Source organism: Lygodium microphyllum, chromosome 20, assembly GCF_053477565.2.
Source record: "Lygodium microphyllum isolate KBCC chromosome 20, Lygodium_microphyllum_v1.1.10, whole genome shotgun sequence".
NCBI lineage: Eukaryota > Viridiplantae > Streptophyta > Polypodiopsida > Schizaeales > Lygodiaceae > Lygodium > Lygodium microphyllum.
In genome coordinates, this window is record NC_141154.1 from 130,885,256 (window position 1) to 130,957,344 (window position 72,089).

The 72,089-nt window shown below is 37.9% G+C and overlaps 2 protein-coding genes across 2 annotated transcripts; both read right to left on the reverse strand.

Moving 5' to 3' along the window:
- Positions 1-9,215: 9,215 nt before the first annotated feature.
- Positions 9,216-22,541, reverse strand: LOC148019394 (uncharacterized). Its single transcript, XM_087701339.1, has 9 exons — positions 22,364-22,541; positions 21,642-22,021; positions 21,461-21,536; positions 21,182-21,376; positions 20,893-20,977; positions 20,679-20,763; positions 20,373-20,430; positions 20,064-20,210; positions 9,216-9,394 (listed from the first exon to the last, which is right to left on the reverse strand). The coding sequence occupies exons 1-9, from the start codon at positions 22,539-22,541 to the stop codon at positions 9,216-9,218; spliced, it is 1,383 nt and encodes a 460-aa protein (XP_087557465.1).
- Positions 22,542-26,160: 3,619 nt separating this feature from the next.
- On the reverse strand, positions 26,161-27,215 carry LOC148019395 (uncharacterized). The gene is made up of 2 exons (XM_087660771.1): positions 26,855-27,215; positions 26,161-26,762 (listed from the first exon to the last, which is right to left on the reverse strand). Exons 1-2 carry the CDS (start codon positions 26,992-26,994, stop codon positions 26,210-26,212), a joined length of 693 nt encoding a protein of 230 aa, XP_087516897.1. The 5' UTR covers positions 26,995-27,215; the 3' UTR covers positions 26,161-26,209.
- Between the last annotated feature and the right edge of the window lie 44,874 nt (positions 27,216-72,089).

Below are 72,089 nucleotides of genomic sequence, written 5' to 3' on the forward strand. Positions count from 1 at the left end.
CAAGATAATGAAACCCACTAGATGCAAATTGAGCTAAGTCCCGAGTTGGTGTAGAGAGCACTGGGCCTACCCAACAAAGTTAAAAGATGCCCAAAAAGGGACGTGTACGACATGTTGGAAATGGACAAAGTGATGGTTCACACCAATGATGGCATCGACTCAGCTGACATCCTCAACCGGGAAGTCCAACTACAAGCCAAAATGGTGCAGGTAAGTTCTCTAGCCAAAGGTACAATGCATTGATGAGTAGAATAAATGTGCTAATGCTAGAAAGCATCATTGCCAAGTCCTTTGATGAGGTGAACTTGAATGGCTTTGTGTGAAAGATGATAGAAACATCGGCAAAAGCATTGGCCACATGTGGAAGACCCGTGGGGGGAGAATCCCAGGCCTCCAAAGCTAGGAAGAAGTTGTCGTCGAAGGCCTCTACCATTGGGTTCAGAGGGGAATGGTGAAAAATAGTTTTTTTCTTTTTATTTTCATTAGATTTACTTTAGTTTTTATTTTGTTTCTTTTTGTTTTTTTAAAGATATTTTATCATGGAAATTACAATTTAAATTACATTTAAAAAGTTTCATTTATGGTTTCATTCTTTTGTTTTAAATTTCAATTTATTGTGTTTATATTGTTTTTAGTTTTTTAAATTTCCTTTTGGAAAGATGTGTGAGTTACAAGGAGAATGGCGACTACCATGCATGAACATTAGTGTCATGGCACAATTAGGTTGCACGAACATTCCACACGTGAAGAGCAGTAAAAAATCTACACAAAGAACCAACAAAAAGGTTAAGCATGCAAACAATGACTACCACATTCGGCAATAGTGCACATGAGTGTGTTAAAACATGAACAAGTGTGCGAATAGGAGCACACATTAATGCCAACCACCCACATGGAAATAGGTGTAAACGCACATGAAAAACTGGTTGGGGCAGTCTCACATGGAAACAAGGGCTTTACATCAAGTTTACAGGCAGTGGACTTCTACACAAAAATGGGGCCTTGTAAAAGGGTTAATGGGGGGTGGGTTAATGGGGGAATTGGGGCTTAAGGGGAGGTTGTTTTGGTGGGGGAGGGGTGGGTTTGGAGGAAAGGTGGTTTGATAGGAGGGGTGGCTGGTGGGACAGGGCAAAGTGGTGGCCTAGGAGGTGGAGGTGGAGGGAGGAGTGGCGCATGGAGAAGTGGGGGGTGAAGGGATGGAAGAAGGTGGGGATGTGGGAAGGGAGGAAGAGGTTGAACATGGGGTGATGAGGCGAGGGATGATGCCAAGGAGGAGGGGAGGGCAGGGAGGCCCTCCCTCCTCTCTCTACTCCTTGTTTTCTCTTGCTTCCTCTCTCCTCTCTCCACACCCTCTTCTTACTCCGATCTCTTTCCTCCTACTTTCTCCCTCCTCTCTCTTCTCTCTATTTTCTTTCTCCTATCTTCTCTCTCTACTATAATTGCTCTCTCGTATCTACTCTCTTTTGCTCTCTATTCCCTCTCCTCTCTCTCAACTATATTTTCTCTCTCTCTCTCTCTCTCTCTCTCTCTCTCTCTCTCTCTCTCTCTCTCTCTCTCTCTCTCTCTCTCTCTCTCTCTCTCTATCTATCTATCTATCTATCTATCTATCTATCTATCTACTCTAGATGATCTCTCTACTCTACTTTTCTCTCGACCTACTCTCTTTACTATCTTTTTTCTAAATCCTTTTTCTCCTCTCTTTACTTTCTCTCTTCTTTCTCTACTTCACCAATCCTCTCCACTTTCTTTCTATTGTCCTCTCTCTCCTTTATCTACTCTATTTTCTCTATCTAATTTCTTTCTCTTCTATTCTCTCTTTATTATCTACTCTATTTTTATATCAAAATATATTTATTTATTTGATTTATTAAATTAATCATCAATTTTTTTAGCATTGAACTCATAATTTAAAAGTTATCAGTCTGCATACATAATTAGGCTCAAAGATATGGATATGTTGATGAGTGTGATCACAAGCCAATTACTCAAAACACTCTGCTAACTAGCTTGATTATCCTATAAACCTACACCAAAATAATTCCCTGCATCAAAACTTTTATAAAACTTAAAGAGTGGCAAAAAACCATAGGCCATGCAAGCGTCTAAAAATATCATGATATACTCATAGGGTTACAAAATCAAAATCCAATTAGATGTTTTGAAATACATTTCTTCAAAATTCCTACTTATAAAATTGTTTCCATTCGATAGGAATATCTCTTATATAACAGGTTGGCATATGTATCACTATGATGAGTATTATAATTTGATTGAATCCATGTGATAAGTTTACGTAAAAATGTAAGTTTCACTTGTCTTTTCCTACTTGAAAAAAAGTTTTTGATATGTCCAACCTCATTGTAATAATGAATATTAGCTACAATAATCATTTCATCATTTGCGCATCATGCCTTCCATTCTTGAACATAGCCTCTAGGCCCATCATAAAGGTGGGTTTCATGTTTTGATTTGGTTTTGGCATTGCAAAAGAAAGAATCATGGATTGACACTTAGTATTCCCCTTCATTGTGAATTCAAATCCATTTAGCTCAAGTGGAATATATTCAAAGATAAGTGGTGTTGTTTTTGTAAGCTACCCATTTCTTTATCAAGTTAATCTGCCAAAGCTCAAACACTCTTTCATAGATAATATAATAAACAAAACAAACAAATAAATAAGATGAACTCTCTTTATAGTAAATGTGATAGAATAGTTAGTATATGTGACTCACTATAATAGAATTGAAGCACAAATACAAATGCCAAATACACATTAGCTAATGTGTTTCATTACATAACAAGAATTACATTTAAACTTATGAGATGATAAAAATATTACCTCACACATATGTTTATGCATGTAAATATACTAACAAATTTCATTATTAGCATACATTTAAGTAGGACATTAGACACATATAATTCAGGTCTGGTTATATTTTTGTTTAATTCCATGACTTAATACATTCATAAATATATTTATAAGTGGCACATTTATTACTACAAGGAATTAGAGGCTCGTAGACAACCTCACATGTGCATTTTCTATACTAAGAAAAAAAGTCACCAATGATCTTATTATTATGGAATTATATTTGACACAATATTTTACCAAAATTTACCATGGAAATAAGTTAATTTCATATTTATTTATTATGTATTTATTTATTTACCACATGATCTATAACTTATTGCACAAGGCATAGTCACATTATGCCTTGCAGATAGATAGAAGGATACTACTGTGTTTTATGTTTTGGTGAGTAGATTATTAGATGGAGATATGTTGAATTATTATTTTGGGATGTACCTTTTAATGTGTGGAAATTATACACTTCACAGCATGAAAGTATGATGGGAAATTGTAGCCTACACAACATGGAAATATCATATTTTGTATGCACTTATAAGCGCAAGGACTTTGCTTGTGCACATGCACAATAGATTTATTTTGAATGTATTTATTAGAAGGATTCAAATGCTATTTTTGGTTATAAAGCTATTTACAATGAGATGTGTTAGATTTATTAACACAAAAAAAATTCATACAAGAAAAGTCAAAACAAGAACACAAAAAGATACCTTTAATATATTTTAAGCACAAAAACTTATATTAAATTTATAAATACATGCATATGGGAGGTGCTCACCTATGCAAGAAGAAAGATTACACCCAATCATGTGTCCTATAAGTTTTATGGATTTATCTTCTCTATTACAATTAGTTCGCTTAGTGTTTTCTCTCAATTTTTGTCTATTATATGATGAAGGCTAACACCATTGGTACCACAATGCAATGATTGGGGGACACATTAACATCAAAATGAATGTATCCATTCATCTTGGAAGATTCAACATCATCATTATCAAGGCTCATCCTATTATCCACCACTGGATAGAAGTTTTGCACAATGGTCACTATGGATTAAAATGTCTCTTTCAACAAGTAATTGGTTTGCTTCATTGTCCTTGAAGACAAAGCTTATATATATCAATGTGCATTAGTAAGATAACTCTAAATAAAGTGACTCTTAAAAATTGTTACCCTACTCCAAGAGTTGATGATTTTCTTGATAAACTTATAGGAGCTAAAATTTTTAACAAGATAAATCTCAAATTAAGATCTCATTAGATTCATATGAACTTGGTTGATGTATTTAAGCCACATTTAGGACATAGTTTGGTCACTATGAATTTATTGTTATGCCATATAGTCTCACTAATAATGCATTAGCTATATTTGTATGCATGATGAATCAAAATTTTCTAGATTATCAAGGTTCTATAATATTTTTGTGTTGATGGAATACTTATTTTCAGTAAATTAGAAGAAAAGCATAAGAAACATCTTCGCATTGCATTTGATTTGTTACATAAAAATCACTTGTATGAAAATCATAATAAGGGGTCATTCTTTTAAAATCAAATTGATATTTGAGACATATTTTTTTTCTAAAGGCATAGAAAATAATCCTAAGTTAAAACGATAAAAGATTGGCCTAATCCTAAGTCTCCATGAATTTTGATCTTTTCTCGACTTTACTTTTGACTACAGTGTTGCATAGAAATATTTTTTAAATTGGAAGCCTAGTCAACAAAAATCCTTTGATACTTTGAAATATCTTTTGACCCATGCATCTATCCTTTAATTACCTTATTTTTCCTAGCCTTTCTTTGTGTGTATAAAATGCCATCATAGAAAATCAAATGGTTTGCTTATGCCCCTATCAGTACCTAATGGCCCATGGAAGCAAATTTTTATGGACTTTATTACTTTTCTTTCAACAATGTCCTTACACCATGACATGAAATGTGGATAGATTTAGTGAACATGTCTATTGCTCCATAAGATATAAATTTTTTATTTATACCATATTGTTACATCGTAGGTTTTTGAGATTTATAAATTTTTATCATGATGGGCTGATTTTGTAATCATTTTGAAGCCATATAACCAAGTGCATGTCCATCTATATAACATGCACAAGATGGCATTCGCCATCGAATGGGGGGTGTTTGCCTACATAGTCATGTTGTTTGGACTAACTAATACTCTTACTACCTTTCAGTGCCTCATGTGTGCCTTTTTTTAAAAATGCTCAAAAAATGGTTAGAAGTCTTTGACCCTAGGAAGAGCACTTGGGAAAGCTGCGAAAGTCTTTGAATGGTGTTGGTAATACGGTCTCTAAACTCCTTAAAGTGCCAGTTTTGGGTGAAGCATTGTTGCATCTTAGGAAACATTGTGTTGAGGAATGGGATAGCCACAGACTTCTCTAAAGTCAAGGTGACTATGGACCTTCCCCCTCTAGCCAACTTCAAGGGAGTTTAATGTTTTTTAAGCCACATAGGATTCTACTAGTGGTTTGTACTAAACTATGCATTGATTGCTAGACCCTTGTACAAGCTATTGATAGTATTCAAGTCGACCAAAGAATGTCAACATGCCTATGAAAAGCTTAAACAGACTCTAACTTTAGCTCCCATCTTAAGAGCCCCAGATTGTTCCATTACCTTTCATGTGCACATTGTTGCACCAAAATTTACCCGTGGGGGTAGTATTGTGCCAACCTAGCAAACATAACCTAGACTATCCAGTGAGCTTTGCTAGTAGACAGCTCAGTGAGGCAAAAATGTACTACTCCACAATGGAGAGGGAAGGGTTAACCATGGTGTTCACCATAAAGAAGTTCAGGCACAATCTTCTAGCGACACCCTTTACCTTCTTTGTGGATCACCAAGCATTGGTTTCTCTTGTGAATAAACCCTACGCAATGGGACGCATTGCACGTGGTGGTTACTTTTACTTCTAGAATTTGACTTCTCTGTGGTCGTACGCAAGGGAAAATAGCGTTATATATGGCAAATCATATGTCCCACATACCCACAAGAGAAGATGTGGGATAGAGAATCACTGATGACCTACTAGATGCACATCTTTTTAGAATGTCCACCAACCTGGTACCATGCGGACGAGCATTCATTAACCGGGCTTCATTCTTCTTCACACACAGGAGCTACCCCTTGCAGGAAAGAGAGGGAGGAGAGAGAAAGACTGAAATCTGATCTCTTGAACCAAGCAGCCATTTGAGGAGCGGACTAGAGCAATGGAGGGTGAAGATCAAGAGTATCTCAGGTATGTAAATCTTCCCCAAGAATGATGGCGCCATCTTCTTCATGGCGTGAAAATCGGCTGCTTGCTTCTTCCCTCAAAAAATAGTTTTTTTTTAGGGGCCCCCTTTTGGGAGCCCCTAAAGGTCATGCCTTTTGGTGCTTGGCAAGTCCCATTCACACTTGACTATGAACTTGGTCTCCCGGGCACTCCCATTTTCTCGTCTGATGACCAAATTACGATCCGAAAAATTTTGGGCATTCGTCTTGAAGTCCCCCACTGCTAGGCATCTCCTAGGGTCTCATCCGACATGCCAAAAAATTATCAAAACTCACCAGCTGTCATCAACTAGGTCTTTTAAGCCTTTTCCGGGCATTGCCGCTTAAAATTGTACTGATTGCCACCACCGCCTTCGACGAAGTCTATTTTTCCCCTAGAATTCATAATTTTTTGCTATTTTTAAGCACTTCTTGGCATCAAAAATCATCTATCAAAGTTCTCACAATATGCTTATGCAACTCACAACTTACATCTACGTAGAGTTGTTTACTTCTTAAAGAAAAACAAATATTAAAAAATATTAGCACAATATGATGACAAAGAGATTGTGTATCTATAAGTCTATCGCATGAATTGAATATAAGATATTTTTAAAATCCTTTTTGTAGACTTTTTTACATATAAAAAGTCATCATTTCATGAGGATATTCACATGTTGAATAATAAAATATGTTTTTTTAATGATAATTTTATAAATAATTGAATGCATGTGATAATAAGAATATCTACATATATTAACTAACAAAAACATATTACTTAATCCTAATGATTTTGGATAAATCATTATATATTTTCTCTTTATCACACATCACCTCACCCTAATAACTATTACAATATTATACAATTATTTTTCAACAAATTTAAGCCTATCTCTATGTAGTTTTGTTTACTTTTTAGAAAGCATATTAAAATACCTCCTTTCTTTCACCCATCTACTCTTTCATTTAATCTTTACAATATATTTTTTACATTCGAAAAGTCATAATCTAATAAGAATATTCACACATTAAATAGAAAAGAATGTCTTATTCATGATACATTTAAAAATAATGGGTTTTTGAAATCAAGGTTTGAACACATGTGATAATAAATGTCTACACATAATAAGCCCATGAAATATAGTACAAATACTCTACATATAGTTGACAAAAAACATATTATTCAGTCGTCCTAACAAGTTTGAATAGATGTTAATTTCTTTTCTCTTTATCACAGCTCAACCTAATAACAATTATGATGCTATACAATTGTTTTCGAACAATTTTAGGCTGGTTTATTTATAGCTTTATGTACTTTATACATCACACATTAAATGTCCTTTATTTCATTTCTCTTATCATTTGTTTTATCTTGTTTGCTCTCATTTTAGTAAAGCTTCTTTTCATATACAACTAATGAAAACTCAAAAGATTTATTCATAATAACTTTAAAAGTAATTATTTTTTAAAATTAGGCTTTGAATACGTGTGATAATAAAGGTCTATATATAATAAATCCATGGAATTTAGTACAAATATTCTACATGTGGCTCATAAAAACACATTACTTGATTCTAACAAGTTTGAATAGGCCCTAATTTCTTTTATCTTCATCACACCTCAACCTAATAAAAATTATGACATTATAAAATTGTTTTTTAATAATTCTAAGCTTGTCTCTATATAGCTTTATGTACTTTATAGAATGCACGTTAAATGTCCTCTATTTCAGTTGTCTTTTTTTTTGTTTCATCTTGTTTGCTCCCATTTTAGTAAGGTTTCTTTTCATCTATAATAAGTCGTGGGAAACTAAAAAGCTCTGTATTGTTTTATTTATTTTTACTTCCTAAATAAGTTTAGCTACATTGAAGGCATAAAGATAGCTTAGGTTCTATGCCCTAAACAAATGTTCCATTAAGAATTTCAAAAAAATCAAAATATGAAAATATGTAAGAAACAGGGAATACGGGGGGAAATACAAGAATAAAACAATGGAGAAAAAATACCTACTACACTAGCGGGTATATAAGATGTAAGGAACTTGTCATTTTTTTCATCAAGTTATAATAACAATTTCATCTTCTCTCCCTCCATCCAGGTTTCATGGCTTCCTTCCTTTATTTTCTATCTTTCTCTCTTATTCTAATCTTTCTCCCTCCTTGTCACTATATTTCTCTCTCTTCTGCTTCTCTTCTTTTCTCTCTTCTGTAATATTCTCTCTCCTCTTTCTCACTCCCCAGTCCTCTCCTACAATTGGTTTTAAAGCGATAGGTTCTTGAGCCAGTTGACCAACATTCCATTCAATTATCCCTTTTTATTCACACAGATCTAAGAGCCACATGTACACATGTAGAGACATGACACGGAGCAATAGTGGAGTTATCAAGGATTTTTGGACCACAAGGATTGCAAGTGTGGAGCATTAATGGAGTCTTGGACCAAGTTTGGTGGTAGGAAGGTTGAAGTTAGCAACTTGTTGGTGGTCATTTTAGGGCATTCTCTGAAGGTATTTTTTTGAGATGCAAAGATTGAGCCGCTTGTGGATTGAGAAGAAATGGCTAAGGTCAATCTCGTGATTGCGCCTCCAAGCAAAGAAGCTTGCAAGTGAGGTATAAAACAGCTAGCATCACTAACACTATCAACAGCCGCAACAGGCGCAACGAGAGAGAGCTCATTAGTTTGGAAGTGATAAAGGAATACTCCCGAGGATCAAGAGAAGTGGTTGATTTGAAGGTAGAGTGCTCGTAGGTGTGAGTAGCAGCCGAGCGATGACGGAATAGAGTCGTTGAAATTATTCTATATGTGTTTGGCCTTCATGTGTTTTTTTCATGACCTTGATTTGCACTGTTAATAATGGCAAGTCTCTCCTTGTAAGAATGCTTGAGCTCGGACAACTTTTTCAGCTCAACTATAACAGCCTTGTTTGCTGCGTGTAGTTGATTTGGATCATACAAGACATGTGCGGATTGAAGTTGGATGTAAGCATTCTTCAAGATAGAGATGATGTTAAACATGTCGAATATAGCTGTCTCCATTAATTGTGCTTTGAGAGACAAATAGCTTGGATCTTATGATTGGGATGATTGTGACTTCTGGCTCTCTGCATCAGGATTGTTGGAGTCCATGGAAGATGTAATAATGTTGCTGCTGCTACAGTCTGATGTGAAGACATCAATCACAGATGGTGTTAGATTCTTCTGATGTTGTTCTTCCTCTGTTAAAAGACCCCCCACTTGCAGGTCTAGTCCTGTGAGACCGGGCAATATTCTTATACATATAGGTAGATGAGCTATTGCCATTCCCATTTTCAGAAGTGTGCAGATATAGGTCGATTTTTCTACTACTCTGCCAAAACCTTATACCCTGGTTAGGCTTTCCAAGGAGTTCTTACTTCATTGCCATTGAAGAGAGAATGATTTCCAAGGCCCGAAAGTTCATGCTTGTGAAGTATGCTTTTGTGGCATGAAGGTTGTGATCTTTGTGCAGGTTCCTTTCTGTATCAAGGAGAGGCAAGAATTTATGAGAATTTTACAACCAGTGCAATCCTGAGAAGGAGGATACAACTATTAGAGAAGTTGAAATTTGCGATGAAAGGAATGTTGTTAATCTTGATGCTTCCAGCATTGATGAGATGGCCTCATTTTCTATAATAGATACCCTCTTAGTTGAGAGATTTGGGCCTGCCCATCTATACAAGATGTGAGCTATTGAGAGTTCAATTCTTCCATTCCAATTGAAGAACTTTTCTTTTTCAAGCTCAAAGATTCATCTCTTGGCTGAGCATTGCAACCATGGAGTTTATTGGAGTAACTTGGAGTAACTTGGAGTACTCAAGAAGGGGTGAATCATTGTTTGATTGCCATCTTCATCAAGCATCATAAGGTACTTGGTCCTTGAACACTTATTCTCTCAAATTCATCCTCTTGCTGAGCCATAACCAATTGCTTGAGAGAATGCAAGAGCTCAAGTAAGCATTAGGAGATAGATTTGATACTTGTCGCTGTCCAAATCTTCACAATCATTTTGATTCACTTTCATTGCATTGGAATAGGTAAATTCATCCTAAAACTCATTGAGGATTATTGCTTTTGCTTATATTAACCAATTGAGTTGTTGTTTCTTGACTGAGTCACTTAAGTCATTAAAAATCCATTGTATAAGGGTAAGTCAGTAGTGAGTCACTGCTTGGTAAGCCCCTACCCTTGATCCCAATTTTACATTCCATGCATTTCATAAAAGGTTCAATTCCTACTTCCAAATGCATCTCATGCTAGGTGTTTAATTAATAAATTTTTTCCATGTATATTTCGGGTGAGGAAAAGTCTGATTCCAAGTGAGGTGGCAAGACAAAAGAGGGGTTGCCCCCCTGCCATCAAAGACCCGGAAGGGTTGCACAACCCGCGGCTCGAGGGGAACTTTGCCCACCTCCCGCTAGTGATTCAGAGCCAGAAGTTTGCTTGTTGCAAGTGCAGGTACCCTCTTGAAGAGCTAAGATATTGACTTGGCACTAATGTATGAGATGTATTTGATGATGTATGGATGTTTTCTTGGCTGCAAGTGTATGAAAAAATACTACTGTAGATGTATTTGCAAACATGAGAATACATATGTAGTCAATGGCAGTGAATACAATGCTTGGAATGTATGGGAGATGCCTATGTATGGGGACTTATGCTAAGGGATGCTTATGACATGCTCAATTCTAGAATAAGGTTGCAAATAGTGAATTTGGATGATTGGGCAATGTATTATGCCATGTGGGATGACCCTTTAGTCATGAATTGATAAGTTGATCCCTTGCAACCCCTTTCTTGACCCCCACAAGGTGTTGTAAACAATTTGCTTGCATTTCAAAAAGTAAACCTACTCCCAAGAACTGAGATGTGGGTCTTGTAGAGTGCCCACAAGTCCTAATAAGGGCCTTGATCAATTTTGGAGCTCTATTTGGACTCTACAAGATACTTACAGGTCAAAACAGGCCTCCTACAGGTGTAGACAGGGTGCTGGAGTGCATAATACAACAATACTTTTCCTATTGCAAATTTTTTGTATAAAACTTGGGAGCACATGCTTATGCTCACTTTCAAGAGGGAATCCTTGGCTTCCATTTGAACAAAAAGATAGGTCAATTGGAGCTTCATAGCTCAAGTTACTAGCAAAACAATGACACATGGTCTAATGGGACTACACTTAACTATGGCATGGAATAAGGGAAAAACCAAGACTAATGAAGATGTTCAACAACAAAAACCAAGGATGCCCGAGAACCAAGGACTAAGAACAACATTGAAATGGATTACAAGGAGTATTCCCATGACATTGGAAGCCTTAGTGCTCTTAATGACACTCTATGCAAGTATACTCAGAGGATGACCATGAGGATGCAAGTGCCTTTGTAAATCACTGCTAAAAATGATGAGGCTGATGAAGAAATTGGGAAGGAAGAGCTCTTTGACCCTGCAAACACCTTTCCTTTTGACCTCGTGTATGTGTAGATATGGGTGATAAAAATGACTCACATGTTGCTGCCACTATTTGTACTATCTCCCTAGATGCTTGGATAGGATCAAAGAGTCCTAATACTCTTGGTCTTGAAGGCAAGATTCACGGAAAAGATGTGTTTATCTTGGTAGATAGTGTTAGCACACATAGTTTCATAAATAGTGCAGTTATGGATATGTTGAAATGTTTTGCCACTGATTTACAGCAACAACTGAGGGTGCAAGTTGGCAATGGGAGTGAAGAAATTAGTACTCAAATATGCCTAGTTGTACAATGTGCAATATAATTCAGCTTTAAAGGCTCTTCTTGACGAGTACAGTGAATTGCTTCAACTACCTACAACACTACCTCCAAAGAGAGTGGTTGACCATCCCATTGATTTGGAACCACATTCGAACCACACTCAAAGCCGGTGAATAAACCTCCTTACAGGTTGTCCAAATGTGAAAGAGAAGAAGTGGCCAAGCAAGTCAAGGATCTATTGGATATGGGTTTGATAGAGCCTAGCTAATCTCCCTATTCATCACATGTCTTGCTAGTAAAAAAGAAAGATGGCTCATTTAGAATGTGCATAGACTATAGAGATTTGAATAAGATCATTGTGAAGAACAAATACCCTATCCCTAGGGTGGATGACTTGTTAAATGAGTTGAAAGGGGCTAAATATTTCACAAAGATAGGTTTGAGATCTGGCTACCATCATATACGCATATGTGAAGGGGATGAGATTAAGACAACATTCATGACTAATCATGGGCTTTATCACTTCTTGGATATGCCCTTTGGTTTGACAAATGCACCTGCTACTTTTCAGAGCCTAATGAATCAAATACTTGAGGAAGGGCAAGAAGTGAGTTTTTTGAGCGAGTTTTTTTTGGCAACCCCTCTATCCCTATTCCACATAGTTCACTTATTCCATCCTTAGATGTGGGCGCTTCCCCTTTCACCACCACTGCCTGCCAGCTCTACCACCGCCATCATTGCCTTCACCACCACCTTCACTCTCACTCACACTCTCTCTCTCTCTCTCTCTCTTTACATGTAGGTAGCTCATTTTCTCTCTCTCCCTCTCTTTCTTTCCTCTCACACAACACACACACACACACACACACACACACACACACTCTCTCTCTCTCTCTCTCTCTCAACCCAAAAATAATTTGTGCTAGCACTCTGGATTGATAGAATCTGTATCATATTGTATTATGAAAGGTGTTTCAACAAATAGCTCTCTCTCTCTCTCTCTCTCTCTCTCTCTCTCTTTGCAATATGGAAACATTTGTACAAGCACTCCAAAAAATCGATAGAACTTGTACTACATTGGATTGTGATATGTGTTGCAACAAATAGTTCTCTCTCTCTCTCTCTCTCTCTCTCTCTCTCTCTCTCTCTCTCTCTCTCTCTCTCTCTCTCTCTCTCATTTGCAACACAAAAGTATTTGTGCGAGTACTCTAGGTTTGATAGAATTTATTTTACATTAGATTATGATATGTATTGCAAAAAATAGTTCGCTCTTTACTTGTAAATAGTTTTTTTTCTCTCTCTCTCTCTCATATTTACAATAAAAAATAATTTATGCAAGCAATCCGAATCTAGATTTGTACTACATTGACCTTTGGTAAGTGTACTATTATTTCACAAAGTGATAGACAATGATAATAAAAGATTATCATAAATTTGATCGTAGCTAACCAAGCGAGGTATGTATATATTTTCACAACAAAATAAAATGCATTTACTCTGAGAATTAGTAGAGTCTTTACTTTGTTGGTCACACTATGGGTGATGTTGGATCTTTCCAACTATGAGATACAAGTCCTCTACAGTAAGCATGGGTTGGTGTATAAAGATGTCTACATTTGCATCCATTCTGATTGAGCAGGTGACAATGATTCCATGAAATCAGCTTTTGGGTTTGGTTTCTCTTTAGGTTCAGGAATGTTCTCTTGGATTTGTAAGAAGTAATGGCATTGTCTTCTACCGAAGTAGAGTACAAAAGTAGCTTGCTTTGTTGCACTGAAGTAGTATGGTTAAGGATTATCCTATGGCATATGGAAGTATAGCATGATGATCCAACAGTGCTAAGATGTGACAATCAAAGGTGCATTGCCATTGCCAAAAATCTAGTTTTTCATGCACACACCAAATATATTGAGATTCAGTATCACTATGTATGTGACTTGATTGAGGATGGGATAGTAGAGGTGATCTAATGTCTAATAGAGGAGAATGGAAAAGATATATTCACCAAATATCTTATGAGGGATCTCCTTCGAATTCATCTTCAGAGACTCGGCATTGGGTTAATAATATAGTCCATCTACGGGTGGACATTGAGGGGGAGTATTAGATATGCTCAATACCCCACCCTCGTAAGAGGTGCCACCAAATGATCCATGGTGCTCAAACTTGCAAGGCCCCCATTATGAGTAGAAGCCATGTGTGAGCATGGAAAGTTGGGTGGGTTTTGACTTGTACGTTAGATGAGCTCTATGTGACCAGATGGCAAAACGTGATATTTGTGGATCTAGCCTTTGGGTTAGATAAAGTAGTTCTATTGATAGCAACTCGACGTACAATGCATCAAGTTATAGAGTGTGGGAGTTATCACACATCCCTATTTTGAGCCTTGACGGGGTTCTAGGGACAGGGCCCTTGGCTCGACAGTAAGTGGAATATTATTTGGAATATTTCTTGGCTGACTAGGAAAGGTTCATAATATGGTCTGAACTTGTCAATCAGACTACCTTTCCAATGGCCTATAAAAGGAAGATCCCTCCAAAGCCATCGTCAATATATCTTTCACCCAGTTGAAGTTCTTTCAGCTATCCTTAAGCTTTTTGCCTATCATCTATTTGGATCGCCATCTAAGCTTCATAGTGGAAGCACACGGGCAGATAGAGCCATCTTTGTATAAGTTTATTTGAAATTAAAGAAGCCTCTATTCTTCTTATATTTTTTGTGTGTTCTCTACTCCCCTTGCTCAGATTTTGTATGTTGTGCTATGTAATTTCGACAGAATTAGGAAAGAGATAGGAGTGATAATATGAATAGAAAGACATGTAATAGAGTTCAATGGACTAGTGAACACATGAAGACTCTTAGATGCAATAACACCAATGAACATAGAAGTGATTTAAGATATTTTATGAATAGAGGGGATGATAGGTGATGAAGGAGAGGAGAGGGAAGATGAAGGATGGTATTGAGGGATTGACAGTGGTGGAAGGGAAGATAGGGATAATGCAAGGATAGGGAATGTGAGAGGGGGGGAGAGAATGATGGGTTAGTCAAGATGTGGAGGAGGAGAAAGAGGGTGGCAGGCGATGAGATGGGAGAAAAGGAGAATGATGGAATGGCAGTAAGGGTGGAGGAATGTTGAAGGAGAGAGAGAGGATGGAGTGATCGAGATGGAAGAGAGAGAGGCTGGAGTGGAGCATGTGCTCCCTTTGAAGGCCTAAGAGGCCTCCTTTTATAGGACAACTGGATTATATGATTTGCTAATCCAAGGTAATCAAAGTTACCTTGATTATTTAGAGTCTTAATATGAGTGATACGTGAGGTGATGTAAGAGTTTGCATGGGCCCCCCTTTATAATGGTCTTAGTTTTCTTGTGTGCATTCATAGTTAAGTTTCTCATGAGGAAAAGAAAAGGATAAGGAAGAGGAAAGGTAGATTGTAAGGGGCAAAGAATGTGAGAGATGTGCATATGCATTACCAGTATAATGTGAATTTTTACATCATGAGATGTATGATTTTACAAGTGGATGAGAAGAGAAACTAGAAAAAGGAGTACACATTTCTTACAAAATTTTGTCACTCATAAAAGGAAAAGGAAGCTCATTTTCAAGAGAGATACATGGAGAAAATGGCTCTGAATAATAATCTAGGAGGGTCTAAAACCTTCATCATTTATAGATGCGGCCTTACCAACCTTGTCAAGCACAAATATTTGTTGTCTTTTCTTCCTTAGGTGGATGCCAAGGCTTCTTTCATGCATGCACCATTTGTAAATCTCCAAATGTTAGCATAGCGATGGGTGGTATGCTTGAAGAATGAAGGAAAGAAGGAATAGCATGGTTAAATTATAATAAGTATGAGAAGTAAGATGCATGAAAAGAGAAAATATGAGAGAGGAGAAAAATGAATCGATCTTGCACCACATGGAAAGATATAGGAAGGGCCATTGGAGTATTTCCTTAAAATACTCAAAACCATATGTGTCTAAGCTTAGCCATATCTCCTTTCATTTTCAAATATCTTGGGTCCAAGTGGCAAACGAGGTTGAATTATTTATAAAAGATATCCATATATCTCCTTGTCCTCATATTGACCTTTTTAATACTTGGCTCCATTTTCTTAAATGTGAGATGAATCTTCTGTGCATCTCTTAATATTTTTTAAAAAATCATTACAAATCCATCCAAACCCAATTCTAAAATTATTGTAGGTAAGTATTCTTCAAAGAGAATTATTTTTAGAAAAAAAGGCCCTACGGGAAAAGTAAATCACTCTTATTCATTGGAAATGTGCATTCCTATAGAAAGCTCAAACTATGCACCATAAAGCTATGCATATCTTTTAGTTTTCTAAGAGGATATAAAATGCACTCATCATTGTGAAGGCTAAGCTTAGAGATTGGGAGAAAGAAGAAGTGGAAAAGATGTTGGAAAGAGAGTTTTGCAAAGACTAAAGTAAACATAAAACTTTTGTTTCCTTCTATGGGGCATTGAAAAGATGGATGGATCCAATTCTTTAATGAATGAGTTAATAAAGATACAAATATTGGAGCATCTCTAGAGACATCTGAGAAAACCAAAAGTGAAGGTGAGAGCAGAGAACAAACAAGCAAGAGAAGAATCATTTAACATCCTTGATGCACTCTTTATAGAAATCTCAATGGCACAACCAAATCAAAGTCCCCTTCCTGCTAGATACATCCTTGAAATATTGATGATAGCTAGTAAATGTAATCCCATTGCCAATTTTTAAGGGAGAATACAATGAATATCATGATATTTATATAGAAGAATTTATGGTAGGGTGTGTAATCAACAATGCCAGGATCCTAGAGCATTAATGGCTAGTGATATTCCTCGCCACTTTCATGAGTACAATATTTCTATTAGTATATGAAAGATAAGCACTAGGCACTTTTGGCACATGGGATGACTCGAACAGGGCTTTTGTCATAAAAAGTTCAAGTGTGAAAGTTTTGTAGTGAGGATGCGAGAAGAATTCATGAATTTAATTTAGTTTTCTAAAGAACTATTCAAAACTTATATCTCGAGGATACAAGAAGAATTCATGAGTTTAAGCGAGTTCTCTAAAGGATGAGTCCAAGATTATGTCTCAAAGATGGAGTCTATACTAAAGAGATGGTCCAACCATAATCTAGATTATGAATTTTAGAAAGAAGTTTTCCTTAGAGGATTACAACCATAGGTTTTAAAGTTTGTAGAACTGAGAAGGCCAACCACAATCTGTAGGCTCTAATGGAAGGTGCTAGACTATATGAAGAACTCGGGGTAAGTTGCTAATCATGAATATATGTGTGCATCACATGGGTTCAAAATAAGGTAATTTTAAAATACCATATATATATATATATTTTTTTTTACATACATAAGGGTATAATATAAAGGGGTTATTTACAGGTTGAATAGAAAAGGGTTATGTTTTATTCAAGAAAAATTCATGGATAAGGATATTTATAAATAGGTCTTGAACACACGTGATGTAGAGGATATATATATATAGTAACTTCCCTGAGATGATGAAGTAGAGATGACATTGGCCATGAATCAAGGAGAAGGTATCCTACCTCCCTAAATGCCAAGAGTGGTATAATAGCCTAACTTAGTTCTTGAGAATATACCCTAGCTCTATCCACAAGTGCCTACAATGCCCCAATATGGTGCTCCAAACCAACAATGACTATAGATAGTGTCTCCCATGATGGCTTAGCCACAGTAAAAATGACCTATAATAATAACAAAATCCTACCGAATGGAAGTAGTAACAATCAATCCAATGAGAATCCTTGAACTAGAATCAAAATAGAAGCCATTTTGCATGGACCCAGTCAGTCTATGCCATGATTATAGAGACACCTCAAAATACCATTCAAGTGTATTAGGAGAAGAAAGTTTGAAGGGAAACTTGTCCAACTCAATTGCAAATATGAAGAAAAAAGTAATGGATGTGATAATAGAGTAGTTGCTAAAAGTTTATAGTGCTAGCATCTCTCTAATCCCATAAGAGCAACCTAAAAAAGTATAAGGTCTAATAGCTGGTGCAAAAAATGCCAAAAAGTGGGACAACTAGCCATTAATTATACAAAAAATCCACCATTCTTGGAGCTTTATGTTAATATTACCTAAGGAACCACACTAAGGATATCTACTCATTGATGCCATATTGAGGCTCCATTTTGGCCATTAGAGGAAAGACATGGCGATGGAAGAGAAGAACAATAATTGGTATGATTTTAGATATTAATTGAATCGAACTGACTTCTTTTTGTGATTCTTGGACTTCCTTCCACTCCAATTACCAATTGAATGGCCAAAGATGGGGCCCTTCATTCTTTCTCTCGCCTTGAGAAGATGCTCTCTCTCTCTCTCTCTCTCTCTCTCTCTCTCTCTCTCAATCAGATAAACAAACACAAAATCAAGTAGCCAATCAAAACTCAATTATGCCTTCCGAGAATTTGGAGCTGGAGCTAATAAGAGGCTATTGCCTCAAGAATGTGGAAACTCACGGTAGTTAATAATAACTAGCGTTCCTGGCGCGCTTCGCGCGCAAGGAACGCTATCCCGCTTCGCGGCAGCTTCGCTGCCGCGAAGCGGGGTGCGAGGGAAGTGAAGCTGCCGTGCTATCGCACGGCAGCTTCACATCCCTATCGCACAGTGGATAATGCTATCACAAAAACATCGCATGCTTTACTCTCCTCTATATCGCACGGCAGCTTCACATCCCTATCGCACAGTGGATAATGCTATCACAAAAACATCGCATGCTTTACTCTCCTCTATATCGCACGGCAGCTTCACTTCCCTATCGCACAGTGGATAATGCTATCACAAAAACATCGCATGCTTTACTCTCCTCTACTCACAACCCCTCTATCTCTCATCCCATTTACACCTCCCCCCTCTATCCACACTCACTCAATCACTCCTAAATCAATTGCATTCAATGGAGTCGAATGCACTATGTATGGAACATCTCTCTCTCTCTCTCTCTCTCTCTCTCTCTCTCTCTCTCTCTCTCTCTCTCTCTCTCTCTCATGTATAAAAGACCAAATATGCATTTGCATCAAGGAGTACATAGACTCATATATACATGCAATGACCATGCACCAAACTTATAGACTTGTATCTATACTTGCTCTGCAAAACTTATAGAAACAACTTGTATCCTTGGATGTTACAATGAGAAATAACATTCCTACGGTGAAACAAACCACAAATAAAAGATATATGAGCCACACCACAAATTTAAGTTTGTCCAAGCATTGCATGCAAACTCCCAGTATTAATAACCCACATAGGTGAAGCAAAGCCCGAAACCAAAGTTTCTTCTAGAGACTACACCAATAACCTTGCACCACAATTTCAAGTATCAACAAACCACAAAGTGTCACTCCATGATTGTGCCTATGCATCTACATCCAAATGTTACAAAAAAATTTACAGTTCCCATAGGGTCTAACCAAAACGAAGCTTTTCTTTCTTTGAGAAATAATTGGAAAATTTTCCACTCTCCAACATAGCATGGCCAGGCAAAGCAAGTCCGATCGCCACTCTTCGTCTTGTTGATGGTACAGGGACATAATAGTATTTCCGCTCTTCAATATAGTATGGCCAGGCGAAGCAAGTCCAATCACCACTCAACATTAAAACAACAACACCTGCTATGCGCAATAGCTAGAAGTAGCTCTTCATGATCATTCGACGTTACAATCAGAAATAACATTGCTACGCTGAAAGGAACCACAAAGTTTAAGCATATCCAAGCATCAAATACAGATAGGTGAAGTAAAGCCCAAAACCAAACCTTGCTTCAGAGCCGAAAACTTTGTACCATAAATCCAAGTATCTACACCTATAATAAGTAGATATAGATACATATCTACATCCAAACGCTACAAAGATGTTGAAACTTTTCATCGGGCCTAACCAAAATGAAGCTTTCTTTTCTTTGAGGAATCACTGGGGAAAATTCCATCCTCCAACACAGCATGCTCAGGAGAAGCAAGTCCCATTGCCACTCTTCGTCCCGGTGATGGTACAGGGGACATGATAGTCTTTCCTCTCTTTCTTGCACCTAAAATTTTAAAAGCTCACAACGTAAATATGAACATATCCAACAATATTGACAAAGATCACTTAATATTGGAATAACAATACCTGGCTTAACACTTGCAAACCCCTTGGCAGGCATTGTCACAGCTTGATGTAGCGTCACAAAACAACTGAGATCCTTAAATTCATACGCCGACCACCCCCTTGGTATTCTATCAGTGTGAGATCGCCGAAACCTCTTGTCTTGCTCAGCTTCACCCATATGCACTCGAAAGCATTGAGTATACCCACAATGCACCACCTCAATAAAGACTGGAAGTAAAATCTCTATGTTGACATCATCATACAAACGCTCAATGACCCTTGCAAGCGTTCTTCTTATAATATCATCCGTTGTCACTGCGCGCAAGTTACACTGCAGTTCCTTCTGATACTCAGAAGCTGGATAATAACCCCAGCTTGGAGTAGGCATCTGCAAAAGTCAAGCAAACACTTATATACAGTGCAGGGAATATATACTCAATTACGATCGAGTATATGCCAACCGAATACAGCTTTGAGGCTATCTCACCTACACACCAAGCAAGGACTACGAAGCCATCAAAATTCAATAGATACATCTCTAAAAAAATGCAAGCATATCTTCCACTCTCCAAAAAACTCATCTCCGTATGCATCTTTGCAAAAAAGCAATGCACCTCATTGCATCTTTTGAAGTACCTCCTTGTACACAATGTTCGTCGTGACATTCACAGTGCTTCCATCCTCATCTAATAACACCCTCACACCACATGAGGATTTCACCCTTGAAAATGCAACATACAGTTGTCCATGTGTAAATACTGGTGTCTTTAAGTAAAGACCAACAACAGACAATGTCTGGCCTTGCGACTTATTGATTGTCATAGCAAAGGCCAATCGAATAGGAAATTGCCTCCGCCTCATAGCAAACGGAAACTGCAAGGTGCCAGGAATAAAAGTGATCCTAGGAATAAAAACTCGCTCCCCTACATTTGTCCCTGTTATTATTTCAGCATCTATCACTTTTTTATTGAATGCCTTACACATCAACCGTGTACCATTACACAAACCTTTTGCTGGATTTAAGTTCCTAAGCAGAATAATAGGTGCATTCATCTTTAGCAACAATAGATGGGGAGGAAATCCACCTCCAAGATCCAATGTATTTAAATACTCTACAGAGTATAAAAATGAGCTATCACCTGTCTCTGCAATTGAATCCGCACTATAGTACTGTACAACTTCTCCTGGCATCGATTGTAATGCACAATGATTCAAAGAAGCCACCTCTGTATTCCGTGCTGCAAGTATAGCACGCTCACTAAAATATGCCCCAAAGTCTCTCACCACGGATACTTCACCGTACACACTATTAACCAAGGTTTCAATAGAGCACCCTTTCAATACCATGCTAGATGGAATATGTAACTTATCACAATTCTCCGTAATACCCACTCCATCCCCTATCCCTTGAATCCAACCAACAAATCCATTATCCATTACACCACCAACGGTTGACATTCTCATATTCCCAGACAACCTTAGCACCTTAACATACTGCCATAAATGAGAGCAACACAGTGCCGCATTAGCAATATCTTCACGAGAGCCCTTCATCACGACGGGCAAGATTTGCCTAAAATCACCCCCAAGCAAAGTAACCTTTCCACCAAATGGTTTATTACAGCCCATAATATCTCTTAAAGTTCTATCAACAGCTTCAAATGCAAACCTGTGCATCATGGGAGCCTCATCCCATAAAATAAGGCTCGATTGTCTGAGAAGTTGAGCAAGATCGCTCTGAACAGGAATATTACAGGTGGATCGATTACATAGATCCAATGGAATTTTAAATCTTGAGTGAGCAGTACGACCGCCCTGCAGAAGCAAAGCAGCAATGCCAGATGATGCCGTTGCCAATGCTATATGACCATCACTGCGCAACCTAGCAAGCAAACACTTATAAAGAAACGTCTTTCCAGACCCACCGGGACCATCCAAAAAAAAAACATCCCCAAAGTTTCCACCAATGGCACCCATAACTGCATCATATGCAACCCTCTGTCCATCATTCAACATTGCCTCCATACAAACACAAACTCTACGTTGCTCCAGTATATCATATGCATATTCATCTTCTAAAAGAGGGTTAGCACACAACTGAGAATCTGTTCGATGAGGTTCTGGCAATCCATCAAAGTCAGACAATCTTCGCCCATGCTGTCGCAAAAGATCCTGAAGATGCAATAAAGCCCTCTTTGATGCCTCTTGTTGTAGAACTGCAGAAGATATATGCACATGCTCTAGCTGTAACTTATACAAAATATCCTCCACCATCGGTGACATAAACCTATCCCAGAGCTGACCAGGCTGTGCAGGCTCACAGAAGACCAAAATTGCAGCAAACAAAGCACGCAACTGGGCACCAACTTGTACAGATGCAGCCTCTTCCAAGCACACAACACACTCATCATCACCCTCTAACATGCCCTTTGCAATGCAGGCTTCCTTAAAGGTGTTGTACACCACGTTGCCAACAGTACGCAAATCATCAAAAGACATACATCCTCGAGACACTGTCAAGAGCATTCGCAAGTAATAACGCTCACCAGATGTGGGCGGCACAAAGTATATTCGACCACACGTATTTCCACGCTTTCTCTTCGTCCATACCTTTCGTTGTGCATTCCACACCCAATACATCGGGAAGTCTTGATACCGTATAGCTCTAGCCTCTGGATGAACACTATTGCACACAAACCATTCCGTAAGAGTAGTTTTCCTGATATCTTCATTCTGCATAACATGTGATATATTGTCTGTATCTTGAAACACCACATAATTCTCACCAGGCAAGTGCACCTGCAACCGCTGTATATCAGGCTTCTCATTGTGCAATGCATAGTCATATATTCGCCAACACGCTTCCGAAGCAGAAACATACCGTGCATCTAAATAACTCTCGATCTCATCTACTTCACGAAAGGTCGTACCATTTAATCCTGAGTTTCCAACAGAAAATTTAATCGTTGCACGATCATGTCCCTTGTATATATACTTATACAAATACTTGACAGCTGCCACCGTTGAGCATACCTCAACATTTATATGTGCATTGTATTTTTTACTCAAGTACGGATTGTATGGAACAATCCATCGATTATCAATAGTATTACCCTTTATTGTGACTGTCTTTCCATCATCTCGTCTTCTATAAACAGGATAGCCAGAGCTATCAACAGTTGTCACATTCACAAATCTCCGAGGGAATTTTTTAGTGCATCGACCATTGCGCATGCAAGGGCTCTTGGGATTCATTACACCGCAAGGACCATGGACATTGCATTTTGAGATAGTTTCAAACAAAGCTGAAAACTTTTCTCTATCAGGAAACTCAGCACAAACAAATCTATCATAATGGCATGCTTCAGAGGGTTTAAAAGCGTGCTCCAAAATTAGCAAAGTATGAGAATGTGGTAGCCCCCGCTTTTGAAACTCAATCACACTAACATAGCCTGCAACATTTCCAAACAGATTCCTTTTCAACAATGTATGCATCATATCAGCATGTTTTTTATGAAATACCCGAGCAGTCAAATCCGGACGATCATAAGCAGTCTGTCCAGGCAACAAAGCATTAGTTATCTCTAACCACTTTGGATTACATGTCATCGTTATAAACAGATCAGGTTTTCCCTTACTTCGCACTATAGCCATGGCATCCTGATACAACTGATACATGTGTCTTGGCCCACCAGTAAAAGAAGACGGCAAAACCACCCTTTTACCAACAGAGGCACCAATAATCCCCATCGGCCCATCATCCATCACTCCCACCATATCTGCTAAGCCCTTATAAACTTCCGAGCGTAAAACTGATTGATTTTGACGACACCAAGCTAACCTACATTGCTCTATACTACAATAAGCATCAACAATAAATTGTTGCAACAATCGGCCACCCCGCAACATGCACACCTCAGTGTCCTCACGCACTTGTAGTCGAAATGCATAAAATTGCATCTGAGTAACACAGTCCTTATTAGATAATCCATGTATATTAATTGGAACATTAACACCACTATAAGGTACCTTTACATGCCAACCATCATCACCCATAGGAAAAAGAAGGACGTATAGCATTGGCATATATGCCCTATGCAAGTTTGAAATAGCAATACATCGTCCATCCCGACTATAAACATGTATGTCTCGACGATCAAGAGTATTCTCATCGCCTTGTCCTGGCATGATAGCCGCAACCTCAGTTGCCACTGGAACTGAGTATTGTCTATTAGCATGTTGAACCCCAAAAATAGTCATTCTCAAATCATGCAAGGGATTATTTTGCAATTGCATACCCACGGATCTAAAAGCTTGTGCATATGCATTGTGTTGATGCATCATAGACTGAAGCTCCCCAAGCAAGTTTGGCAATAAATTAGGCATAACATCCAACCGATTAGATAACTCATGCTCAGTATCATAAACATAAAGTTGTGCAAATCTTGGCCTTTCCTGTCGTTGCACATTAGGAATCAAAGAGCCTATACGATGATAAATAGAGCCATGCACTCTAAAGGTATAAGAATTTCCCACAACAGGCAAAAGCTCATCAACATTGGCACCAAGTGACACAAATGCAAGAGCACTATTATATGCTCGTATATTATTTTTAAATACTCTGCTTTGAGGATGCATACCATGCAACAAATCATGCAATAGTTGTGGTGGATATTGCAACTGTGGCAACATTACTTTTCCATTTCGACAACAATGTTTACCGAACAAAACTGACCCCTGCACTTGAGCCTCACATCTCCACAATTTAGCTGAACATCGCTCACACATCTCAGAAAGACTCCCCATGGAATGCACAATCGGGTCTTGAAATAGCAATATTGTAGTTGCAGGATGAATATCCATTGCAGGCAAAGCATGTAAAATGGAGCAAAAACCTCCATTTCGAGCACTAAAGGTCGGTACATTATTGACACGTGACTCATTAATCACAGCATTTCCTAAGTTCTGGTGATTTTCAACATCACAATTATAATCATTAGCAAATTGCTGCTCAATCAAGCTGTGAAGTCTCTCACGAATCAAGCTATCATGATTTAGAGCCCCTCCTTGCAAAACGTTCCGGCACTCAACTATAGTAGAACACATCTCTTTATACCCCCTCCGGTCATGTCCTGCCATTTGAGCCCTAAGCCTAGCAATTTGTCGTCGTCTATATCGTGTGGAGTTGAGTCTATGCCTATGAATACGCAACACATAATCCCTGCTAGTTCTCTGATTATTTAATCCCATATTATTTGGATTCTCACAGAGCCTGCACATCAAGAGAAAACATGCATTATTTCAAGGAGAGTCTTGATTGGGAATAGTATATTTTCAAAAAGACTTAAAAGCAAAATCAATCTCGAATCACATAATCCAAAAAATACTACGACAATTTAAATCATCACAATCCTCGTACGTGCAAGGAACAACGATAGTCAAAATTAGAATCATCATATATTTTTATATATTCTATACAATTAGATATATCTAACCCAAAGAAAAAAAAAAGCTATATACAACCGACGCATGATCCCCCAACCTATAACTTAAACCCAAACATTACTCTTCAACATGAATGCGCAATAAACTATAAAGCGTTAGGATTTTTAAATCAATGAACTATTCTCTATAGATTGCAAGACATAATAAGTATTTCTATAGATCAAACCTCAAGAAAGAGACAATATACTTAAAAATAAAAATGTACTTAATATTTACAAACTCTTGAAAAGAGAAAAAATACACAATCTTATTATGATACATAGCAAGTTCCTAGACATTGAAACATATTTTTCAGAAAATATTACTCTTTGATACATACTACATAGCAAAAACCAATGAAGTTTCTCTCTAGATTGCAAGACATAATAATTATATCTATAAATAAACTACTATAGATATAGATCAATAAATCGAACCAATAAATTAAACCAAATACTGGAGAGAGAGAGAGAGAGAGAGAATATTACAATTAGACCATAGAATTCTTACATTAAAACCATACACAGAGAGAGAGAGAATATCACATCGTTACATTAAAACCAATATAAGCTTCACAAAAAGGAAGCACACATCATTACAAAAAAAATATTGGTCCAAGCACTTCCAAGCAAGATATAAGCGAGACGATAATAGATCATAAGCCTCAGCCAAGTAAATCCTCCTCAATTGGGACCGTTCATTTGACGACTCAATTGTTGTAGCAAGGCATTGAACCTATTAACATTCATTTGGAACTGCAAAAACGGTAGTCGACAACCCCTCTGGCAAATCATAGGCTCACGATCATCTCCATGCCCCCAAAACGATGCCCACATATCATTCAACAACAAATTCATCAACCTACTTGTCTCAGAGACAATTGCTGAAAGTTCTCTTACTTCACCGCCCAAACCACTCGACACTTGTTGAAGAACACTCTGGGTGTGCTTTGTCTCGCACACAACACCATATAAACCCTTAGCTTGTTCATGCAACTCTGCAGAGTAAATAGCAAGTGCATGATCGACACGTGTGGATAAACTCGTCTGCAATTCCATCAACTCATCCATCTTGGTCTCGAGGCTTTTAAACTCCAAAGAACTTGAAGCAGCCTTTGTGTTTCTTCGGATCGTTGATGTCCTTGTGAATTTACTAACATGGCCTCCCTGTTGCCTCGCCACTTCTTTCATCTTTCGCACATTAACTTTATTCACTCTATTAAACTCCACATTTTGGCTGCAACAAAATACACAAATGACTATCTTCAAAAAAAGAACAAAATAGCTTGGTGAAAATACAATTATTAGAATAACAACTATCTCCCATACCCATGCGAACGACTCCAAGCAGGCAAGCGTCGAAGAGATGATGTTGTCGTTGTTTTCTTTGATTCAACCAAATCAATTGCATTCAATGGAGTCGAATGCACTATGTCTGGAACATCGTCCATAGCTTTGCTTTGTTCCATGACGACTGCACGAAACTTTCAATAAAGTATAAGAGTCCCAACAGAGAAACCTCAAATCTCAAAGCCATTGAAGACAAACACATTTCCAATTGAAAACCCTAAATTGAAAGTGTGTTGGACTCCAAGACAAAAGAACAGTCATACACGAACACGTGTAAATAATCATGCATGGGTACACACATACACAGTGCTCACCAAAATCCAATTAATGATTCCCCTCTTCAATGGATGTCCATTCATCCACATGTACACATGACACTCACCAAATATATAGCCATGCCTTACCTCCTCCCTCTCCCTCTCTCTCTCTCTCTCTCTCTCTCTCTCTCTCTCTCTCTCTCTCTCTCTCTCTCTCTCTCTCTCTCTCGCTGTGTGTGCAAGCCCTACTAATGGATGTTCATTCGTTTAGATCCATACATAGATCTTGGCAAAGGCTCAAACATGTTAAAGATCCAAAGATGAATACCAAGGTGAAAATATGAAAATCTAAACTATCAAACTGAGATCAAAAATAAAAAAATCTTAATAATTTAGAAGAGATAGACAATGTTTATTAAAATGGAGGTTTTCATCAATTTAAGAAGTCTTTACACAACTCATTTAAAAAGTCTTACAAAGATTATATATATCAAGTATGTAGCAATTTTCAATTTGAAAGAGATGGACAATGTTTTTCAAAATGGAGGTTTTCAAGGATGTGCTTATGCAGCGGCGACTCATCCAAGTTAACATTGTCAAAAACCTATCCAGATAAACTTTGAAAGAAGCAAATTGCATATCAAGGGCAATGCTCTCGAGTGAAAGGGAATGAACCCACACGGTGATTCATCTGGGTTAACATTGCCGAAAACCTATTAAGGGAAACTTTCAAAGAAGTAAGTTGCACATCAAGGGAAACATTTTCATTCTTGTGAGCAATTAACTCACATACGCCATCCTCTATACGACCAGCACTGTCAATAAGATCTTTCATCTTCTCATCATGATCATCCAAGGATCCAATACGTGGCCAATACTTTCGGACATGCTCATATATCTCGCCCATGTAACCCTTGATTTCTTCCAACTCATCATGTATCCTCACCCCATCACAAAGGTTCCCTTCGTATTTCTCCTCCAAAATTCTCTCAATCCTCTGTAGACGGCTATCAATGCTTTCACCAAGAGGAATCGAAGCCCTTTGACGTCGAAACAGTGCCTTCACTTGCTTCTCAAGCCCATTGAAGCGATGAATGAATCTCAAAAAACTAACAGAACTTTCATATCCTCCAACATGCCTAAGTGCACGACGAATTGCTTTCCTCCTTATAACCTCTTTCCCTTTGCACACATTCGTTTGCACACTGGGAGCGCACTGCACAACATTTGCTACAGACGCATTTTTTTCTTCCATGCTGCGCAAAACACATACGTCAACATCCAAGTGCATATCAACTATTCTTATCTTATCTTAAAAATTAAAAAGAATGGAAGATCCTAGATGACATTAGATTAACTTCCAATGCATTAAATTTAAACATACGTGCATTAACTTCCAATGCTCAAACAGTGAAAGATCGTAGATGACATTAGATTGACATTAGATTTATCCCACACAGGACTCAAGTGGGTCTTCAAGATGCATTTGGATTAGATTTCAAGCAAATTCTCATGGCTTCCTAATTGAGACATTAGGCTTTTTGTCACAATGAATATATCCATTTTATAATGAGAAAAGTCAAGGATCAAAGCCAACGCCACAATGACCAATGAGTTGGTATTTTAGGTGGTGCACCTAACATTGCACGGTGCACACCAACTAATATCCTTTCTTAGAAAATCATACCCCACCCCTGCCAATGAAATTATAATTCACACACTAAACAATCTCCTAAGTTTAAAAACGTCAATAACGAATTTTTAATGCCATGAAGGGCTACCACATCCATGCCAACCCCACAGATCGCAATGAGTTGATCTGAAGGATAGTTGTATCTCTCAACAATGAAAGTCACGACCACGAATAAGTAAATAGTAATATAATTAACAATAGTTTTCTAACTTGAATAATGCCCTACGAATTGCAATCAATGAGACAAATCCTAAAACGTTTATCTTGTCTAATCTAAATCTAAATAAAATAAGACCACAATAAATTACAAATTATAAACTAACAATAAATAAACTAATAAACAATACAACAATAATAATAATAATCATCATCATCATCATTATATATTATAATTAATTAATTAGATAAACTAATAATATCCAACTAATAATATCCAAACAATAATAAACTAATAATATCTAAATAAAATCTAAATCTAAATAAATAATAATAATAACAACAATAACCCTTAACATCTAACTAATCTAAACATCATCACCATATCATTATCATCATCATCATCATCATCATCATATAAACTAATAAACTAATTAGTTAGATATAAACTGATTAGATATTAGATTAGATAACAATAAACTAATAAAACTAATTAGTTAGATAACAATATTTAGTAATCTATCTGATAAACAAACTAACTAACTAATAAATCTATCTGATAAACAAACTAACTAACTAACTAACTAATAAAACTAATTAGTTAGATTAGATAAAGATAATAACAATAAACTAATTAGATAACAATAAATAAACCAATAAACTAATTATCAAACTAATAAACTAATGTTAGATAGTTAGATAGTTAGATAACAATAAACTGATAAAACTAATTAGTTAGTTAGATAGTTAGATTAGATAATTAGATAAAGATAAAGATAACAATAAACTATTTAGATAACAATAAATAAACAAATAAACTATTTAGATAACAATAAACTATTTAGATAACAATAAACTAATTAGTTAGATAACAATAAACTGATAAAACTAATTAGTTAATGTTTAATGTTAGATAGTTAGATAACAATAAACATAATAAAATAGTCATAATCATAATCATCATTTTCATAAACTAATAAAACTAATTAGTTAGATAACAATAAACTGATAAAACTAATTAGTTAGTTAGATAGTTAGATTAGATAATTAGATAAAGATAACAATAAACTATTTAGATAACAATAAATAAACAAATAAACTAATTAGTAAACTAAGAAACTAATTGTGTTAATGTTATGTTATGTTATTGTTGTTAGATAATTAGTTAGTTAGATAATTAGATTAGATAAAGATAACAATAAACTAATTAGATAACAATAAATAAACCAATAAACTAATTATCAAACTAATAAACTAATTAGTAAACCAATAAATAAACTAAGATATTATTTTATTATTTAGATTAGTTTTATTAGTTTATCTATCTAATCTAATATCCAATATCTAATAGTAGTTTATTTATTAGTTTATCTAATCTAATATCTATCTATCTAATATATTTAGTAATCTATCTATCTATCTAATAAACAAATAAACAAACTAATCAAATTAGATATAGATAACTAACTAACTAACTAATTAGATTAGATAACTAACTAATAACTAATTAGATTAGATAGAATCTAATATCTATCTATCTATCTAATATTTAGTAAAGATTAGATAGATAGACAGATAACAATAAACTAATAAAACTAATTAGTTAGATAACGATAAACTAATAAGATAACAATAAACTGATAAAACTAATTAGTTAGTTAGATATAATTAGATTAGATAAAGATAACAATAAACTAATTAGATAACAATAAATAAACCAATAAACTAATTATCAAACTAATAAACTAATTAGTAAACTAATAAATAAACTAAGATATTATTTTATTATTTATTTTATTATTTAGATTAGTTTTATCAGTTTATCTATCTAATCTAATATCTAATAGTAGTTTATTAGTTTATCTAATCTAATATCTATCTATCTATCTATCTAATAAACAAATAAACAAACTAATTAGATTAGATAGATAGATAACAATAAACTAATAAAACTAATTATAAACTAACAATAAATAAACTAATAAACAATACAACAATAATAATAATAATCATCATCATCATCATTACATATTATAATTAATTAGATAAACTAAAAACTAATAATATCCAAACAATAATAAACTAATAATATCTAAATAAAATCTAAATCTAAATAAATAATAATAATAACAACAATAACCCTTAACATCTAACTAATCTAAACATCATCACCATATCATTATCATCATCATCATCATCATCATCATATAAACTAATAAACTAATTAGTTAGATATAAACTGATTAGATATTAGATTAGATAACAATAAACTAATAAAACTAATTAGTTAGATAACAATATTTAGTAATCTATCTGATAAACTAACTAACTAACTAATAAATCTATCTGATAAACAAACAAACTAACTAACTAACTAATAAAACTAATTAGTTAGATTAGATAAAGATAATAACAATAAACTAATTAGATAACAATAAATAAACCAATAAACTAATTATCAAACTAATAAACTAATTAGTAAACCAATAAATAAACTAAGATATTATTTTATTATTTAGATTAGTTTTATTAGTTTATCTATCTAATCTAATATCCAATATCTAATAGTAGTTTATTTATTAGTTTATCTAATCTAATATCTATCTATCTAATATATTTAGTAATCTATCTATCTATCTTATAAACAAATAAACAAACTAATCAAATTAGATATAGATAACTAACTAACTAACTAATTAGATTAGATAACTAACTAATAACTAATTAGATTAGATAGAATCTAATATCTATCTATCTATCTAATATTTAGTAAAGATTAGATAGATAGATAGATAACAATAAACTAATAAAACTAATTAGTTAGATAACGATAAACTAATAAGATAACAATAAACTGATAAAACTAATTAGTTAGTTAGATATAATTAGATTAGATAAAGATAACAATAAACTAATTAGATAACAATAAATAAACCAATAAACTAATTATCAAACTAATAAACTAATTAGTAAACTAATAAATAAACTAAGATATTATTTTATTTTTTATTTTATTATTTAGATTAGTTTTATTAGTTTATCTATCTAATCTAATATCTAATAGTAGTTTATTAGTTTATCTAATCTAATATCTATCTATCTATCTATCTAATAAACAAATAAACAAACTAATTAGATTAGATAGATAGATAACAATAAACTAATAAAACTAATTAGTTAGATAACAATAAACTGATAAAACTAATTAGTTAGTTAGATAGTTAGATTAGATAATTAGATAAAGATAACAATAAACTATTTAGATAACAATAAATAAACTAATAAACTAATTAGTAAACTAAGAAACTAATTGTGTTAATGTTATGTTATGTTATTGTTGTTAGATAGTTAGATTAGATAAAGATAACAATAAACATAATAAAATAGTCATAATCATAATCATCATTTTCATAAACTAATAAACTAATTAGTTAGATAACAATAAACTGATAAAACTAATTAGTTAGTTAGATAGTTAGATTAGATAATTAGATAAAGATAAAGATAACAATAAACTATTTAGATAACAATAAATAAACAAATAAACTATTTAGATAACAATAAACTAATTAGTTAGATAACAATAAACTGATAAAACTAATTAGTTAATGTTTAATGTTAGATAGTTAGATAGTTAGATAACAATAAACATAATAAAATAGTCATAATCATAATCATCATTTTCATAAACTAATAAAACTAATTAGTTAGATAACAATGAACTGATAAAACTAATTAGTTAGTTAGATAGTTAGATTAGATAATTAGATAAAGATAACAATAAACTATTTAGATAACAATAAATAAACAAATAAACTAATTAGTAAACTAAGAAACTAATTGTGTTAATGTTATGTTATGTTATTGTTGTTAGATAATTAGTTAGTTAGATAATTAGATTAGATAAAGATAACAATAAACTAATTAGATAACAATAAATAAACCAATAAACTAATTATCAAACTAATAAACTAATTAGTAAACCAATAAATAAACTAAGACTATATCTAATCTAATATCTATCTAATAGTAGTTTATTAGTTTATCTAATCTAATATCTATCTATCTATGTAATAAACAAATAAACAAACTAATTAGATTAGATAGATAACAATAAACTAATAAAACTAACTAATTAGTTAGATAACAATAAACTGATAAAACTAATTAGTTAATGTTTAATGTTAGATAGTTAGATTAGATAAAGATAACAATAAACTATTCTTAGTTAAATAGTTAGATTAGATAAAGATAACAATAAACTATTTAGATAACAATAAACAAACCAATAAACTAATTAGTAAACTAAGAAACTAATTATGTTAATGTTATTGTTGTTATGTTGTTATGTTGTTATTGTTATTATTAATTAATAACCAACACATTAAAATCATTGGTTAATAATCAACACATTAAACTAATATCTAAAAATCTAAAAAATAAACTAATCATCAGATAAACTAATAAAACTATATAATTAGTTAGTTAGATAATAGATAACAATAAACATAATAAAAGAGTCATAATCAATAATCATCATTTTCATAAACTTAAGCTTATAAACATCAACTCATAAATTAAGATTATTAAACATTAACTAATAACATCAACTCAACATCAACATTAACATAACATAACATAAACATAACATAACATTAACAATAATAACTAACATAAACATAAACATAACATAACATAATAATTAGATAGATATTAACATAAGTATTAACATTATTAACATTAACATAACATCAATAAACTAATAAACTAATCTAAATCTAAAAAATAACAATAAACATAATAAAATAGTCATAATCATAATCATCATATTCATAACCTTAAACTTATAAACATTAAACATTAAACATTAACTAATAACATCAATCAACATCAACATCAACATCAACATTAACATAACATAACATAAACATAAACATAACATAATAATTAGATAGATAGATGTTAACATAACTATAACTATTAACATTAACATAACATTAATAAACTAATTAGATAACAATAAATAATCTATAAAAAACTATAAACTAATAAACTAATTAGATAGATAACAATAAACTAACAATAAAACTAACTAATTAGTTAGTCAAACAACAATAAACAAATCTAAAAAATCTAAAAAATAAATTACTTAGATAAACCAATAATAAAACTAATTAGCTAGTTAGATAATAATAAACATAATAAAATAAAATAATTATGAAATGAATGATGAATGATGATTATTATGATATGATTATTTAGATTAGATTAGATAATTATAATTATAGTAAAATACTCATGTTATCTATCTATCTATCTAATCTTCTAACTTCTAATCCAACTAACTAATCTATCTATCTAATAATAACTATAACTATAACTAATAACTAACAATAATAAATATAAACAATAATAATAATAATCATAATCTATCAAATAATAATAACTAATAAATAAATAACTAATAATCTAATAAATAGATAACATAACATCAAATCATCAAATAAACAAACATGCCTAACATTAACATTAACTAATAAAATCTACATTAACATAACACAACAATAATATAACATAAACATAAACATAACATAACATTAACAATAATAACACAACATAAACATAAACAACATAACATAAAAATAATAATAATAATCATAATCTATCTAATAATAATAACTAATAAATAAATAAATAAATAACTAATAATCCAATAAATAGATAACATAACATCAAATCATCAAATAAACAAACATTAAACATTAACATTAACATTAACATAACATAAACATAAACATTAACTAATAAATTTAACAACATAACATAAAAATAATAATAATAATCATAATCTATCTAATAATAATAACTAATAAATAAATAAATAAATAACTAATAATCTAATAAATAGATAACGTAACATCAAATCATCAAATAAACAAACATTTTAAACATTAACATTAACATAACATAAACATAAACATTAACTAATAAATTTAACAACATAACATAATAATAATAATCATAATCATAATCTATGTAATAATAATAACTAATAAATAAATAAATAAATAACTAATAATCTAATAAATAGATAACATAACATCAAATCATCAAATAAACAAACATTTTAAACATTAACATTAACATTAACATAAACATAAACATTAACTAATAAATTTAACAACATAACATAAAAATAATAATAATAATCATAATCTATCTAATAATAATAACTAATAAATAAATAAATAACTAATAATCTAATAAATAGATAACATAACATCAAATCATCAAATAAACAAACATTAAACATTAAACATTAACATTAACATAACATAAACATTAACATTAACTAATAAAATTAACATTAACATAACACAACAATAACATAACATAAACATAAACATAACATAACACAACAATAACATAACATAAATATAAACATAACATAACACAACACAACAATAACATAACATAAACATAAACATAACATAACATTAACAATAATAACACAACATTAACATTAACATTAACATTAATAAATATAAAAAATAATAATCATAATCATAATCTATCTAATAATAATAACTAATAAATAAATAACTAATAATCTAATAAATAGATAACATAACATCAAATCATCAAATAAACAAACATTAAACATTAAACATTAACATTAACATAACATAAACATTAACATTAACTAATAAAATTAACATTAACATAACACAACAATAACATAACATAACATAAACATAAACATAAACATAACATAACACAACATAATAATTGGATAGAAGACAATTAATTAACAATAACAATAACACAACAATAACATAACATAACACAACATAACATAACATAAACATAAACATAACATAACACAACATAACATAAATAACATTAACATAACATTCACAACTATCAATCAACATAACATTAACAACGATAACATAAACAATAACAACAATAACATAAACATAACATAAAACAATAACATTAACATTACCATAAACAATAACATAACATAAAACAACATATTAACATAAAAACAACATATTAACATAACATAAAACAACATAATAATAATATTATTATTAACATTAACATCTACATATTAACATAACACAACATTAATTAATAACAAAACTAATAATAAACATTAACATCTACAATATTAATTATTAATTAATAACAAAACTAATCTTAACTAAATAAACTAATAATAACTAATAAACGAACAATAACTAATAAACTAACTAATAACTAATAAAAAACTAACTGTAATAATAACTAATAAAAATAAAAAATAAAAAACTAATAATAACTAATCTGAACAGGGCGCCCGGGGGGGGGGGGGCGCAAATGCGTCAGCCGGGGGGGGGGGGGTGTGGGCGGGCGGGCGCCGGGGGGGGGGGGGGGCCGCGTGCCCAGGCGCCGGGGGGGGGGGGGGGGGGGGGGGGCGCAAATGCGTCAGCGGCCGGTGGGGGGGGGGGGGGGGGGGTTATTGGGACTGGGAGGGCCGCGTGCCCAGGCGGCCCCGGGGGGGGGGCGGATTTCGCCAGAGGGGGGGGACGGGGCGGTGGATTTTTGAGGCGGAGGCAGCGGCGAAGGCCAACGACTGAGAGAGAGAGAGAGAGAGAACCTTCAACGCCTCAAGCTTCAACGCTCTGCTTCAACGCCTCAAGCTTCAACGCTCTGCTTCAACGCCCAAGAGAGAGAGAGAGAACCTTCAACGCCCAACGCACGATCCAACCTGCACAAACACTGAACAACGAAGAATCGAAGGCAGCTCGTATATTTATCATGTATCATCCTCATCATGAGAGAGGGAGGAGGGGAAGACGTGGGGGGCATTAAAGCCACCATTGCATGCAATTCAAATTTTTCATGCGCATGCAATTCAAATTTTGGTTGGAAGTAGAGGCTTGGAAAAGAAGTGGAGGTTCGGGAGAAAAATGGAGGTTCGGGAAATACCCGAACCTCCAACCAAAATAATAATGTAGTATAGATAATACATATCTCTCCCTATATCCAATCTCATAACTAACATGCATGTATCCCATCTCGCAATTATACATGCGAGACAAATTGCATTCATAGTGGAATTCATGCGCCAATCTGATCAGCTATTTGTAATTTGACCCTTACGCCGTTCTAACCTTTGAAAATATCATCGCATAAAAGCAAGGTCTTGCTAGTCCGGATCAAAGCTGCATTCGCAACATACTTGGTATTCTCATGCCCAGAAGGGTCTCTCTCTCTCTCTCTCTCTCTCCACCATCTTGGCCCCTCTTTTGCAGACTGACTCTGCCAAGATCACGTCCTTTCTCATCACCCCTTCATCCTGTTGCAACCGCTCCTTCCATGTTTTTTAAACTTTCATTTTAGTCTCTTCCATAATCAATTAAAGTTAGACCTTAAAATCCCCATTCACTTAGTAACTTACATGCCAATCATGTAGTGCATGTAAAATATGGTTACTCAGCCTCCTTACTCATGGACAAGATGTAATTTTCTTAGTTCTGCTTGCTAAATAGGACTTGCGTTGAGAGTTCTTTTGGCTGGACTTCTTATGTCCTCTCAAGATTATTCTTTAAACACATGTATCAACTCCCTAAATGTACTAGTAACCGTCCCTAGAAGAGCTCTAATATCTCTCCACCTCTAACTTGCCTTGCAACTTATAATCTCTACGAAGATTAGCAATAACCCCTTGTTCTCCACTATAAATCCTAGAGCACTATGCTCAATGTAACATCCTTATTTTCCCTCTTGCTGATGATTGTTGGACCGTCCTTCCAAGACAATAACTACGACTGCATCAACATTTAATTAACATAAAAATTTTGGTAATAATGTGCTAATTGTATACAATTTTGTGTTTTTTTTTGCAATTTTTGGCACATTTCTAGATTTTTTTCATTTCTCCCCCACTTAATTGCAAAGTGTTCTCACGAGCATAGCTACAACAAACATCACGAACATCGAGTATCACAACTGCCACAAGCACCGCTACACATATTCAAAGATCTACAAAATAGCACATAGAAAACTAGTAGACACTAAAGATTTCTCTCCCACTTATGAACTAAACAAGAGAAATCTTGTAAGTAAGTTGTATAAAAACGTGTGCAAACTAGCATTCCCCCTTTACTCACTCTCCCCACTAAAGTGCATGACATAGTTGCATCCAATGCAAGGAGCATACCAGCTAGGAAGCATTCTACAGCCTTAAGCAACAAGAATCTCTCTAAGCAATGAAATGCCACACTACTTTTCTACTAGAAATATTGCTTCTAAAATAGCGTCATTGATAAGGTCCATGCCTATCAAAGAACCCATACAAAGCAATCTAATATAACAATATCAATAGGACTCTTATGGTTTAATTGCTAACCCTCAATGTTCTACTACAACAACCAATCAATGGTCCCTAAATCATGACTTCTTGAGTTTTTTTAAAAACTTTTTTTTTGTTTGAAAGTAAAAAGAGTATATATATTTATTCTCCTTTTCAAAGGCCCCACCTCAAAGAGATATAAGGTATCAGATGCAGGGTGCACGTCAAGGAAATCCCTACATCCTACCAGGACCCTAGAGGCGATGGCTATCTTCTTTTGTTTTTGTTTTTCTTTCTTTTTCAACCCTTTAGTCTTTAGGGTGTTTTTTTTTTTCCCTTTATTTCCTTCTTTTTCTTTTTATTTGTCTTTCTAGAAGAATAAATAGATATACTCTCCCAAACTTAATTTATTATTATTATTATTTCCTTATTTTTCTTTTTCTTTGTCTTTTTAGAAGAATAAATAGATATACTCTCCTTATTTCCTTAATTTATTTCCTTATTTTTCTTTTTCTTTGTCTTTTTAGAAGAATAAATAGATATACTCTCCCAAACTTAATTTATTATTATTTTAGTTTGGAGTCTCTTGACTTATAGGAATGACTAGAAGGCTAGGAATTTATCACTAAATTGAAATTTCAAACATTTCATCTCAACGTATCTCTCATCCACGCTACTTCTAGTCAAAATTTCGTGGAGAGAACCTTGTTACTCAACTACCGTACATCCCTAAGAAAGTGACAAAGTTATGGGAGTAAACTGTATTGAATTCCTAGGTAGTCACCACATACATTGAAATTCACCAGTCATGCACACACACACCATCTCCTGAAATCACTTCCTAGTGCTAACGTCCCATCCCATGTGGGTGGACTCTCGTATAGATTGAAGTATTTATGTTTCTTTTGGTTTACTTGTGTTTAAAAGTTTTGTTTTGTGTTCCTTCTATAATTACTTAGGCTTTTGAATATCTAAATTATTTCAATCAAGTTATATTTTTTAAACTTTCCTTTATTTCAAACAAATATAAATAGATAGATTAGGTATGAAACAACCTGTTATGTACGTAGATATTGCAACTCCAAGAATTGTCCATATAAGTATGCATCATTATTTAAATTAAAACGATAACCAAATTTGCACATATATCATACACTAACCAGTACATTTATAAAGGCTTAGATAAATAAATAGTGAAAATCCCCCACAAAAAATAATTTTTATATGCACATGTCACAATCTTGATCAATGGATCTATCCTAATTCTCCAACTGTCTATTTGTTTATAGCATTGCATTTCTCCACTTGATAACTATTCCCCCATATAGAACCTCCACCTATCATAAACTTAAGTATCACTAACTCCTAGCACTGAAAGGAATACCCCTTAGGGGGTTCACTATATATATATTCTCTATATAACATGCATTCATGACCTATTTATAAATATCCTAATCTATGAATTTTTCTTGAATAAAACACAACCCTTTTCTCTTCAATCTATAAGTAACCCCTTTATATGACGCCCTTCTGTATGTAAAAAATATATAAAAATGGTATTTTAAAAAACTCTTATTTTGAACATTATATATACATATATTCATGAGTGACCCCCCCCCCCCCCCCCCCCCCCCCCCCCCCCCCCCCGAGGAATACCCTAATCATGTGTGCAACTAACTACCTAGTTATGTGAAAACTAACTAAGCTACAGTGCACTAGAACCTAAAATAAAAAGGAATAAACAAGTCTTGACTTTTTTCAAAGATTTTTTTTTGAAATAGAATAAAATAAACACAAAAGAAGCTAAGAAAAGAAAAGATCTAAACTAAATTTCTCACACTCTCAAAAATCGTCTAACAAAAACAATAAAGTCAACCCAAAATCATCTACATTATCTAAGTCAAACCTATCAACTAAACTATTGAATATAAGATGCTCACGAGGGCCTCTAGCATAGACACATCAGAGGTTAGAGACCCGCTATCAGGTGCATCACTGAAAACTTCCATCATATCATGGAGCGGAGCCACAACTACATCATCATAACAGGGCATAGGTGCCACTGGTAAACATCCTAAAGAGTAGTCCTCGGTCATATCCATATGCCAACAGATATAATCCCAACATGGATAACTAAAATTTACTTGATCATCAAGATATGATGGATTAAGACGGTAAATATCAGCTTGATATCGGAAAAACTCTTGTTGCTCTCTACCCACCCTGTATTGAGAAACACCCTGCCTAGGTGAGAATACACTATCATAATCATGGCACTAATAAGTTTACCAATAGCATCCTGATGACAGTGGTACCATAATGTCGAAAGAAAGTGCGAAGTTAGGGGTTAATCCAACCACTAACCTAGCTGTACCTAACTACCCGAAGTCACAAAATGTTTAAGGCCTCTCCATTAACCGTAAATATGTCATTTTCAACATTAATATCTTGTACATCTAGAGAACCATTATGGTAAATTTTAATAATATTAAAAGGCACTAACCAGCAAATTTTGAGCTTACCATGAAATTTGCAATAGTGATTGTCATAAAGGAGCACTAAATGCCTAATCAACAACACGAACTCATCACATAAGATTATTACAACACACACACAAACACTAAACAACCATCTGAATGACACCTCCAAAAAGAGAGATATATATCATTAAGTATCATCCAAAATACATTGCAAAGGCATCAATGAAGGTGATCCCTTTTGAAGGCTTGGTGATTACGAAAACGATCCATGGAGAAGGACTCATCCACAAATGTCTTGGGGGGATTTTGAAAGAACTGAAGGCAGCACATCCTTTCTAGCAAAACAAGGTATCTGCTAGGTAGACATAGGGCATGAAAATATAGGACATCCAACTATTGGGAATCAATGTTCACATTGATATTTATATAAAGCTTTGGAATGGCCTTTTGATCATTATGGGAATGCCTATGCATATATGCTAGATACCAAGCAAAATGAGCTGTCAATCTCACTGACGGATCTAGAGATTGTGAATATTGGTGAGAAAAATGGAGATAATTCTGGTATACTTGACTAGCAGTGGTCCAGTTCCCTGGAATTAATGGCCAGTTAATCTGTGGTCCTATGAGAGAATCAGTTGAGCTCCATCCTCTTCTTCTTGGAATCTGTTGATCAAATCCTTCGTATCCACTAATCAACTGAGGGGGTTGAGAAATAGAAGTGGCAGGAGATGGAAGTGGAATAAGTAAAAAAGGATGAAGAGATGGGTATGCAAAATCATAAAATGAGGAATAAGCTAAAGAAGAAGTGGCAGAAAATCTAAGTGAATCAGTTAGGAAATGTGTCAATTGATAAGTAGGAAAAGTAGAAGGTATATGAATAGATGGAGAAGGGCATGGTGGAGAAGGGAAAAAGACTCGATCTTCAATGAAAGAACAATAGGTAAATATAGGAATTTGAGGAAAACCCTGAGGTTGAAAAAGGAGAGGTAAGATAGCTGCTGAGTTGGATTGATAAAGGGAAAAATAAGCATCATAGAGATGGGCCATTTGTTGATAGTACAATAGGCTAGGAATACAGGGACCTAAAACAGATCGTCGCTGGTAGGCATCAAAGAAGAATGAATCAAATGTGTGGTTCTTGGAAAGATAAGCTAGGAGATCCACCCTCAGTTGGTTAGTGCTCTGCACATAAGTAGAAGCTGTATTCTGATGTTGGTTCAAGACCACAGAATCAATCATTGAATACCATGAAGTGTCAGGGCAAGTAGCTACTTTAGAAGAATAATACTGGAACATGTCATCTATCCTCAACTCCAAATAGTTGACATATAAGACAGCTTACAAAACCACATCCCCCACATACCAAGCCAAATCTACATCATTTGAAATCAATAGATCACCTCATAGATACATGTAAGATAGCAACATGATATCCGTACACTCATCACAGAATCTTCAAAGACCATACGGACAACTTCTGTCAGCAAATCAGAAGACCAAGCCCCACTCCAACCATCCTCTGGAAGAGAGAGATCCATCGTTGAAAGCTTCATATAGAAGGCCAACTTCTGCAACTGATAGTGGACAAAGAAGGAATGGTCCGGAGGAACATACTCCTGAAAGTGCTCAAATGTAAACCATAACAAATCCATCCTGGACTGCAATCTTTCCACTTTATCTTAAAACAACGAACACAATGTGGCCTATCTCTGGAGAACTGCGAAGTCCTGTTGAGAGATAGAAGGAATCATAGGAATATTGGGGCTTGGAGGAATGGTGGGCCGTGACTGTGCCAGTTGGTCCTGCAACTGCGTAATTTGGGAAGCTTGGGATTCCAATGTATTATGAGCAGTCTACAAAGCTAACAGTTTCGTATCTAAAAGAGTCTTAAACTCTTGAGCTTCTTTTGACTTTTCCTCTTTCTCCCCCGAGACTCTAGTAACCTCCTCTGACTGAGCTTCTGCTATAACTGAATCTTCAAAGAAGATATGTCTTCTCTTTGGGTCTCAATCATTTGGGTCTGCTGCTCTATCTGCTTAAACAAATCGGCAAGAGTGTCTTTAGCAAAGGCTAACTCTGTGGTTGCCTTATGCAACTGGTCTTTGGATTGCATCAATTCTTCATAGAAAGAAGCATATAACTGCTGAACACAGGCTGTCATTGAGAGTTCAATAGAACTCTGGATTTCATTACAAAGGAATGGAATGGCATCTTCTGACACTAAACTGTTCAGTGAAGGGACTAATATTTCTAAAGAACCCTCTCGATGTGCCCTGAATAAATTGTTGCATGTGAGGTAGGCAGGGAGATCACTACCAGAGGTAGCAGGAAACGTAATTGAAGGAATGACTGGGGGAGTTTTATCTGCCACACACTTCAAGCACTTCCGTTGAATGACCAATGGAGGAGGGGAATCAAGATCCTCTATGTCAATAGGTTCTGAATCCTCTGAAGGTGGAGGGGGAGGAACTAGATCAGATGGAGGAGGAGGTAGCACACCCTTCTTAAGGTCGGAATATGTCAAGAAAGCATATAAATATGAACCATAAGTGACATTTGTGACATTCCCTCTAGTCACTTTGACAAAATGTTGGTCCATGTTCGTAAGCAGGTAAGTACTCCAATCAATGGCAACCCCTTTTAACACCATTCTAGAAGCTGTGAAGAGTTCCTTGGACAAATAGTGAGATGGTATTTTGGTAGGCATAAACCTGTCCTGGAGAAATTGGCAGACTAACTTCCAAAGAGGATCATGATCATGGAAAAAGATACTCTTGAAGTGTTAATCACCTTCTTAATATCCAGAACCTCTTTGGTCTGCTTCTGTAACAGCTTGAGAATCTCATCATTGGAGAATAATTGTCTAGTTGTAACAAAGGGTTCTCCTTTGTAGGGAAGAGACAAAGCCTTCCCTAACCCTCGGGGTGTCAATACCATGGAAGCACCACGAACAAGGCCCGATTTCTTACTGTATGATGCAAGAAACTCATCACACAGAGCTGGATCGTCTGGAATCAATGGGAGTGAAGCAGCCACGAAAGTTGCAATGCCTGCTTTTGCTATAGGCTCAAAAGCCAGTAGGGAAGAATAATCCCTACTGATCAACGTGACATACTGAATAGGAGGAGCAGCATGAGGCACCATTCAGATGGAAAACACACACACCACAAACACACACAATCACAAAGAATGCCTACAAAACAACCAAATAGCTATAAAAAAGAAATCGATCAAAAGAAGCACACACACAGACGTAGCTAACCAATTGACCACCCCCAAACAACCCACATCCTAGAAAAAATTCGGCATGACCTCTACACATATGCGACCGAAAACTTCATGCGATGCAACAAACAAGCACCCAAGACCCCGTATCAGAAAAAAAAGAAAAAAAAAACTACAAACCGCATCCATAATCGTATCACATAAGCAAACCATAATACCATAAAAACCTAATCAAGACCTAACCATAACTTTGACCAACAATTTCAACTAAGAGGACTATACGTGCCCATCCCACGAAGCTTGTTTATTAAAAGGAGGAAAAAAGTGCAATGGTTTTAATGAAGGGTTCATTTTAAGAAATTATTAACAATGGGTGATATTTTATTAAGTTATAAACCTTAATAAGAAAACGATGGTTCCTTCTTAAAATTTTAATTACAATTTATTAAGGTGAAACAGTGCTTAAACAAAACCCAGACTACGATACCCAGACTGGGGTCTCTAAATGCAAATTCATTAATTAGAAATTAATGGTGATGTGGAGTGCTTTTTTGCCAGCGCGTGCTTTTTGTGACAGTTGGTTCATTTTTATTTAAATATTAAAGTGCCTCTAAGAAGTGCACATAGTGCATGCAAAGTGAATGGTGGGTTGATTTTAAGTTATTAGAAAAATGTGTGTTTAGCATGAGCATGTGTGGAAGAGTGGGTGAATATAATTCATTTTAACAATTAACTGAGGTTAAGGGATGACCAAAATAAATAAAGCACAAAGAATGGATACCTGGTAGGAGTGTGTATGCAAGAGACTGAAGGCGCACTAAGTAGTCCCAAATGCAAGGAATCCACTCAAAAAAGTAAAAATCGTTGACTGGAAAAAATAAAGCACCTTAGTATTTTTGTTTTATTTATTATTTATTATTTCCTTTTTTTGTTAAATAAATATCAAAGTAAGATTAAGAGAATCACATGTTGTACAATTAATGTTGATTAGTGTTTGGATGAAATTTTTATTTTATTTGTTTTTAAAAAAATTAAATTGTAATTTAGGTGTATTTGTATTTTGTATATTTTGTGTTTTTTTAATGTTTTTTTTAATGATTAAAACGGGATATAGGACACATGAATATGTTGTGAAGTATAATGGTGGGATTTTAGTGATCCAACAAGTGTCAACAATGTGTTTGAATTTATCCATGATTTTTCAGCTAAATTTTAGAATTTAAAATAAATTTTCATGAGAGGAGGTATTTAATATTAGGGTTTTGGATTCAAATAATACTTTAGCCATTTATGGAAGCATTTTCGATTGAGAAATTATTGGCAAGAGGGGCAAGGGGGTTTGTGAATTTTTTTGAATTTTTACTAAATTTTAATGAATTTTACTCATTTTGCATGTATTTTTGGAAGAGTTCTGAAGTTTTAAAATTTTTGCAATTTATTTTCTTGAATTTCCACTTTAGAAATAGTGCAAATGATTTCAGCAATGTTGGAAATTTTTGAGAAAAATTTCTACAATTTATTTGGATTTTAAATGAATTTTAATGAAATTTTTAAGTTTTTTGTGTTTTATGTTTGTTTTTATGTGTTTTTCGGGTGTTTCGGGTTTTGAAATGAAAAGTCGGTACCCAAGTTGCATGTGAACAACTGAGGATGACTACATGTGAATGGCTAACTGCAACTCACCACCGCATGAAGAAGTGGAAGTCGCGTCCCCTTGCGTTAACGCCTGCTAGACACACTCATACACACACGCACACCGAGAGAGGCCGCACGACGTGGGAACAGGGGAGGGAGAGGGGAGTTTTTCGGCGGGTGAAGAGGGTGGTGGGTGGGAAGGGGGGCTAGGGGAGGGGTAACCGGTGAAATGGGGGGTGGGGGCTAGGGGAACTAGGGGTTAGGTTTAGGGGGGTGGTAAGTTTGGTGGGGGTGGATAAAAGAAAGAAGGCGGGCGGGGGGTAGTGGCCAAGGAGGTGGGTGGGTAGGAGGTAGTGCCCAAGGGGGTGAAAAGAGCAGGCAAGAAGGGTGGGTGGGGGGGGGGGGGGGAACCAAGAAGGAGGTGGGCGAGCAGGAGGGGCCCAAAGAAGGGGACGGGCGGGTAGGAGGGTGGGGGGGCCCAAGGAGGAGGTGGGTGGGAGGGGTGTGGAAAAGGGGGCCCAAGGAGGTGGGTGAGGGTGGGCGAGGCAGAAGGCAGGGGTGTGGCGGAGGAGAGTGAGGAGGGTGGGGCGAGGAGGGAGGCGAGGGGAAGGAGGAAGGCGGCGGGGGCGTGGCCAGGCAGCGGTGGCCAAATTGAGGGGACGTGAGGCGTGGTGGAGAAGAGGACGAGGGAGGGAGTAGGAGGCAGGAAGGCGCTGTGGGAGGTCGTGGATGAGGGAGGCGAGGAAAGACAAATGACATGTACGTTTTTTTTTTTAAATTTCATTTTTTTAAAGTTATTTGAATAAATAGGGGTTTTTTTGCTCATTTGTTTTTTTTTCTCTTGGTTTTTCTTGGTACTTATGGTTTTGGTTTGATGGATGGGTGGTTTTATTTGATTTTATTTGTTTTATTGGTTTTTTTTTTGCATTTTTTTGTATATGTGTTGTTTTGTGTTTTTTTTTGTTTTTTTTAAATTAGTTGAAAATTTGTGTTAGGTGTTGGTGGATTAGGATTGTTGGTTTTTATGTTTGTTGATTTGAGTATGTGGATTTTGGTTGTTTGTTTTGTGTTGTTTTTGTTTTTTTTTCCTTTTTTTGTGTTGTTTTTATTATTTTTTTTGTTTTTAAAATTTGGTATGGGTGTTAAAAAATGAGCGCACCCCTGTCCCGTGCGCATGTGCGGGGCAAGAGTAAAAAAATTTGCATTGGCGGGATCGGACGGGGCAAGGACGGCGACATGCGAGCCACAGATGCTACGGGGGTGTCCCGAGGCATGTAAAACCAAAAACAGGCGCATTCACGCACGTCACGAGAAATGCGGCCACACGGCAAAAAGGAAGAAAAATTAATAAAACTCAAACCGTATGTCGGGTCGAAAAATCGTAAAAAGGAAAAATGTGCCAGGAGATGAGGGGAAAATGATAGAAAAATGTGACATGGGTTCTGGGGTAAAATTAGGATGTTCACATAGAAAAATACAAGAAACAGACCCGAAAACACATATGTGTATTAATATCTGAAAATTCGCGCGTCGGAATGAAGTGCCAAAAGAAGAAAAAATGTGCACAAGAATGTGTGCAACAACCCTATCATAGCACAACACCATTCCGATTGAGATAGGATGCGTTCACATGAAAAAAACCCAAAAATCGTACCAAAAAATAGACTCGAAAAATTAATATGGAATGATCCGTGCACTAGAATAGAGGACAATAAAAAGGAAAAATGTCCAAAAGAAAGGGATTCATAGGGTTGGTGCATCAAAACTCAGTTTGGGGGAAATTGGGAGGGGTTCATATGGAAAAAACACAAAAAACATACTCGAAAATACTCTTAAAAATTAATAACTAAAAATCTGGTAGTCAGAAGAGGGGGAAGGAAAAAGCAAAAAGTGGAAAAAAGACTGGTGGGACGCGGCTATCAAATTAAACTGTAATTCCGGTGAAAATAAGGCATGTTCACATGGAAAAATGTGAAAATAGGCACAAAAAGGACCTGAAAACCCGCAAAAATTAATAGCGGACCAACCGGGCATCAGAATGAGAGGGTGTAAAAAGGAAAAATGTCAGAGGAATAGATAGGGTAGGGCTGGTATGGCAGATCAATGTTCTGAAGCAATTAAGATGCATCCACATGGAAAACCGTCCATTTTACGAGAATTACTTCAAAAATTAATAACTTTAGAACCGTATGTCGGAATAAGGGTTGGTAAAAAGAAAAAATAGAGAGTTCAAAGGGACAAACAGGGCTATAAGGTTGGATGTGATTCTCAGTGAACGTAGGATGCGTTCGCATGAAAAAATTACAAAACAAAGAATAAAAGCAAACGGTCAAGGGACACCTCTGAGGACAGAGTGAAATAGAATGGAAGAGTAGGGAAGGGACCCCATCAGGGTAAAATGAAGCCATGGCATAGATGCATGATCATAGCAGGGTATATGCATGGAGGTATGCAACATAGACGTGTAGGGACACGTCCCCACACTTAAAACCTTAGCACGAAGGGTAAACCGAACATCAAGGACCGAATACCACACATCAGAACAACCACAAACGTCCCCACACTTAAGACATGACCGTCATTGAGAAACAGAACGTGTAGGGTTAGAAAAACTTGGCCCATTTTGCCGAGGAGTAATGTTGACTATCAAGGTTGCGTCTTGTATCGTTGTCGGCTGCAGGAGGTACCAAGGTGTCTTCATAGCACACGTCCTTTGTGGCAGGGACCACGCGGTAGCACCCGAGGAGGGAGCTGATTGAAGGAATCGCAGGAAATTCGTCGATGACGAGGGATATTGCACTCAACTCACGATCACTCAAATGAAATGAAAGAACAATCACTCGCCCCATTACTAATATCACTTGAGGAAATACTGATGGAACCTAGATCTCACACCGAGTTTAGGAATCGACAAAGGAATGGTGCAGAGAGAGTATGCCAGGGTGCACAATTAATGGTGCATCAATGCGTCCAACCCCATTTGGCATAGGTGTAAGCAGGAAGGATAGGGAGCCTTTCATTGTAGTGTACAGAACAAAGTGACGTATCATGTGCTGATGGCAAAGACCCATCCCGTGGGTGTAGAGGAAAACAGAAATGTACCTGATTCCAATGGTCGTAACATCCCTCAATCCTCACCTCTCGATAATTGATTGAAGAAACACAAGTCACACTCAACCCACCCTCTGTCTCACGCTCTGTTAGAAGATACAGAGGGTAGCCCATTCTTGCAACCCATTGATGTAATCCTTACTGTCACTTGTGCAGAGGTTGTATGCCTTGTGCGCAATTGATGGTTCAACTGTGCATCCCGCCCTGTGCCAGCATACAGTGCAAGAAGGAAGGCCAGGGAGCCTTATGGTGCAGTGCACATGAACAGATCGTGCATTGTGCATTGAGAGGCCCATCCCGTGCATGCAACATTCCATTCACACATCTCACCTCTCATTTGATTTAAAGGGAAAAACTAGTCACTCACCCCACCCTCTGTCTCACTCTCTGTTGAAAGATACAAAGGGCAGTCCATACTCACATCCCCATCTTATTAGGATGAAAGCTCACATCACTCAAGGGGTTGGTGATGAAGATCGTGTCGGCTATTGTTGTCATCAGGATCTTGAAGATGAGATGTACCCAAGGAGGCAGCCTACAAATCTCATACTTCAATGATTTGTAAGAAAGATCTTCTGTTAAGAAGGGCAGACAGATTGATATTGTAGAGACAGTGCACCAAGGGAGGTGGATTCAAATGAAGTGCTGAAAGGGTTCTGCTAGTGAGTTAGCTATCCTGAACTGCAAGGTGTTACCACCTTTTCCATAGTCAGCTTCTCACCCAAGGGTGTTTCCACCTTTCCTTGGAACGAGGCCTATTAGGACATGGAATTTCTTCCTTTTCTCCCATAACAGTTTTGTTTGCTTTTTATTTTTTTCTTTTTTTTTCTTTTTTTAAACGAAGAAATAGAATGGTAGAAATACCATGTGTCAGGACCAACCTCGCCACTGTTGTAGGATCATACGACAAGAGAACAAAGTCGGGTTGAGATGTATTTGCAAGGGGTTAGCAGAATGAGACTGCCTCATGAGGAAGATCATAAGGGCTATCAGAAGCACGGCGAGAAGGATAGTGCAATGCCCAAAAGGGAGAGAATAGGTCGACTGTGATTGTCAAGATCCCCAGGGAGGGAAGTACTTCTTTAGACAATAGCCATTGATCAGGAAGGGATCATTAGAGGCATCAACAGTCTGCACCTAAACAACAGAGTGATTAGGATTGACAGCAAGTACCTTGTATGGGCCCATCCACCATTGTTGAAGCTTGCCAGGAAACTTGCCAAATCTCGAATCATAGGCTAGGACAATATCACCTTCTTTGAACTCCTTGTGCTTGATAAAACTGTCAAGATAGGCCTTGCGTCGCGCTTGAGTGGTTTCCATGCACTGTAGGCCCATCTGCCGTATCTCATCCAAGCATTCCAAGTGCAAGAGGCGGCATTGCAGTGACTCGTCATCTCCCAAGCGTTCTTTAACTGCCACTCGCAGAGAGGGCAATTCTAGTTCAACAAGGAATACGGCTTTTGTACCATAAACTAGCTAGAAAGGGGTCTGTCCTGTAGCTGTCTTATGGGAGGTTCTGTATGCCCATAGGGCCTCTGTAAGTCGATCTTCCTAGTCGTGGCGATGTGCGGCAATCTTTCTTTTTAGAATCGAGCAAAGGATGCGATTGGTGACTTCAACTTGGCCATTGGCTTTGGTGTAGTAGGGAGTGGACTTGCGATGGCGGATCTTATACAACTCTATCAGCTCCTTCATGATTTTGTTAAGGAAATAAGTACCTTTGTCACTTACCAGCTCGAGGGGACTGCCAAAACAGGTGATAATATTCTCATACATGAATAGGGCTACGCTGTTACCATCATCCCGCTTTAGGGCTTTAGCTTCACACCACTTTGTGACATAATCCATACATACTAAGATGTATCTGTTCTGCTTCCGTCTGGTGGGTGGATCAATGGGACCCACAAAATCAATCCCCCACTTCTCGAACGGCTTTAGGGGGAGAATAGGTTGCAGTGGCATGGCACTTGTTTTGGTGGGTTTCCCCATTCGATGACAAGCATCACATCTCTTGCAATAATCATATGCATCCTTGTGGAGGGTCGGCCACTAGTATCCTGCTAATAGAGTATTCTGGGCTCTTGCTTCTCCTACGAAGTGTCCACCACATGGTTTGTCATGGCATGCTTTCAATACTATGCTGATTTCATCCCTTGCAACACATCTTTGCAGCACTTCATCTTTGCCTCTCTTGTACAATGCACCGCCTAGCAAAGTGTAGGGGGTTGATTCTAACAGAAGCTTCTTCTTCTCACGGTTTGAGATGCCAGGAGGATACTGTTGAGTTGCTAGGATGTTGGCTATGTCTGCATACTAGGGAGTAACTGTTTCAACTAAAAACAAGGAAGCATCAAGAAGGTCTGGATCATCTTGTTCCTCTTCTTCTGTTTGAGGGATCCGTGAGACGGATGATCGGCTAGGACATGGGAACAGCCAGGCTTAGTGACCACTTCAAAATCGAACTCCTGGAATAGAAGCAACCATCTCATCAATCGTCCTTTAACATCTACTTTGTTCATTAGAAAGGACATGGCTTCATGATCCACGTATAACTTAAAATGAGTTGATAATAAATAGCGTTGAAACTTCTCTAGTGCAAACACCATTGCCAAACACTCAAGCTCTGTCACTGTATAGTTCTGTTCCCTATCAGCGACCTTTTGGCTTGCATAATATATTGGTTGATCTAATTTAGAGGGGCCCTTTTGACATAGGACAGCACCTAGCCCTTCAACTGATGCATCTGTGTGCACATGGAACTCCTTCGTCCAATCAGGAGGCTGCAAGATAGGTGCTTGGATAAGGCACTATTTTAGGGTATCAAAGGCTTCTTCATAGTCATCAGTCCAAAGGAAATCCGCATCTTTCCTTAGGAGCTTGTGAGGGGTCACCTTGATTGCAAAATGTTCAATAAATCTTCTGTAGTAGTCCACATGGCCAAGAAATCCTTTCAATTGCTTGAGATTTGTTGGTGCTGTTAAGGCGGCAATCTTTTCAATCTTCGCTAGGTCTGTTGCAATCCCTTGTGCCGAGACAACATGGCCCAAAAGAACTCCTGATGAGACGCCAAATACACATTTGTCAAGGTTGAGAGAAATCCCATACTCTCGGCATCTGTCAAAACATTGTTCTAGGTGTCCCTAGTGCTCACGGATCAAACTATAGACACAAAAGTCATCAAGATACACCTCAATGAAATCATGCAAATGATTCTGGAAGGCAACCATCATTACTTGTTGGAAGGTGGTAGGAGCATTACAGAGCCGAAATGGCATCACTCTATAGGCATAGGTCCCCCATTCTGTGGTGACGATTGTTTTGGATTGGTCCTCTTCTGCGATTTGGACCTTGATTATATTCACTAAATCCATCCAAGAGGGAATACAGCTCATGGCTTGCCACTGTGTGTCGGTAAAAGGGATAGGAAAATGATCCTTCTTCGTCTTTGAATTGAGTTTCCAAAAGTCCATACATATTTGAAGTTTCCTGTTCTTCTTGAGTACTACCATAATGGGCGAAACCCATTCGCTATTAGCCATGGGATAAATGAACTCAGCTTCAAGGAGTTTCAATAATTCAGCCTTCACCAGGGGAGAGTAATTAGAATTCATACGTCTTTGTCTTTGCCTTACAGGTTTAGCATTAGGCTCTAGGTCAATGCGATGTTGGCATACTGTGGGATCAATCCCCTTTAGGTCTTTGTACGACCAAGCAAACACGTCTAAGTTCTCCTTTAGTGAATCTTGCAGCACTAGTAGTTCTTCTGCTGGAAGATTGAGACCCACTTTCAGGTGATGTTCAGTACTGTCAGTATCCAAGAATATCACTTGCCTTTCACCTTCCACTTCGCGGATGAATGTCCCACGGATTGCTTCTGGATAGAGGTCTGACTCTTTCAAAAGAGTAGTGTCATCATCTGATGTTCCTCTAAAACGAGTATCCTCCTTCTGAACAGATGACTCATTTGTCTGTTGAGGTTGTTGGAAGGGTATCCGAGCTTTGTTTGCTTTTGTGTGAGTGGTGATTTCTTTTGGACTTAGGGATTCATCTTCAGAGGATGCGTCCAGGAATGTCACATAGCACGGACCTTCTAGAAGCCAAGGCTTTGATAGCTCTGGCTTTTGTTGGCAGGGAGCATCATCATAATCTTTTCTCTGGATTGAACGCTCAGGGCGATAGGAGCCACTGGTAAACTTAATTCGTATGCCTTTAATCCATTGCTTATACAGATTTTGCATACTTTGAGGTCCATTGGCTAACCCAAATGGAACCATGGTCATTCCATCCAACACCCTGAGATCTTCAGCCTCTGAGGTCTCTATAGGGACATCAACAAGATCATCCACTATCAGAGGATCTTCTTCATTTGTACTTCCATATTCTGCTTCGTTCTTTTCCTCATCATTTTCATCTTCTTCCTTTGGCGGCTCTATCTCTACTTCTGTAGAGGCTTTGTAGGAGAAGAATAGATCTTCTGCCTCTGCGTCTGCTTCTGCTTCAGTTACAGTCACTGTTTCTAGTTCTGTCTCTGCTCTATATCTGCTCTGTCTCTGTTCTGTCTGTGTTACTGTCTCTGCGATTGCCATGTAACAGGGAGAATAGTATATCCATACTTCTATCTCACTGTGAGAGGTGATTTCAGAAGTCAATTCAAGTTGAGGCAGGAGGTATTCTCCGATGGACAAGGACTTTTCTTCCCTCGATAGCTGGCTTATAGTACCCACTGTTAGGGACTATGCCTCTGTTTTCTTGGGAAAGATCCATTTAATAGCCTCTTCATCTCCTGATGTACCATCTGTTACCTCATTGGAGGAGTCAGCTATGACTTCAATGGATGTGGATCCATTGCCTTTTTGCGATCCATACAACTTCAACACCACTTTGTTGGGTCCTCTGCCTAGGGTCAGGGTTCCTTTGAACCAGTTCGTCCTGGCTCTCGCTTCAAAAAGCCAAGGTCTTCCCAATAGCAAAGGGTATGAGGTCCCATAAGAATTTGGTTTGACCACTAGATATGTCAGCCAATAGTCTCTTCCTGCAACGGTTGTTTTTACGTATGGGAGGATGCCCAACGGTTTAATTCTGCTTTGGTCTGCCAATCTGATAAGCCACTGTGTAGGTTGAATTCCTTGCAACCCTAAGTCCTTCATTGTCACATCCATCATTATGTTTACTGATGAGCCTCCATCAATCAATGCATCTGAAATAAAGCATCCTTCTATCCATACACTAATCTTTGGGGTTCCAGGATCTAGGAAGGCATTAGCCACATCTACTTCCTTTACAGGCTTCGGGGCCTTATTGGTCTTGGTTGTTATTGAAAGAGCGATCCTTAGTCCAGGTCTTCTTGTCAAAGATGCTTTTGAGTTTCTTTCGACAGTTGGAAGATAACATCAGTAACTGTCGGAATGTTAAGTTTGGTTTAAAGGTGTCTAGGCCTTTGACCAAGTCATAATCTTTGATAGGATCCATAGGCTTCTCCAGCCTGCTGGGGAATGGGGCTACACCCATTTTTCATCTTTTCTTTTTCATCTAGTAATTGCAGCATCCGCATTTCCTATGTTTTTGGAATTGCTTCTATGTAATCTATCTTCTGGACCTCTGGTCCTATCTCTGGGATTGTCTTTGTGACCCTCTATGGCACTGCAATGCTCTATACTACACTGTTCTATCCTGTACTGCTCTATCCCTTTGTTGACAAGTTGAACTTCACAGTCTTGGCACGATAATTATTTTCATTTTGAACAATTGGTTCCTTTTTCTTGGTGTGTGTGATAGCGGCAACTTCCAACTCTACCAAGTTGGAGGCAGGCTCTTGTGCCTTTTGTTGGCTATTAGTAGCATTGTCCTTGACAGGGGCAGTCCTTTGCAGTGTGGCCTTCTCCTTTGCATCGGCTGCATAAGGGCTTGTAATCCATATGTTGGGGGTAAAGGCACCTCTACCTAGCCGCCCGTGTATTACTATACTGACAGTCACCGCCACTGCACACTGCAGGTGGCGAGCGCCCGTCATCGTCACTTTATTCTTTATTCTTTTAGTGACAGTTTGAATAAAGAAAGGCCCGGTCACACATTGTGACTGCTGGAGTTCCCATTTCTAGTCTCTCTCTTTCTTGCTCTTGCTCTCCCGCCATAACTCTTGAGTCCAACCTTCGATCCGTCGCTCCCTTTCAATTGGTATTAGAGCTTTGCTTTCCGACTCTTGAGCTTGGTTCGTGGCATTCTCAGCATCCCATTGACTCCCTACTTGCATTGGGTCTCCTTCCCGGCATCCATATCTAACTCCTTCAAGCTCCCGTCACTTCCTGGCTTCCCGAGCACCTTCCCGGCATTGATGGGCACCTTCAAGGCATTACATTACAGGTATTTGATCATTTTCTTTAGGGTTTACTTCAGTTCGCTGGTCACATAGGCTGTGAATAGTTTGGAGCAGCCACCATTGAAGCTCCATTGCTTCACATCTTCATTGCCCCTATAATATTTCCGCTCAAAAATATTATTGAACTTGACTCCCCGCACGCCGCGTAATACCTATGCAAGGTTATCACCCACATTGTAATTATTGGCAGCTTAATCCATAACCTGCAGCGCAAAAATGAGGCCTCTACATTGAGCAATTGAGGCCAGAGTTTAAGACCCCAAAACCCACAGGGAAACACCCTTTTTGAAGGGGCAAAATGGATAATGGTAAGGTTAAGTCAAATTTTTTAAATAATTATCCCTTCCTCCAGCCGATGCATGGCTGGAGGAGAGGGAGTGGGAGAGGAAGTAGGTGTGGTGTAGGGAGCATGAGGGGGGAGGGCCATGCATAGGCCATGTGGTGGCTACCACATCCCCCCCCTTGACCTACATAACCTCCCCCTTAGGCATTGGGGGGAGGCACAAAAATTGAAGGGAGAGGCTGCCGTATTAAGGACAATCAGAGAGGGAGTCTGGAGATTGAACGGTTGCCTACTAGAAGGCCTGAAGGGAGGAGGTTGCCGGCTATTGACGAGGGAGGGGAAAGGAAGAATTGGAGTGCCTGCTGCCGTTCGTGCTGCCGCTGCCATCACCATTTCGCCACCACACCTGTTGCTGCCTTTGCAACGTTGCTACTGCCCGTGGCTCCACGTTTGCCACCATCAAGACAATCTCCCCCATTCGTCGTCATCTTTCCACCAAATTATTACCCCCTCCCTCTTCCGCGTCGACTCTATTCAAAGTCAGAAGCTCTTTATAAGCTTCTTGGAAGCTTCTAAAGGATAAGGCCCTTAAGCCTTGTTCCTACGTGCCCTCCCGGTTTTAAAACCGGCTTCATAAAACCCCAATTCCTGCATAAGGGAGAAAGCAGGCGGGCTTGGAGGTCGTTTTGCCAAAGCGAAGGAAATTCGGAGATCGAGTAAGAGATCACGGAGTTCAAGTCATCAATGATGGCTCCCAAGAAGACGCAAGGCGCATCCGCGGGAGGTTCCTCCCCGAACTTACACGTGGACATCACTGCAGATCCACAAGCCTAGGTTCCACGAATTTATTTCCACATAAAGAAATGGTTTAAGCATGCTTTCCATAGGGAGAATGCATTTTACACTTATTGTTAATTCATGTAGTAGTGATAAAAGTACATTTGAGAAAGTATCTCTGTAAATGTCAGATAAGGATTGGTGCATATCATGCAATTGGATCGTTTGCATCTCCAAAGTTATGAATGTAAATCACTTACTCGCCCTATGAACTTAGTCGCAAATTGCCTTCTCATGCATTTTCAAAGTGGAAGTCTAAAACGCATATTGCCTAGGGTTAAAGAGGAAATTGTTAAGTGCATTGGCCGTGAAGGAAAAGCATATCTTGTATTTAGTCAATAACTTCCTTTGTTATGACTCGCATGAGGAAATTGTTAACTTCTATTGCACGGCATGAAAATGAAACTATGGACATTGCACATTGCATGCAAAGATGTTTGTCAAACGGATTGAAGGTTGCATGTCACATGAACTTCATTAACGATGTTGTATCTAAGGGTTGCATGTTACATATTCGTCAGGCATAAATTTCATTTCATCGAGTTGCATTTGGAAAAGATTGCAAGGCTTATCAAAGCATGAAATTCTAAAGCTTAGGCAAAGGGGTTGTAGGCATGATTCTTTGATGTAAACCCTAATAGGTTTCATGCAAGTTATCATTCGTCGTGACTTTAGTAAGGAAAGTAAAGGGTTATTGCATACCTTATAGAACATAGATGTAACAAATCATATACTTGCACGAAATGTGGTATCTAGCATTTGTCTATAATTTTAGACAAGGTTAGCATCTCTAAGAAAGGATCGTCCTTGTCGCAAGACAAGTAGTCCAATTTAGCTAAATCACCTAACCCTCAAGGGATTCGTATAGGCATAACTAGTCGATACGATAAACACATCAAGTACTAGCTAGGGCTTGGGACGTTAGAAATGCAGCCAAGTATCGTACTTGGATGCCAAGTCGAAACCCTCATACCCAAAGGTCCTACCCACATTCATGGAATGTTTGGGTCAGTTGGACGCTCATACAAACAATGATCTAGGGTTTCTACCCTAAGGAATGTTCGACCTAATGCTAAAACTCGGATTGAGTTTGGAAACCCTAGGACCGAATGTTGTTGGTCTAGTATAATTAGGGTTGGGTTGGTGGTAAGAAGACACCCAAACCCTGCGTCTTGTCTAAACATAATTCCTTGACTAGGAAACACCGTTCAATGGATAAAATGATCCCATGAGTTAGGTGCGACACTTGGGCAACAAGTTGCAATGTTGCGCGGCTTTGTGGTTTAATCACAAGATAGATTTCCCATTCCTTGGAATGAGGTTGGAAAGTTCTAGCGCAAGTCTAACTTGCAAGAGGATGAGTAGTCATCCTACTACATCACCTTTCTTGGGCTGATTTGCCAAGTTAAAGGAAGTTATGTATTTTCTTGGTAAGCAAAGGATCAATCACGTTAGAGCGACATGGTCGCTAGGATATACTGTTAATTTATGAAACCTAAGGTGTTGGTTAAGTTGGGTTAACAAGGTATAGCGCTAACCCAAGGACACAAGGGTACGCAAACAACGAAACCCTTGGGGATCTTGCCAAGTCACAATTGATCCCGAATCGAATGCTGAATGCATTCGGAGATAAGGATTCACTCCTTAGCAGTTGGCCAAATAAACGACCACTGGATTGATTGTGCTTGTAATAGTTAGGAGCACTGTTTGCATTGTTTGCTCAAGGAACTAAAAGATGGAAAGTTAATTAATGCTTCAGGTTGAAGGCCTGAAGGGAGAGGCAGCATCAGTTACCCCCGACTGTCTACCTAACCCTAACCAAGGGGGTTGCTAGCCGCGTTGGAAACGTGGACCAAACCCGCCACGAGAGGTCTCTCCATTGGGCACTACTTGGAGCAGGAGGACGCTTGGGTGCCAGGGGGGTTGTGGCCATAAATCCCTTGCCTTCCGGGCCCTGCACAAGAGGCCAACATGACTCGGGATTGGATCTCGAGGCCCACATACTAGTCTACAGGTGGAATCTTGGATTAGTAATCCTTGTGGATTGCTGGATAGCCTTCGAGCGGATTATGGATTAGCCTATGGGCTAGATTATATGGATGTATTTCAAAGATAAGTAAGATAATTTGTTGAAAATGAACTTGTTTGACACTGTTTTTCTATGTCAAGTTATAAGATTACGTGAAGGAACCGGTGTCTAATCGGCTAATTAAGGAAGCTGTTTTATGCGTGTCCAACAAAATGTGATAAGTAATTAGACAACTAAAACAACCCTGAGGAAAGTACGGTGGATGTGGCTATGGGTCCGTTCTACGGATGGATGGTCCCGGTTGGCCGGGAACTTTTCTCAAGCGAAATGGACAGCAAGGAACTTTTCTCGAAGGGAATGAACAGTAGGCAACACTGACCTAGAGTTCAGGTTGCTAAAATCCCGATTTATGTTGTTTTAGGGGAATAGAATGGGACTATGCCTTATGGGCAGAGAGGTCGAGCTTTGCATCCCTCTCGTTTCCCATTCTCCTTGAACCAAGTGCAGCATGAATCCACTTCGACCCTGACATTTTTGCATAAAGTAGTTCTCACCTAGGGTTCGAAGCTAGCTGCTGTTCTAGGAATATGACCATTAGGGAAACCTGATTCAGGTCGGTCCTAAGTGGGAACAACCGGAATACTTTTGCTACGTGGAAGAATCGGAAAGGCCTAGATCGCAAACCTCGAAACATTCCATGGGAGTGCTGGTCGGAGCTTTCTAGGCCCTCTTTCTGATGGGCTGCTAAGATGTGTCCTACAAGAAAACAGGTGGACACGTTACAATTGGTATCAGAGCGAACCAACGAAGGATCTCTCTTTATAAGAAAACTTAATAAGAAGAAATAAAGCAAATGTTGCTCTTAGGAACATTTCCTTACTTATTGATGATGTCTTGTAGAGATATGAAGCAATGACAACGGAACAGAGTCATGGTGTTCCAGGTCATGTTTATGACCCGATGTGGGCTTCAGATTATCGACGAAGGATTGATATGATGAACATCCTAGACTGCATTTACAATCCATCGCCTCTGTATGTGGAACGGAGATGGACGGGTGATTCGGGAATCTATTACATAGCTGCCCAATGGTTTGCATACCTTCGAACCAAGCTAAAGAGAATCGAGTGGTTGGAGGACCTGAAGATCGTGAAGCTGGTCATCTTGTTGAGGCTCACGTAAATGCAACTTTACATGTCGAAGGTTGGAAGGTCAAGTTGAACACATATGTGTACGAGGAAGTGACCTGCATAATCCCTGCCGACAGGATCAAGGTGTTGGGATGCTACGAGAAGAATGGGTACCAAAGGAAAGGATACCCTAATCTTCCAATGACTTATCGATTCCTGAAGATCCATGACCTAAATCCATACTACTACACAGTTCCCATAGTGAATGTAACACAACCTTATTCTCCCCATGTATCAGCTTGCTCTACCATCCCAAGAAATATTGTACTCCAAAAGGGCTATGCCCATATGAATGAAATAAAACTTCTTCTTATCAATGATTGTCTTGACTATGAGTATTGATAAAAAGTTAAGTGATTGGGTCTCTTGGCTGGAAGCTAAATTGGGTATTACGTTTTATAAGCACCTTATTGTAAGTAAGTAAGTTTTTGTGTTCCAACATTATGTTTTTGCCAATACCTTGTGTCTTAAATAGGATATGACATGTCAACACTTTGCCATTAATGTGTTTTATGGCATTTTCACTAATACCTTGTTTTCTAAAAAAGGTAAGTTCTTGCATTCTATGGCATTTAGTTTTTGTGTTTTATGGCTTTAAATATTAAGTTCTTGTCGGCAAGAAATAGGATATGACTTGCCAGCACTTTGCCGGCACATGTGAAGTAATTGTTTCAAGGACTTTGATGGCAAAACGATTGATTAGTGCATCCGTTACCAATACTTATATAAAACAAATATTTCTAACTATTTGACACTTGACTGAAGGGAAGAGGGAAAGGCAAAGTGCAACGATTTGAATGGCGTTCGACCCTTTATGCGATTGGAAAATTCCATGGAAATGGTTCCACGAATTTAAAAAGTTATTGCCAGAATGGTCAGCCCGCGGATTCTGCAACTGCCATCGTTAACATTAGTAAAGCGAGTGATTGACCCATCATATCATCCAAATAAACTGAAATGTAATGTAAGTAACAATTAGTGAGTTGTTAACGTTAAGAATCTCTTATTCAGGCACAACCCCAGGTACAGATTCCTAGTCCGACCCCCTACACCAAGTACAGCCGTGATTTAGGAAAAGAAGTTTCTTCTCAAGCAGACCAAGCCGCCAGAATTTGATGGAAAAGGAAGGACTGTCCAAGATGATGCTGAGATTTGGATCGAGTCCATGGAAGATTACTTTGAAGCGGCCGGTACTGCACCCGCCAACCAGGCAATGCTCGCCAAGCTGAAGCTCACCGGTGAAGCCAGACTTTGGTGGAAGCAATGGTGCAGAGACCAAGGGATCTCGGAAGGGTTCGTTACCTGGGAAAAGCTAAAAAAAGCTGTGCAAGGAAGATACTTACCACTTGCGTATCGCACGCACAAGATGAATGAGTTCTATGAGCTGAAACAGCTAGGTCTGACTCTTGACGCATACTACTCAAAGTTTGTCTCTCTTCTGAAGTATGCGCCACAAATGGATATGACACAATAGGTGTCGAAGTTTTGTGCTGGATTAAACCCACCTGTAAATACCCACCTCGAATCAATGCACCCAACAGACCTTCAAGACGCACTTATTTGAGCTGCGCCCATAATTCAGAGGTGTAGACTAGGCCAAGAAATAACAAGACTTGGTCTTATAATGATCAGAACAAAGAAGTATATAGGTCCCAAGCAAAGAGAGTTCAAGGTCAAAACCGGGGACAAAGGAAGAAAGCAAGGACCAACAATGTCAATAACTTTGTTTCTACCCAAGGTAATGGCCGCAACCTCCGTTGCTTCCACTGCAACGAGCCTGGTCATTTCAAAAGGCAATGTCCCAAACTTGGCGAAGGACAACGTCAAGGATCATTCCAAGGAACCGCCCGTGGCCAAGGAACCGCCACCCAAGATAGAGGAAGAATCGCTTGTGTTGCCAACAGGGAAATGTGCTATGAAGAAGACCCGACCATGGAAGCAGACTTTGAGAGGGCAACAATTCATGCTACCCTTCACAAGAAAGGCCCGAGTTGCCAGTTTTCGGTGATTCAGACACCATCGGATTATCAAGGTAAAGGCTTCAAAACCTTGATTGATTGTGGCAGTACGCATTCCTTTATCTCACCAGCTTGTGCAAGAAGATTATAAATAGCCACAATAGAAGCATTTACCTTGCTTGTGGAAGTAGAAAATGGTCGTGAGGTCACTTGTACTAGGCAAACTGCTAAGGTGAAATTCTTCCTGGGAGAAAGTCGACTTCGATCAGATTCAGGGTCATGAACCTAGGTATCCATGAGTGTTTACTTGGAATGGATTGGCTTAAACCTAATGACGCCCATATTCATTGTGGAAGCCAAGTTTCCTTTTGAAACTCTGAAGGGGAATCGATCACAACTCAAGGAGAGGCTGGAAAGCCGAAAATTCAATTAGTCAAAGCATCTCGGATTATAAAGGGAGTTAGAAAGGGACTACTTGTCTACTTGATTAAGCTTAACAAGCTAGATCAGAATTAGGAGTCTAGTGAAGAATCTTCATGGCTAAAGGAGTACACAGACGTATTTTCTGAAGAGCTGACAGAACTTCCGCCTCAAAGAGAAGTTGATCATGAGATCAAGCTAGTGCCGGGACCTGCGCCAATTGCAAAGAGGCCTTATAGAATGTCCATCCCGGAAGCAATTGAGCTAAAGGAGGAACTCAAGAAACTGTTAGATTAGGGCTACATCCATCCTAGCAGTTCTCCATGGGGAGCTCCAATGCTGTTCTAGAAAAAGAAGGATGGAACGCTTCAGCTATATATTGATTACAGAGGGTTGAATAAATCAACCATTAAGAACAAGTATCCTATTCCAAGAATAGATGAACTTCTTGACCGTCTTCAGGGTGCGAAGATCTTCTCCAAGATTGATCTCAGGTTTGGATACTATTAGATAAGGATCAAGGAGGAAGATATTCCAAAGATAGCATTCAATACAAGATATGGACACTTTGAGTTCCTAGTCATGTCATTCGGGTTGACAAATGTACCTGCCACCTTCAACAGGTTAATGCAGGATATCTTTAGGCCATATCTTGATGACTTCGTACTCGTCTTCTTCGATGATACCTTAGGCTACTCCCAACAGGAAGAAGATCATAAACCCCAGCTTCGAATTGTCCTTGAGACAATGAGGGCACACAAACTTTATGCCAAGATGAAGAAGTGTGCATTCTTCAAACGTTAGATTGAATATCTGAGATTCATCGTGTCAGTGAAAGGAATCTCAGTGGGTCCGCCGACCAAAGTCAGAGATGTTTTGGAATGGCCAATACCAACAATTGTTAAAGAAATATGTAGTTTTCTTGGATTGACAAGATGGTATAGGGTCTTTATCAAAAACTATGCTTTGATTGCATCACCTCTGACGGATCTACTGAAGAAGCAAACATCGATTGTATGGTCAATTGCTAAACAATCAAGCTTTGATAGATTAAAGCAAAGTTTGGTATCAGCACCTATCCTGAAACTTCCGGATCTTGGTAATGAGTTCGAAGTAGTAACTGATGCTATCACTCTTGCCTTAGGATGTGTGCTTATGCAAGAAGGCCATCCTGTAGTATACTCTTCAAGGAAACTGAAGAGCCATGAGAATAATTATGCTACCCATGATTTAGAGCTGTTAGCTATCATCCATGCTCTCAAGCTTTGGAGACACTACTTGCTAGGTAACAAGTTTACCCTAGTGAGGGATCATAAAATTCTCGAGTGGATCTTTACCCAGAATGAGCTCAACATAAGGCATCGTCGGTGGATTGAAGTGCTGGAGGAGTATGATCTTGAAATCAAATACATGCATGGAAAGGAGAATGTAGTTGCCAATGCACTCAGTTGCAAGGCATTCCTAAATTCTCTAATCTTGCAAAATCCATCAACAGCTAGATCTCTAGTCACAAAGGTATCCATGCCAAACAATCCAATACTTGAGCTAGCTAGACAAGAAGCATGCCATGATCCAACCTATCAGAAGATGCTAAGGGAGATCCCTACCAAGGATCACGACCAAAAGCTACAGGCTAAGTATCAAGAATTCTCTATCAATAGTGGACTTTGTCTACTATAGAATGAGATTATGTATACCCACAAGCCAGTCACTCAAGCAAAAGATACTTTGGGAAGCTCATGATTCCCCTTTCTTAGGACATCGTGGCTATGCCAAGACCCTCAATGTAGTCAGGAAGAGCTACTATTGGGAGAGGCTTAAAGGTGACGTTCTCAAATATGTCACTGAGTGTTTGTCTTGTCAACGTATTAAGGCCAAACATGTCAAAGTGCTAGGAAAGTTGCAACCACTTGACATTCCCCAAATGAAATGGGAATTCATCAGTATGGACTTTGTTGTTGGCCTACCCTAGGTCCAGGGAGGATACAACTCCATTATGGTTGTGGTTGATATGCTCACAAAGGTTGCACACCTTATTCTTGTTAAGACAAACTATAAAGCCTCAGACATTGCAAGGTTGTTCATCAAGGAGATATTCAAACTGCATGGGTTGCCCATAAGAATCAATAGTGATCGTGATTCTCTCTTCACATCACACTTCTGGAAAGCTATCTTCGAAGCCATTGGGACTCAACTCTGTTTTAGTATAGCTTACCATCCCCAAACCGATGGTTAAACGGAGCGAGTCAACCAAGTCATCGAGGATATGCTAAGGGCACACTGCTGCCGTGAACCAAAAAGGTGGATTAAATACTTGCCACTGGTTGAGTTTTCCTACAATGCTTCCTACCAACAAAGCATTCAGATGACCCCTTTTCAAGCATTGTATGGGTACGACTGTCAAAGTCCTTTAAACTTCTCAAATCCAACACTAAGAGTTGAAGCTTCAAGGTAGATGCTAGAAGATATGGATGACCAAATGAAGTTAATAAGATAGGACATCCAAGCCACCAAGGATAGACAGAAGGCATGCGCGGATTTGAAACGTCAAGATAGAACCTTCATTGAAGGAGACATGGTCTTCATTCGCGTACGCCCAAAGAAGAGTTCCCTATCTTTAGATGAATGTAAGAAGCTAATTCCAAGGTATTGTGGACCCTACAAGATCCTCAAGTGCCTAGGACCCAATGCTTATAGACTGCAACTCCCTAAGAACCTAAAGGTTCATAATGTATTTCATATCAGCCTACTGAAGAAGTATGTACCTAATCCTAGCCATGTACTTGATGATCAACAAGTTGTAATGCCTAGCCAAGGAGCCCTTGAGCTATGGCTTGACAGGATCTTAGATGTTAGGGAGAGACAATTGAGATCCAGAACCTTGAGAGAATGCCTCGCCCAGTGGAAAGATTATCCCGAGGAGGATGCCACTTGGATGGATGAAAGCACTCTCAACCAACAATATCCCCAGTTCTTCTCGAGATGAGGACATCTCGATTCCTCCAAGGGGGAGAGAATGTAATATTTCCACTCAAAAATATTATTGAACTTGACTCCCTGCACGCCGCATAAAACCTATGCAAGGTTATCACCCACATCGTAATTATTGGCAGCTTAATCCGTACCCCGCACGTGCAAAAATGAGGTCTCCGCATTGAGAAATTGAGGCCGAGGTTTAAGACCCCAAAACCTGTTGGGAAACACTCTTTTTGAAGGGGGAAAATGGATAATGGTAAGGTTGAGTCAATTTTTTTTAATAATTATCCCTTCCCCCAGCCAATGCATGGCTGGAGAAGAGGGACTGGGAGAAGAAGTAGGTGTGGTGTAGGGAGCATGAGGGGGGAGGGATAATTATCCCTTCCCCCAGTTGATGCATAGTTGGAGGAGAAGGAGAGGGAGTAGGAGAGGAAGTAGGTGTAGTGTAGGGAGCATGAAGGGGGAGGGCCATGCATAGGCCATGTGGTGGCTACCACCTCCCCCCCCTTGACCTATATAACCTCCCCCTTCGGCATTGGGGGGAGGCACAAAAATTGAAGGCAGAGGCTGCCGTATTAAGGACGATCAGAGAGGGAGTTTGGAGATCGAACGGCTCTGTGCTAGAAGGCCTAAAGGGAGGAGGCTGCTGGCTGTTGACGAGGGAGGGGAAAGGAAGAATTGGAGTGCCTGCTGCCGTGCCTGCTACCACTGCCATCACCATTCCGCCGCCACCTCACGCTTGCTGCCGCCGTTGCAGTTTTGCTACCACTCGTGGCTCCACGTTTGCCACCATCAAGACAATCTCTCCCATTCGTCGTCATCTTTCCACCAAATTATTACCCCCCTCCCTCTTCCACGTCGACTATGTTCAAAGTCAGAAGCTCTTTAGAAGCTTCTTGGAAGCTTCTAAAGGATAAGGCCCTTAAGCCTTGTTCCTGCGTGCCCTCCCGAGTTTTAAAATCGGGTTCATAAAACCCTAATTCTTGTGCAAGGGAGAAAGCAGGCAGGCTTGGAGGCCGTTTTGCCAAAGTGGAGGAAATTCGGAGATCAAGTAAGAGATCTCGGAGTTCAAATCATCCATAATGGCTCCCAAGAAAACACAAGGCGCACCCGCGGGAGGTTCCTCCCCGAACTTACACGTGGACATCACCATGGATCCACAAGCCCATGTTCCACGAATTTATTTCCACATAAAGAAATGCTTTAAGCATGCTTTCCATAGGGAGAATGCATTTTACACTTATCGTTAATTTATGTAGTAGTGATAAAAGTACATTTGAGAAAGTATCTCTATAAACGATAGATAAGGATTGGTGCATATCATGCAATTGGATCGTTTGCATCTCCAAAGTTATGAATGTAAATCACTTACTCACCCTATGAACTTCGTCGCAAATTGCCTTGTCACACATTTTCAAAGTGGAAGTCTAAAACGCATATTGCCTAGGGTTAAAGAGGAAATTGTTAAGTGCATTGGCCGTGAAGGAAAAGCGTATCTTGTATTTAGTCAATAACTTCCTTTGTTATGACTCGCATGAGGAAATTGTTAACTTCTATTGCACGGCATGAAAATGAAACTATGGACATTGCACGTTGCATGCAAAGATGTTTGTCAAACGGATTGAAGGTTGCATGTCACATGAACTTCATTAACGATGTTGTATCTAAGGGTCACATGTTACATATTCGTTAGGCATAAATTTCATTTCATCGAGTTGCATTTGGAAAAGATTGCATGGCTTATCAAAGCATGAAATTCTAAAGCTTAGACAAAGGGGTTGTAGGCATGATTCTTTGATGTAAACCCTAATAGGTTTCATGCAAGTTATCATTCGTCGTGACTTTAGTAAGGAAAGTAAAGGGTTATTGCATACCTTATAGAACATAGATGTAACAAATCATATACTTGCACAAAATGTGGTATCTAGCATCTATCTATACTTTTAGGCAAGGTTAGCATCTCTAGGAAAGGATCGTCCTTGTCGCAAGACAAGTAGTCCAATTTAGCTAAATCACCTAACCCTCAAGGGATTCGTATAGGCATAACTAGTCGATACGATAAACACATCAAGTACTAGCTAGGGCTTGGCACATTAGAAATGCAACCAAGTATCGTACTTGGATGCCAAGTCGAAACCCTGAAACCCAAAGGTCTTACCCACATTCACAGAATGTTTGGGTCAATTGGACGCTCATGCAAACAACGATCTAGGGTTTCTACCCTAAGGATTGTTTGACCTAATGCTAAAACTTGGATCGAGTTTGGAAACCCTAGGACTGAACATTGTTGGCCTAGTACAATTAGGGTTGTGTTGGTAAGAAGACACCCCAAACCCTACGTCTTGTCTAAACATAATTCCTTGACTAGGAAACACCGTTCCATGGGTGAAATGATCCCATGAGTTAGATGCGACACTTGGACAACAAGTTGCAACGTCGCACGACTTTGTGGTTTAATCACAAGATAGATTTCCCATTCCTTGGAATGAGGTTGGCAAGTTCTAGTGCAAGTCTAACTTGCAAGAGGATGAGTAGTCATCCTGCTACATCACATTTCTTGGGCTGATTTTCCAAGTTAAGGGAAGTTATGTATTTGCCTGGTAAGAAAAGGATCAATCAAGTTAGAGCGACATGGTCTCTAGGATTTACTATTAATTTGAGAAACCTAAGGTGTTAGTTAAGTTGGGTTAACAAGGTATGGCCCTAACCAAGGACACAAGGGTACACAAAAAATGAAACCCTTGGGGATCTTGCCAAGTCTCAATTGATCCCGGATGGAATGCTGGATGCATTCGGAGATAAGGATTCACTCCTTAGTAGTTGGCCAAATAAACGACCACTGGATTGATTGTGCTTGTAACAGTTAGGAGCACTGTTTGCATTGTTTGCTCAAGGAACTAAAAGATGGAAAGTTAATTAATGCTTCAGGTTGAAGGCCTGAAGGGAGAGGCAGCATCAGTTACCCCCGACTGTCTGCCTGACCCTAACCAAGGGGGTTGCTAGCCGCGCTGAAAACGTGGACCGAACCTGCCACGAGAGGTCTCTCCGTTGGGCACTACTTGGAGCAGGAGGACGCTTGGGTGCCAGGGGGCTCTGGCCGTAAATCCCTTGCCTTTTGGGCCATGCACAAGAGGCCAACACGACTCAAGATTGGATCTCGAGGCCCACATACTAGTCTATGGGTGAAATCTTGGATTAGTAATCCCTGTGGATTGCTGGATAGCCTTCGGGCGAATTATGGATTAGCCTACGGGTTGGATTATATGGATGTATTCCAAAGATAAATAAGATAACCTATTGAAAAGGAACTTGTTTGACACTGTTTTTCTATGTCAAGTGCTAAGATTACGTGAAGGAACCGGTGTCTAATCGGCTAATTAAGGAAGCTATTTTATGCGTGTCCAATTAAATGTGGTAGGTAATTAGACAACTAAAAAAACCCTGAGGAAAGTGCGGTGGATGTGGCCATGGGTCCGTTCTACGGATGGGTGGTCCCGGTTGGCCAGGAACTTTTCTCAAGCGAAATGGACAGCAAGGAAATTTTCTCGAAGGGAATGAGCAGCAAGCAATGCTAACCTAGAGTTCAGGTTGCTAGAATCCTGATTTATGTTGTTTTAGGGGAACGAAATGGGACAATGCCTTATGGGCAGAGAGGTCAATCTTTGCATCCCTCTCGTTTCCCATTCTCCTTGAACCAAGTGCAGCATGAATCTGCTTCGACCCTAACGTTTCTGCATAAACTAGTTCACCACGCTAGATGCCGTTCTAGGAATATGACCATTAGGGAAACCTGATTCAAGTCGGTCCTAAGTGGGAACAACCGGAATACTTCTGCTACATGGCAGACTCGGAAAGGCCTAGATCGCAAACCCCGTAACATTCCATGGGAGTGCCCGGCAGAGCTTTCTAGACCCTCTTTCCGACGGGCTGCTAAGATGTGTCCTACAAGAAAACAGGTGGACACATTATAGCCCCTACTCAAGAACCATTGAGGCTTGGTGTGTGCCTCCTTGGGCATCTACTTGAGCCCCTACTCCACCCCAGGTATGCCATGTGGGCTACAGGCTCCCCAGGACAGCAACAAGCTGTTTGCGCCTGTTTCATGCTGATCCACATCTGCTCCACACCGGTCCTCCTCAAGCTCCAGGCCATTGGGCACTTCCACAAGCTTCATCTGAGGCATTTGCACATACTTGATGCTCGATCTTGAAGGCTTGAGCATTAGACATTGATTTGGGGCTGATTCAAACACTATTTGGGACTGTTTACAGTAGTTCACAGTCATGTTATGCTGATGCTACATTGACAGTAAATGCTATGCTTGTTTAGGCATACATAGTCAACCAGTTTGATGCCTATTTGGATGCCAATTGACTTGGGGATTGATTGCAAATGTTATGCCATCATTTTGGCACTAAATTGGGACTGAAATTTCTCAAATTTTACAGTCATTTCATGCTGTAATAAAAGCGGGCTGAAGCTATTTTACATGCTTTGGGTTATGCCTATTGGTTTCAGCCTATGTCTTGGATATATGCCATGAAGTGTTGATCTTTGGGTATGACTTCGAGCTTGGATTTCATTCCAGATGCTTTTGGAAGAGCTTTGACATTACGCACTCATTGACATGGTTCATGCTTGACTATGGTATATGCTTTGATAGTGATGCTCCTTGGGTTTATGCATACCCGTTGCCTATGGCTTGATGCTCATGTCACGGTTGATTACCCTATGCATACATTGAGCTTGAGTGCTCATTGAAGCTTCACCTTGGATGCATTTTGGATTATCTGGAGTAGTCTTGGATGTCACTTGGCTTGTTAGAGTTTGGATTGGGATGTATTTGATGTCTTACATGCTTACGGATGCTACATATGGATGCTCTACCGCCTACATGTTCGAGATGTACTATTGATGTATTGTCTTGGACTTATATCATTGGCACTGTATCTTGCCTTGGCTTAAGCTCTTGAGCTCGTACATATGACTTTTGTGCTAGTGGAAGCATTCTTGAATGCTTATCAGACATTGAGCAGGCGGTACTTTTATGCATTGAGCCGTTACATGCGATTGAGCAGTTACAGACACTTGAGACTTTGGGACTTCTTACCTTTTGGGATGATATATCATATGTCTTGGTTCACTGTATGCTTATGAGCTAAGTCTCAATTTTGGATCTGTATCTTTGTGAACTGACACCTACTTGTGTCAAGTTTTGGTAGTGGCAGGAACACTTTGCCCCATTGACTGGGGGGTGTGCCTACTCACTGGCAGATGTTTGTATGACATACTTGGATGTTGGATTCATGCTTATCGACTGTCATATGCTTATGATATGCCCGGATGATTCTGACTTTGGTCTTGGCAGTATCTGATTGCCTTGGGATCCCCGATCTTCGCATTGTTAGCTCTCTTTTACTGAAATGTAAAATTTATTACAGCAAGCATATATGTATGGACTGTCATGGATTTTTCATGTTGAAATACTCTGAAATGATGTACTTTCACTAGTAGTTGGTGGACAGCAGCTTTGGTTCCACTTTTCTTGTCATTTTCCCTCGATTTTGGTAAATTTTTGGTCATTTTCTACAGTAAACAGCAAGCAGTTTTGAACTGTCTATAGTCTTCCAGCCTACATTATGGCGAGTTCATCCACTGATCATGCTATTTTCAACATCACTAAGCTTGATGGTACGAATTACTCTTATTGGAAGAGCCAAATTTGGCAGGTGTTGGTGTAGAAATCGCAGATCAAACCTTTGAGGTTAAGCACGTATTCACCTGTAACTATGCCATATGAGGAATGGCTTGAGCTTGATGAGTTATGCAAGTCCACTATTGTATTGTCTCTCACAGAACATGCTCACTATAATGTCTTTGAGGAAGAATAGAGTGCATGGCAGTTGTGGGATAAGATAAAAAATCTCTATGACAAGAAAAGTCCAGTGAGTCAGATGTATTGGCTGAAGCAGCTTATGGATCTGCGCACGTGAAGGAGAATGTGACTATGTTTGCTCACTTGAGCCAGTTCCATGCTATACTCAAGAACTTGACTTCGCAGGACATCACTTTTGCAGAGGATGTCACTCCTCTTTTCTTGCTTGGTACTCTTAATGAGTCATGGGATGTATTCCGCACTGCATTATGTGCCTCTACTACTACCTTAAAATTATCTGATGTTGAGAGTGCTCTTCTGTAGGAAGAGGTTAACCGTAAGAATTTGGATGCCTCTCATGTGTCTCATGCTATGACAGTTAGAGGCAAGAATGATGGATATGGAAAGCATGGCAGTGGTAGTGGCCGTGGACGGGATTCTCAAAAATCTTGGTCCAAGTCTCGTGGGAGTCACATAGCAAATCCCGTGGCAGGAATGCAGATGTTACGTGTCACCATTGTGGGAAAAAGGGACATATTAGGCCACAATGCCATGAATTGCGCAATGAAAGGCGCAAAGATAAGGGAAAAGACAAAGTGCAGGATAAGTCTTCTGATCGCAACATAGTACATACAAAATCCAGTGTTAAAATTGAAGAGATCAATGTTATGTAGTCTGAGGATGTTGATGATGATGATTATATCCTAGCAGCTTCTTCTAGTACTTCACAGATGAAAAAGATACATTCTATGTATTCACAGTGTTGGCTCTTGGACTCAAGTGCGTCCTTTTATGTCACACCTTGGCGAGAGTGGTTTCATTCATACCGTACTGTTTCGGGTTCTATGCGCTTGGGTGATGACAGCTCTCTTGATATTGTGGGCATTGGTGATGTTAGGCTATAGTTTCCTTTTGGCAACTGTTTTGTTATGCAGGATGTATGTCATGTACCTGCTTTGACACACAGTCTCATGTCAGCTAGACAGCTTGATGATGCAAGATATCATGTATGTTTTGGAGACTCTGCATGGAAGATCACTCGTTGTCATAGATTTCATGTAAGGGCTGCTGAACACAGAGTTCAAGTTGCAACAAGTGAAGAGACTAACAAGAAGAAATTGAATTTTTAATGCCAAAGTTCACTATATTCCTTGTCAAGTGAGTTACATGAAGTTCATGTTTAGAAAAATTTGAAGTATCTCATAAACTGTTTACATTCAGGTGTATGATGACAGTTACATTGAACAGAATAATGGGCATTAACTAATAATCCAGTCAAGCATGTCCTTTAGTGCAGAGAACCATCTGTTGTACAACACATCTGATTTCTGATGCTCTCAGAGGTTTCTATCAAATACAGAAAA

Coding starts and splice junctions, on each gene's coding strand:
- LOC148019394 (XM_087701339.1), bottom strand. CDS start 22,541: ATGTCTTTTGATGATTTGCGTACTGTTGGCAACGTGGTGTACAACACC. Junction 22,022..22,363: donor TGCTGCAATTTTGGTCTTCT/GTGAGCCTGCAC, acceptor CATATGATGCAG/TTATGGGTGCCATTGGTGGA. Junction 9,395..20,063: donor GTTTGCAAGTGTTAAGCCAG/GTATTGTTATTC, acceptor CCGGTCTCACAG/GACTAGACCTGCAAGTGGGG.
- LOC148019395 (XM_087660771.1), bottom strand. CDS start 26,994: ATGGAACAAAGCAAAGCTATGGACGATGTTCCAGACATAGTGCATTCG. Junction 26,763..26,854: donor GCTTGGAGTCGTTCGCATGG/GTATGGGAGATA, acceptor ATTTTGTTGCAG/CCAAAATGTGGAGTTTAATA.